At 41.6% G+C, this 71744-nt stretch overlaps 2 protein-coding genes across 4 annotated transcripts; one reads left to right on the top strand and one right to left on the bottom strand.

The window, feature by feature from the left end:
* Nucleotides 1–22484: 22484 nt before the first annotated feature.
* On the top strand, nt 22485–56864 carry CCNYL1 (cyclin Y like 1). Of its 3 annotated transcripts, XM_069483351.1 has the most exons (11): nt 22485–22831; nt 22910–22952; nt 32101–32175; nt 33925–33959; nt 41068–41168; nt 43827–43862; nt 45398–45449; nt 46756–46875; nt 50497–50663; nt 53937–54099; nt 55193–56864. In XM_069483351.1, exons 1-11 carry the CDS (start codon nt 22727–22729, stop codon nt 55307–55309), a joined length of 1014 nt encoding a protein of 337 aa, XP_069339452.1. In that variant the 5' UTR covers nt 22485–22726; the 3' UTR covers nt 55310–56864. The 3 variants fall into 3 exon arrangements, with proteins under 3 accessions (XP_069339452.1, XP_069339368.1, XP_069339538.1); XM_069483267.1 differs by having other exon boundaries at nt 22485–22952; XM_069483437.1 differs by lacking the exons at nt 41068–41168; nt 45398–45449 and having other exon boundaries at nt 22485–22952.
* Nucleotides 56865–67687: 10823 nt separating this feature from the next.
* Nucleotides 67688–70633, bottom strand: FZD5 (frizzled class receptor 5). Its single transcript, XM_069483156.1, has 2 exons — nt 70024–70633; nt 67688–69754 (listed from the first exon to the last, which is right to left on the bottom strand). The coding sequence occupies exon 2, from the start codon at nt 69498–69500 to the stop codon at nt 67743–67745; it is 1758 nt and encodes a 585-aa protein (XP_069339257.1). The 5' UTR covers nt 69501–69754; nt 70024–70633; the 3' UTR covers nt 67688–67742.
* Between the last annotated feature and the right edge of the window lie 1111 nt (nt 70634–71744).

The raw sequence follows: 71744 nt of genomic DNA, 5'->3' as shown, positions 1-71744 counted from the left end.
ATAAATCCAGCACAGACAGTTTTTCCTCCGACATTGGAGTCCATCACTGTTTCTGTTGACAGGCAGCACATGAAGTCCTTGGCTTGCATTTCAGGCCTACATTGTATAAAAAATGCAATTTGAGTGTTCATAGTTGACTTGTCAGAAATTAAAGACATAGATGATGCAATTTCACTGTATTCTTAAATTCTGTTTGTTTCATACTATCATCTAATCTCTTTCCTCGCTTGCATTCATCTTATGATTAAATTATATTACCTAGTCCTAGTGAAACTTAATATTCTTTCTGTGTGTAATACATGCTCCTAAAAAAAACTAAACATAGTCCTTCCATGTAGATATAATCTCAACATTTTCATATATTCCTTTCTACTCTTTTTTCTATGTTTTTAAGCATTGTTGAGATCATTCTGTTCACACAATTTAATAGTATCTTGCCTTTTTCTTTTTTTGGTAAGGTTTATTTCATGTTATTAAATAATGTACCTTGCATCAGGGGAAGATATTTAACCATACAAATTGTTACACATTTTTGTTGTTTTTAGTTTTCTGATATTATAAATAGTGCTGCAATGGACATAAATCTTATCCTTTCTGACTGTACTTTTTCATTTTTAAAATTTTGAAATAATCACAGATTTAAATTTGGAAACAATTACTGAAAAGCTGACGGTGTAGTTCAAAGAATTTTACTTTCCTTCACCATTTGAGAGTAGGTTGTTGGCTAATGCCACATTACCCCCAAATATTTCTGTCTGTGTTTTCCTACAAAGAAGGATACTGTCCTACATAACCATAATGTGACAACCAAAATCCAGAAATTAACACTGATACATTAGTACTAACTAGTAATACTCAGTCCCCATTGAAGTTTGGCCAATTGTCCCAGTAATTCTTTTATAGCATAAGAATCCAGTTCAGAATCAGGTGATGCATTTAGTTGTCAATCTCCTTAGTCTCCTACATACGGAAACAGTTGTGCAGCCTTTTCTTGACCTCCTAGCTTTGACACGTTTGAAGACTACAGGACCTTTCTTTTGTAGAATGACCCTTCTTTGGGGTTTAATTGATGTTTCCTCATGATCATAGTTAGGTTTGTTATGAATCTTTGGCAAGAAAAACACAGAACTCATGCTGAGTTCTTCTCATGGCATCCTACCAGGTGGTGCATGACTTAAATTTGTCCCATTACTGATATTGTTGGCTTTGATCATTTGATCAAGGTGGTGTCTGCCAGCCTTCTCCACTGGAATCTGTCAGGGCAGCCCTGGGAGTCTTATGCCTCCTCCCCCACCCCACCTCCCGAGCCAGAGCTTTTCCGCCTTCTGCTCCAGCTCTGCCTCCCGCACCAGGCCACCTCCTGCCTTCCTCATGGGGCTCTCCTCACCTTACGTGAGCTCCAACACCCCGCACCAGGTCATCCTCTGGGTGGATGCCCTCCTCATAGAGCTATAAGACAATGCACGAGATGCCCAGTTAAACTTGAATTTCAGATAGACTTCACATACTGCATGTAAGATTTGGGACATATGTGTACCAAAAAAGTATTAGACTTCACATACTGCATGTAAGATTTGGGACGTATGTGTACTAAAAAAGTATTCATTGTTTATTTGAAATTCAAATTTAATTGGGGCAGGCAGCATTTTTTTTTTTTTTTTCCTAGATCTGGTAATCCTCCTCACCCTACTTGGGCTAGGACGCCCAGCCCCGCCACACCAAGCCACCTCTCCCTGAGGATGCCCTCTTCACTTCACTGGGGCCCTGACCCTTGCACCAGGCTGCCCCTCAGAGGGGTAACCCTTCCGCTCTGCTCAGACTGTGTACCCCACAGGAGGCCACAATGGCTCCCCACACTCCACCTGACCACTCCAGACACATGCCTTGCTTTGCCCCGCCAAATGGCTATAGGAATGAATTGTTCAGGAAGAGAAGGGAAGGGAAAAAAAGAAAATGGAAAGAAAATGAAGAGGCAGAAGTCTACAGTTTTAAGTGTGGCTTATGTTTTCCTTATAATAGAATGTTTTTTAGGTAAAGAAATGGCCTGTATGGCCAATTGAAAGCTCTTTGTCAGCCATTAAATGGAAACTAAGTTATATTTTTTAGGATTGCCCTGGGCTAGTGAGATAAAGGTTCGAATGGTAGGAGAAATGCCAGTGAGGGGTGTTCAGTGTTTTATCTTTTTATCTCCTTGTCATTATTTTGTTATCTTCTTCTTTGTTAATGCCTTTCATCTCTCCACATTGTGTCTACTCAGGATTTTTTAATGAGATTCCCAAATAAGAGCCTATAAAGCGCCAAACTCCAAATTTCCCACCTTTTCTCACAGCAGCCATTGTGCTGGCCTCAACCAATCTTTTTGATTTAAAAAAAAAAAAAAAAGTGATGGGATTTAAAACCAGATCCAACATACCTGCTAGGTACTATAGGTACTAGTCATAGGTTCGGTACTACCAGGTGCTAAATCAGTAATCCCACTCAGGGTTATTTTCTCTGCCAAGTTCAATTGCTCTCCTCTTTAGTCTATCCCAGACCACCCCTACCAGCATTATATGCGAACCACCCTCAGCCATGACCTTGAAGATCTGGTATGTTCTCTTTGGATGGATGCTGCACTGCTGTCGCTGTGCACAGGCCTGGGACAGTGTGGAGCACCAGGCCTCTCTCCCTGCTGCCTGTTTTCTGTTGCCAAGGTAGGTATTTCATCTCTGTACCATAGACTTGTTGCCTGCCGCCTCCTAATTCTCACACACCTATGTGTGACCCTAGACAGATCCTTCTGTTCAGGGCTGAAGCAATATGAAGAGACTTCGTGGTCTTTTAATGAATGACCTAGTTTAGCCCTTTTGACTTATCTGTCTAACTTTTGTAAAGTTACAGGGGAAAAATCAAAACTTAAGCAGAGTTTTGGCCTAAAATCAATAACCAAATTAGAAACTCTAATTTAGGGAAGTAGCTCAATTTGCTAAGAGCTTTCTAATTATGTTTATTAATTTACTGTCAAGCCAACTGTGACCATAAACTCAAGTGCCATGGTTAGAGGGCACATTTCTGGTCAAATAAATCACAAACTTGAGTCAGCCAGTCAAAGCATAACATGCTCGTTTCAGTGTTTATAGTCTCAGGAAGCAATAAATGACAAGGACTAACATGCAATAAAGCTGTTATCAGACTGTGAGAAAAAGCCCATGGAGTAGTAGTTACACTATAGCTACGTCAGCCTAATAAATTTAGATGCCTTTTGCATGTCAGCTTATTTTCCCATCACAAGTGAGGTATGAAGTAATGTTTGTCTTTCCAAAGATCTGTCACAGTCAGACCTCCCGTTCCTGCATGAATCACACTGGATCATCTGTTATGACTTACAAGATTATGGCCAATGGTCAACACAAGCCAGAGTGATAAATGCACAGTTGGCAAACGTGAAAGCCTGTGTTGCCTTGTTTCTGAAACAACGGGGGAAGATTTATGGTGGTAAGGCAGTGTGGTACGTGTCAGAATTTCAGTAGGGGTGGAGCTGAGATACGGAGGTATCAGAATGAAAGGTTTGACCCATCAAGTTTACAGAACCACTGACTCAAGATCACGGCTGCAAAAGGAAAACTTGAGTCAAGGAGGTTTGGATCCCTGGTAACCTAGATGCCCAAGTTCACCGCATGCATCAGCTGTGGGTTCTATGGCATGCGAGGGCCTCCGGGCTTGGTTTCAGCACTGGGGAGCTTCTGCAGTGAAATGAATGGACCAATAACTCTGTCTCCTTTCCTCAAAGGACTTTCTTAAAGTCAATGAGGTGACAAGAGTTTACAAAAATCTTGGTGATGTCCTACGTAGCAAGGAACAAACTTTATGTTTAAAAATATATATAATTCTTACCATTACTCTCTTTGAGGTGTCATGAAATTGAAGAAAACCCATTTGAGTGGTACAGATAAAAATTAGAACCTACCAATCAATTTCCCCTAGGTGGTGTTTATTTGTATCCAGCCCCCCTTAAATTTTTTCACCACCAATGAGGACAAAGTAAGTACAAATGCCAAAGATCTCAGTAGCAATAGTGGCCACAAGAAGCACAAACTTAGGGATGCCCATTAAGGGAAGGGTCATTTTTCCTTTATTGGGCTGTTTGATAGATTCAGGACAGGTCTTGTGATGAGGGAAGAAGCCCAGTTCCTTTTCCTGTTATGGCAACTGGGCAATTACAGCACACACTTCACAAATGATGTTTCATTTGGATGAAACTGCACTTTGGAATTAATCATAAGAAGAATCTTGTGAAAGATGCAAAAGAAAATAAATCTCACTTTCTGCTTGTCATTAGGGAGCACAGTATTTACTGGTTTAAGAATTAATGTGATAATGGTTTGGGGTTGAGTCTGTCTTCAGATGGCACCTAAGAAGGTCATGAATACAGCCCAGAGTGAGTCCTTAGCTTTTTGCCCACCTCAACGTACGTGAAAGATGACATTCTTTAATTTCTATCCAATAAAGAATTCAAGGAAGTAAAGATCACGTTATCATACAGGAAGGGCCTTGCATATATTTTAAAAGGTAAAAAATTAGGAAATTTAGATGCCCTGTTGTTAATGGCTAATCTCTTGTGGCTATCCTCAAAATGGATAGCAACACACTAGGTGTGCTACCATAGCCTGGGACTCTCTTGTCTAGAAAACTTCTTGAGGATTTGAAATCCAGCTGAAGTAACTCTTCCCACTACAAAGTTCCATGGAACTGTTCCTTCAAAAGGAAATATCTAGGCACCAGAACGAAAGAAAGAGCCCAAAACTAGAGCAATCAAAGAAGTCCGTGGGGCACTGTACCCAGACGTAGGTCCTGGCGGCATGGACTGGCATTTTAGCATCCATACAAGGATGAAGGCCATGACTGAAGGCTCCCTACTGAGGTAGGCAGCTGGAACCAAGATTTCCGCCTAAAAGCAGAAGCCCAGCAGGGCTGATCCCTTTGTGAAAAGAGCACTAGACACACCAAACCCGTGGCCTAAAGAAAGCTTGTGCCCTGGGCACTTTGCGCGTAAGAAGGAGACTCCTTTGAGAAATTAAAACCCCATGCAAAAGTTTAAGATTTGAATTTATACTGCCCACACAGCATGAGAACTTTAAGCCCAGAAATTAGTACAAAAATGAGTCTGAAAGGGGTGAAACCCACTGTGCACTCACAATTAAAAACTACAGACCATGTGAAGAATGATCCACCAACGGAGTCAGGAAACAAACGGGAGCATTAGCAACTCAAGAATTTGAGATAATAAACAATAAAATAAAATAAAGTGACAATAAAATAAGAAAACAGAAGGAGGAAAAGATTAAAGGAATATGCTGTTTAGTAAAAGAAAGAGATGTTAGACTATAACGTAAGTGTACGTATTCCTACAAAGTCACTGATTCACAGTGGATTCAAATTGAAACTGGAGAACTGACGGTAAACTTGAAAATTTTTGATTGGTTATACTTTGGAATAAATTACCTGCAGGGATTATGGATTATGCGACTCTCATTGGATTATATTCAAAGCCGCCTGATGGGCTTAGTTTAGAGCAGAAATGTGTACACATTGCATTGATTTTGAGCTGTTATATGAATCAATTTTTTCTTGTAGAAATGTTTTTCTAGTTTTTAACTTTTTTCTAATTATCAAAATAACACATCTTTATTATTTGAGACAGATTTTGAAATATGGAAAAGAAACAAACAAAAAAGTCAATAGTCTCACTACCAGAAACACTATTAATATTTTAGCATATTCCCTTCTGGTTCCTTTTTCTGTGCAATGTTCCCATATGGAGCTCAATTTACACTGAAATACAATTTAGTACACCCTTTATTTTTATAAATTTAACATATGTCGTAAGTATTTTCTCATGTCTCCAAAATTTGTTATAAATATAGTTTAAATGTTTGCACAATATTTCTTCATGGATATACCATTGATTTTTTAATTCTCATTATTCCATATGTAGATTGCTTCAATTTTTTCATCATTACAACTCTGTAATAAATATTTGTGCATGGATCTTTGTTTATGGGCTTGATTATGTCCTTAAGCTATATATGATTTTTTAAATCAAGGGACAAGTTTTGATCTTTACAATTCATGTATTCAAATGTATTTTATTTAAATTCAATAAAATTTACTGAACATTCACTATGTGCCAGGTAACCCCTGTATTGTGGGGTTTTTTACTTTGATTGTCAAAGTTATTACATAGAAGATTTGGCATGTGTGTATGTGTGTGTGTGTGTGTGTGTGTGTGAATAAGAAAAGGAAAACGTGGAACAGAGGATGCATAGGGAATTCAGCTACTTTCTGTGTTCCGTTTATAGCATCTGAGCCAGCAAAGAGAAAACTACAAATACAACTTTTGCTGGACACTTAAAAAATTTGCAAAGCAAGTGCTGGTTAGGTGCAAAGGTCATAAGCATGTTGGTTTATTGCATTTCATCTTTAGACTATGTCTGCACTAAACCGGAAAGGTGAGTCAAATTACCGCCTTCCCAGACTTTCTTCCCATTAAAATTCTGAATTTGATAGCAACTTTTGTAGCTACATTCAAAAACTGTGTCAGCCCACCGACCAAGACATATACCTACCAGATCCATGTTTACAAACTCCAGCTCTTCTTTATGTTTTTCAACTAAAAGGAACAACACTCACCCTGTGACCAAATAAACCAAATTTACTCCACAGCAATAATTTTCTGGAAAACAAAAATTTAAACCAATTAATTAAATTGAGCCTATTTCAAATAAGCTAACAACTGATTTCTGTTGTGTTCACAGAATTAGATATTCTAGTTCACAGTATCTGTTCAGATTCTACAATAGCAAGGAAAATAATTTAAAAGTCATAGTGCTAAAACCTAGAAATAAGGGAAAGGGCTGTAGATAGAGCATGGGGGGATAAGTCAAACAAAGGACGATAGTTTCTGTTACTACAATCTCTGCTGCAGAGCCCAGCTCTCACTCCAGGGCTGCCGTGTAAGGTTGTGTGTTTGTGTACTGAGTAACCCCCAGTGGCGGCAGGGACAACAAGCCCTGGTTGAGGACTGAAGTACTGCAATTCATTAACGCCACAGACTGAGATGACTTCAGGAAGAAGAAATGACAATAGTTTATTGTATGAAGGGACTCATTTTTGAGAAAACAAAGAAAAGTAACAATCGTATACACAGGTCAGAAAAGTGAAACACCTTTTTACAAGGGAAACATCTTTTGTACAGTACTCGAGGCTGGGCTGACACTATCTCCAAATTTTTGAAAGGTTGCTGTCAAAAGCCCAGGTTTTAAATGCATGTCAAAAAGTAATTTAATAGAAATGGAAGAAATTGAAGAAAATAGAAATGACTGCAATTTAGTACCTAAATAATTCCTTAAACAATGCCCAATGGTGAGGAAGAGGAAACTCGAAATGAATAACAGGAAAAACTACAAGCTGGTTTTCACTTTGCAAGAATATTTTCTCTTGTGCTTGCACTGCTCGCCTGTCACTCGAGCCTTTTCAAAGCATTGGCCTAAACAGACAACTAAGAAATGCAAGAAACCATGAGGACAGATTCTGACCCTGTGTCTCCCAGCCTGAGCAAGCCCAATAAAGAGTCTGATTCGCTACAATCAAGATGACAGAAAGATGCCTTCCGGGGCTGCTTTGCTGAAGATGGCAGCTTCACCTGCCCTACCTTGTTCTCTCTTTCTGGGGCCAGCACTTGGAAGGGTTGAGGAGATGAACAAAGGGTGCCATCTGGTTCTCCACTCCCATGTCTGTGTCTAATATGTGACACACTGTGTTTGCAGGTGTTTCTTCTGTTTCACTACCTGATTCATTGGATTCTCGGTGTGCACACACTTTTCCCTTGCAGTCACTATGCACCTTTAGAAGCCGTACCAAGTTTTCCTGTGCAATAAAGTGAAAGAGTATGAGCTTGGGAAGCAGGCAAGACTGGGTTTTGAATCCCAGCTTTAAACGGTGGCCTCTACTTTACTTTCCTCATCTGAAAAATGGGGAAAACAATGAGCTCCTCTTGGAGAAATAATTTAATGAACACATGAAGGTCCTTTGAGACAATGCCTGGCCCATGAAAGTCTCAAAGAAAATGTAGCTAGTATTGAGCAGCCATTTAACAAGGAAGAGATTGAGCTTGGAGCTAGACTGCCTGAGTCTGAGTGTTTTGGCTCCGTCACTTACAGCTATGTGACCTTGGGTGGGTCGCTTCAACTCTGTGCTTCAGTTTCCTTATCCCTAAAATGGGAACAATGAGCACCCTGCCTTTTGGGAGTCATGGGGAATGAATGAGTTAATACACGTACAGCACTAAGAACAGCTCCTGGCACATAGTAAGTTCTCAAATATCTTAGCCATTATGATCACTAGGGTATGAATTAGCAAATTATTTCACCTGCCTCCTAGGGTTGTTGGGAGGTTTATATAAGACAACACATAAAAGTACTTAGCAAACCTCCCAGCTGATATTAAGTCCTCAAAGTTAGATATGACTTTGGTGCTTATCATTACTGTGATTATTAGTGTTTCACTATACTGACTAGTTCTATAGTATAAGACAGATTTCTATATTTCTAACAATGGCTTAGCATTAGTAATTAATTAGACACTATCATGAGTTGGCGAAAACAGCATTTTTACATCTGGCTGATAAGTATAAATCGAAAAGAGATAGAATAATAAAATTAAAAAAAACACAAAATTTATAAGCCTTTCTGGAAACTTCTTACTTTACTACTTTCTAACTCTTTGTCATACAGATTTTCTGAGTTTTCAAAGTCTTGTCATATGAGTTAATTAAAGATATATTTATTTCCCTCCAAGTAATTTGAGCCAGTCCCTTGATATTCAGCTAAATTGAACTCTAGTATTTTGGAACAGTATCTGTTGACACAAATATATTTGGCATCACTGGGGAATTTAAAACTACATACAGACAGTGTCATGACCCCTCAAATTCAAGATGACAGCATTATTACAGAGGACAAGTGCTGCTAAAAAGTTTTATGCTGTCACTTCTATACTGCACATACGGACATGTTAGTTTCTAGTTAGCAGTGGCAGTTAGAAAGACTATAGTTTTGCAAACTTTCTTAACAAGGCAGGCTAGGCTTGCTCAAAAAAATAAGCATGAGAATCTAATAAACTCTGCAACAAGACATGTATAACCTTTTACTCACCTTCCATCTGGTGCTGAGATGACTGTGTGGGGAAAATCAGTTCCCTCGCTCGCTTCGGCCCAGAGGCATGTTCAGTTCTCACCCAACCTGGAGGATGTGGGCTCACACTTGAGATTTTGTGTGAGTTTTGCCTAGATATTTCTAGTCTGGGAAATTCCCAGATGGCTAAATTAAACTAAAAATTTGAAAATTCGGAAACTGACAGGCCTGGGAAGAATATTTGTGGCTCTGGGTCTTCTGCACCAACGTTTTCTTTTTCTAAGTAGAGAAGTAACATGAGGAGGCCCTTCGTGCCGAATGACCAGACTTTGTCACCTTGCCTCGGTTTCAGGTTTTCATAGGCCCTTTCAGAGGTCAAGGGAGGCACAGGCCACTTCCATATTAAACAAAAACCAAAAAGAAGAAGAAAAAGATATGCCAAAATAGGGTTACAAGATTTGTGGTATATTTTAAATGTCAATATTTAACAAGTAAACAATTCCAGCACACACACATTCAGTTCAACATAATTATGCCATTCCTGAGGAGATGAAGGGAGTTAGTAGGGGATTTATTAAAAATATCGGTTCCTAGTTCATGAGAGACAAGGCCCAGTCATGAGACACGGAGCTACAGTTGGCCGAGGCTGTCTTCTTTCTTTAAGCCTGCCCGCGCTTCTCTGTAACTGTGGGCGTAACCTGGTGGCACTGAGGCCCTTTGTGACAGTGAGGCCCTTGCCAGTGGCCCCTGATGGGCCCTTCTCAGTCCCGGGGCGTTTGCACTGCGGAAGGTCCAGCTTATTTAGGTAGGTGCCACTGCCTGTCTTTCTAATGCCAACTTTCTTCTGTGGTCAGGTGAGCAGATCAGCCCAAGAGCCTGGGCCGAGCTGGCACCCTTCCTGGTGGCATTCTTTGTTCTTTTCTTTTTCCCAATTCACATGCCCTGAGTGTGATCCCTTGTTTTCAATGAATAACAGTCAAAAGCAGCCTAAAGAGGAAGGACAAGTGTGTGTTGACAGAGTCAGTAGGCCTCGGGGTGAGCCATGGGAGGAGGATGTGGAGAGACTTTGAGCAGAAGGAAGCAGAAATAAGTACACGCACCTTTAAAGGATGTTGCTGATGAGGACTTTGTCCAGAAGAGAGGACCCCTCAATAGCATAAGAGGGGTCTGGAGACTGTCAAAGGTCCCCAAAAGGAGCACACTGGTCAGAGTTAGGTCCAACCCTGGGCTGTGTTTTTCCCATGAAGCCATCACCTCTGACTTGATGGCAGTTTCCAAACTGGGCAGAGTGCTCGTGACTTTGCTCCCAAACCTGACTGACAGAGATTGTCCACTTCCCTGAAATTGTGTTTGCAGATATCAGAGGAGGCTCACATTTCTACATCCCTAGGGGGAAGCCAGCCAGGGGGGTGGGGGTGAGTGAGCAGTGGCATCCCAGCTGGTGGCAGCGGGTGCCAGAGAGCTTGACAGGCTTGAGGATGGGGAGCCTGGGTGCGAGGCACAGGGAGAGGGAGCAGGTGAAGGGAGGGACAGAGACAGCAACCAGCTGGCCTTAACGTGGGGGAAGAGAGGTCCCACTGAGTGACCCTGTGGAGAGGATGCATGGGAACGTCTGAGGCTGTTTAACAGATTGGGGAGTAGGGTGGCCCAGTGGCATGGTGACTTTACGAAGAGGGCTTAAGACTTGGGGTCAGTGCCTCAGAAGCCCCTCCCCCCGCCTCTTGCCCCAAACCTTTAAGCTGCACTACTAAATCATTTGATTGATTCATAAGAGGGTTAGGAAATTTCTGATACATCTAGTCTGGGCTTCACCCAGGAGCCAGGGACCCCCTGTAAAATACGTAGGGTCCAGCGGCTCTCCAGTGCTTCCCATCTCCCCAGAACATACACTCGAGTCCTTTCCAAGGTCCTCTTCTGGCCCCATCTCCTTCCGTTGTCCCCTCAGCCACCCTCCCAGGCACCCTCTGGCCCCCGGGCTTTCCTCTAAGGCAGACGTCCAAGCTCTGCTCTCAGTGCTGTTCCCGGATACCCACAGGGCTTGCGTCCTCCCACTTCTTTTGGACCCCTTTCCATGTCCCCTATGAATCTGCTTGGGCTGCCATAACAGAGGAGCACAGACTGGGTGACTTAACAGAAATTTATTTTCTCACAGTGCTGGAGACTGGAAGTCCAAGATCACGGTGCCTGCAGGACTGGATTCCTCTGAGGGCTGCGAGGGAAGGACCTGCTCCAGGCCTCTCTCCTGGGCTGGTAGGTGGCCGTCTTCTCCCCGTGTGTTCATGTGCCCCTCCTTCTGTGTGTTTGTGTCCACATTTCCTCTTCTTATGAGGACACCCCTCATAGTGAGTCATCAGGCCTGCCCTAATGATCGAATTTTAATTTTATTACCTCCGTAAAGACCCTACCTTCAAATACAGCCACATTCTGAGGTACTGGGAGTTAGGACTTCAATATAGGAATTTGTTTTTTGGAGGGACACAATTCAGCTCGTAACAGCCCCTCACTGGAGAAGGCTCCCGCACCATTCCTTATCAAATAGTGCCCCTATTAACCAAACACATTTATTCATGTAGGTTTTTTTGAAGGTTTCCTTCTACTTAAATGTCAACCCCAGAGGGCCAAATTCTTTTTTGTTCACTGATGTATCTCAGTGCCTAGCTCCCTGCCTGGAGATACATAAATATTCATGAATGGATGGATGCATATTATGAAGCCATTACAAATTACTCCACAAAAAAGCAGTGACAGAGAAAGATGTTCAAGGTATATTGTTAAGTGAAGAAAGCAAATTACAAAAACCTCACGGGTAGCATAGTTTCATTTTAATATCATATGCACGTAATTTATTTTTCTTAAAATAAAGCTTAGAGAAATATGCAAAAATGCTAATAGCAGGTAGCTCTTGAGCCCTTGGGATGGGATTTTGCTTCCTTTTTCTCTTGTTTTATGTGCATTTTCTAATTTCACTACAGTGAATGTGTGTTATTCTATAAGAGGAAAAAGACAATAAAAGTTATTTACAGTTAATAGAAGATATTTTGTCATAACTTTTAATTGGCTGTTATGTTAAGAAAGAAAAAGACATTATTTTTCTTTTCCAACGGGGAGTGGTGGAAGCACAGCTTGAGGGCGATCTGTTGGAGCCCAGCAGCTGGAACATGGCCTGTAGAATCTGTCCAGTCTGGGTTCAAGTCCTCACTTGCCACTTTCCAGATTCCTCTTCGAAGGCATGTCTGCTACTCACAGCGAGTCCTGGTTTTCCATCTGTAAAATGGGGCAATAATGGTACCCACAGGACACCGTGGGTCCTCCAGTCTCTGGCCCAGGCTGGAATTTGATTCTTTTGATCTCAGTGATTTGAAAATATCAAGACACCAAGGTTCAGAAACTAGTCCCGGGTTTGGTTCTCCCTGTAGTCCCTTCCAAGGGCAGGACAAGCAATATCCAGATACCCCTCACATTGTTTCTGGGCACAGGGCCTGGATGGGGTAGGATAGTGGGGTGCTTGCCACAGGCACCAGATTTAAGGGGCACCCAAAACACTCAGTAATCATCATAAGTTATAGGTTGACACAGTATTTTAAAATATAAAAATTATGTAAAACTCTATAATGAACAAGATATCAACAATTTTAATAAAGACAGGATAAGTATTACTTATTTTTCCTTTGCCTCCAGCTCCATTATGGCTCAGCAAAGCACTGCTTCCAGCCCACAGCCTGGAGGTAGCTCACCATCAATTATCTAAATCATTATTAATTACTTCTTAATTAAAATTAATTATCCAAATCATCCTGAGCCTCAGAAGTGGCATTGCTCAGTCTGTGATTGTTTGGCCTTCAGTCAAAGCCCCGTTAGGATTCCTGTAGGGAATGTGCATTTTTCTGACCCTGTTTATTCCTTTCCCCTGTACAGACACCTAATCACAACTGCCATGGAGTCATGGCTCTCTTACCTCATTGAGGACTCTGAGGGGCAGGTTTCTCTCTATTCTTTTATGGAAACATAAAATGCCAGCAAAGCATGATTTCTACCCAAAGAGCACCAGGCAGAGTTTGCAGATGTTGCAAACTCCTTCCCTGATACTTCTGGGGAAGGACACACAGACCTTGGCAAACCTCACTGTAAAAAGAGGCAATAGCAAACAGCCTGTTCATTCTGCCTACTTCCTTGCATGATGCGGGTTAGGCAGGTCTTTGGTCTCAGTGGAGGGCTTCCCAGGGGACTTTATTATTACCAGATCCTGGGATTTTTATGGGTGTTAGTTTATGCTTGTAAAGCGATTCAAAGTACACCTTCACGTGGTAATTGCTAGTTAAAAGTAGCAGTGATGATCACATGCAAAATCCTGTTTTATGTAATGGTTTCATTTTACATGACTCCTCATTTGCTGAAACCACAGATTCTAAGTTGCTTTATCAAAGTGATCACTAGAAAGACGTGATGTTCTTTGTGTGTAAATTTTAGGAAATTTCCCTTACTCTTCTTAGTTTGATTTAATGTGTGTATTATTTAAAAAAAAATAAGTCAAGTATATATATATATATATAGACTATATATTAATATATTTAAAATATAAGTTGACATCACAAAATAGCCATAACTCATGGCACATTTGTTTCTGAAAGAACCTGCAGAAATCTGTGTTCTTTCTAGCTTCCAAAAAACTCAGAAGCCAAGGGGGAGAAAGGTTCTTTGGACACCAGATAGTGCATAAGACAGATTCGGTTACAGTAATTTTAGCATAATCCATTGCAAGGTGATGATCTGGATGAACTGTATAACAATGAAGAAAATGGTTTTGAGGTTTGGGGTGTTTTTTTCCCCTTCAATTGAAGGCATGTTGCTCACCACACCTTCCCTACCTTCCCCGTTTTTAGATTGATGTGTTTACTGGAGAAGTGAAACACACTGGGATCATATAGCTGTGTTCTGTAAGAAGTCTGACTGCTCTGAGACTACCATGCTAACCAGTCCCAGATGTGCCAGCCTTTGCTAGCTAGATGCCTGACATTCGTGTCATCAGGGACTTCAGTCTCAGGAGATGTGATATGGAGAAGAGCAGAGGAACCTAGATGACAGCTAGAACTGACACTCCAGACATATGGCCCCGGGGGAGCAGTGTTGGCCAGATCCAACTGCTGGATCCACTTTAGCTGAGGCCCTAGTCATCCTGGAGCAGGGAGGAACAGTTCCCTGTGGCCTGATTTTCTGACCCAAACTCATGGGCATTACAAAATGGTGGTGGTTTTAAAAAATGCTGCAGGAGAACAGACACTAGAAGCAGAGGCATCAGAGAGAAAAGAAAATACTAAAAGGTAAGGAATCATTGTAAACAGTTCTCAAATAGTGATTGTTGGTACACTCAATTCAACTTTTTCATTCATTTATCCATTCATTCGAGAAAAATGTATTGAGACTGCTACAAACCAGACACTGAGTGCTGGGGATGCAAAATAAATAAATAATCAGAGTGGCTCTGTCCTAGGGAAGTACCTACCTTAATGGGGGTGTCGGACAAGTATATAATTATCATATCATGTGATAAATGTTGTTCTACAGTAAGAGTTTGCAGCAGGAACTGATTGCATTGAAGCCTTGAGGGAATCAGAGAAGGCTTGCAGAGGAGGCTCTGCTTGAGATAAGGCTCAAAGACTAAGTAGAGGTTTACCAGATGGCCAAGGTGGACCAGCCACTGAGTTCCCAACACTTTGGATCCTTGAGCTAACACTATGGCTGAGAAGAACAGGGCAGGCCTAGTTTGGATACTTTGACTTCGGGTGCTCCTGTGGTCTCAGAGTTGTTTTTTGCCTCTCCTGGGCAAAGCATTGATTACATAACCAGAATTTTTTTTTTTTTTTCCATAGGAGTATTCTATTTCATCTGTGTGGTACAACTGAAAAGGAACAGCTCGTGGGGTGTGTGACATTACTCAACCTGGATTCATCACACGAGCACCCTACAGAAGTCAGATTTGCTCAGCAGACGAGTCAGGCCCTAGTTCCAATAAAATACACTCTTAAATTGTTGTTTTTTTGTTTATTTTAGTGTGCTTTCTGTACAAACCTGTCTCTCTCTCTCTTTTTTTAATCTCCTACATGTTCTCTAGGATCTCTCTCTCTCTCCCTTTAGTTTAGAGACAGGGTCTCTCTCTGTTGCCCAGGCTGGAATGCAGTGGTGCAGTCATAGCTCACTGCAGCCTCAAACTCCTGGGCTCAAATGATCTTCCTGCCTCAGCCTCCTGAGTAGCTAGGACTACAGGTGCATGCCACAGCACTCGGCTAATTAAAAAAAAATTTTCTTTTTAGAGTCAGGATCTTGCTGTATTCCCCAAGCTGATCTTGAACTTCTGGCCTCAAGAAATCCTCCTGCCTTAGCCTCCACAGTGCTGGGATTTGCAGGCCTGAGCCACTGTGCCTGGCCAAACCTGTCTCTTAAGACAATTTTCCTGAGCTCTACATCCATCCAGATTGTTGTCCTAGTCCCTTCTGATAGAAAAATTCTAGAGTTAATTCAGGGTGGACTCCTTGCTATGAGGATAAAAATCGATTTGTCATAACAATAGGGCAATAGAGCTACCATAAGGAAAAGATCATGTCCTAAAATCTATGAGCTTTATTTCTAGGGTACAAACGTGGTTCAAAAGACTTCTTCAAACTTTTCCCTGCTGTCAAATTTAATACAATTCCTCCTCCTCCTCCTCCTCCAGTGTTGCCTTTCTGATGTCTGCTTGATTTGAGAAAGTAGCTGTCAAAAAGGCTATTAGAAGAAACTGGAGGGAATGTGTTAAATCATTGCAAGAAAAATGGTTCTAATGTCAGTAAGGCAACTTGGCCAAGAATTCCCTTTTAAGAGAGAAGTTGACCCATCTTAAAAGTACTAAGATATCACAAAAATGAAACAAGTGGAGACAGAGAAACTGGGGGGAAAGGAGCATTGGTATGTTTGGTGTGGGGGGGACACTTGAAAGCATTTAGTATATTTATTTATACCTGTCTTATTCCAAGGTGAATTCTGCAGTGAGTTGATTTTCCGGACTAGTGTAGAGGGCAGCTCTCTTATGAAACTAGTTAAGTGCAGACCACATGCTGCTCTAGTCATTGGAGCTGGGAGCAGAGCAGGCATCTGCTTCAGAAAACCAGGAGACCGAACAGGGCACTTCTGAAGACTGAGGCTCCTCCACTCCCAGTTGGAGGTGATCTGAGGAAGTACTAGTAGTGTGCTGAGAAAGATTTTGGATTCCTACAGCACCTAGACAAATGGAACTGGAAGCAAATAAACCATTATAAGATGGAGAATAGTAAAGGGCCCAGGAAGGCAAAAGGAAGATCCTACTCTTTCTTAAAAATTCAGGCCCTTCCTAGAACTTGTTCCATACAATGCCCTGATGTTTGGAACTATGATAACAGCGGACATTGGGGGCCTGAACTGACCTGTCCAATGAGCATTATCTGCCCTGGTGGTATGGTGAACTGACACCCTTTTGATTTTTTTTTTCAGAGCATCATTTCAAATAAATTAGCATTCTCATCTCAACTGACTCACTTGGCAGAAACAAATTCACATGGTGTAAGAAGAGAGAAGGCAGGAGAATAGTTCAGAAGAAGTGGAAAGAGACAGAAGAAGAATTGGGCAGTTTCCTAAAATATAAGTACAAGCACCATCAAATGTCCAATTTACTGAAAAATCCAGATATCCAGATCATACTTTTTTTTTTTTTTTTTTTTGAGACAGAGTCTCACTCTGTTGCCCAGGCTAGAGTGAGTGCCGTGGCGTTAGCCTAGCTCACAGCAACCTCAAACTCCTGAGCTCAAGCGATCCTCCTGTCTCAGCCTCCCGAGTAGCTGGGACTACAGGCATGCACCACCATGCCCGGCTAATTTTTTCTATATATATATTTTTAGCTGTCCATATAATTTCTTTCTATTTTTAGTAGAGATGGGGTCTCGCTCTTGCTCAGGCTGGTCTCGAACTCCTGAGCTCAAACGATCCGCCCACCTCGGCCTCCCAGAGTGCTAGGATTACAGGCGTGAGCCACCGCGCCCGGCCCATACTTTTTTTTTGAGAGAGAGGGTCTCACTCTGTTGCTCAGGTTACAGTGTAGTGGCATATTCATAGCTCACTGCAACCTCAAACTCCTGGCCTCCAGCGATCCTCCCATGTTGGCCTCCCAAAGTGCTAAGATTATAGGCATGAGCCACTGTGCCTGGCCAAAATTAAATTTTTTAAAGTTGAGAATGAGACAAGTCAAGTTGTTCCACATCAGATCAGGTATAATAGTAATTTTTAACATTTTTGTTAAAAGATATCTTTGAGAATATGATGATAACTATAGACTCTCTGCCCAGAAAAAGTACATGTGACTTACACACAAATCCTATTCTATTAAAACAGCTAGTATGATGCCCAAGATGAAACGAATTAGTCACAACACACACATAATAGACTGTAGAACCCTGATCTCTTGACTGCCATAAAGTCTTTCTTGCATCTAACGTAAAGTTTTATTCTATAGTTTATGGTTCTCTCCACTTTTTCTGTCCTCTTTGCTTAAGATCATTACAAACTCCTTGTATGGTTTTCATACCTTCTTGCAAAGGGCTACGAAACTTTATTGTGATTATTCTTGCTTTAAGCTGAAACTTCCCTAATCTTTCCTTACAGACTGTGGCACAGAGTGCTAGTTGCCTTACAATATCCAGTTGTTCCTTCCGCATTAGTCACCCTAGCTATGTGATTATGTTTTTCTGAGTCTCTCTTGCAGCTAGGTAGGGCCATGTAACTAAGCTTTAGACAATGATTTGTAAGCCCTGTGCTATGTGGACCTTCTGAAAAATCTTCCTTCTTCTTCCCTTCCTCTACCCTCCTGTCTGGAATGAAGATACAATAGCTGCAGACCAATAGCCATCCTAGCCCATGAAGGTGGCGGTGATGGGTGATGTCTGTTGACTCCCTCAATAGAAGATACGTTTCATGAGAACAGGAATCTTGTTTATCTTTGTCAAAACAACATCCCCAGCACTTAAAAAGTGTGTGGCATGTGCTAAGGACTCAGGCATTGAATGGTTATTGAATAATGGATGAATGAATGAGTTTACTCTGAACCCATACAAACAAGGTCTCAGTTTCTCACCCAGAATCAAACTCTTGCTTAATTCGAATCACATTACTCCTATTTGCTTCCCTTTGCTCTCCTAGACCTGCCACTATCATAGAAGGATAGGGTGTTGTTGTTTATTTCTTAACGCTCTCCAGTATTACCTTCCAACAAAATATTTTTAAATCTGTTTTCTTAACAATGCTTCCCAATATTTTCTTGCTTAGCAAGTCTAAAATTTTTCAATTCTCAAAGTCACGTATATCTATTTTTGTGTGTGTGTTGTTAAACGCAGGCACTATTTTGTAACTTAAAATAGGCATTCTCTCAAGTCTACAAGAATCGTCTAAGATAGTATCTAATGACATTCGTAAGACTTCAGACAATATTATTATTATCACAGAATGCAGTCACTAGGTCCTGAGGATTTAACTAGATCTTGGTTACTGAAACTGAATTTTGTTGAATCCTTTCCCATTCCACTGTGCCCTCCCACATTTTAACATATCACCTATTTTTGTCCTCAAACTTAAGTCTTTTAAACAGAATTAAATTAAATACATTTAATCATACCTCCATCCCTGATTTTTGAAGCGATCTTTTCTTTTTCTTCCTGTTAAATTTTTTTTTTTTTTTTTTTTTTTTAGACAGAGTCTTGCTCTGTCACCCAGGCTAGAGTGCCATGGCATCAGCCTAGCTCACAGCAACCTAAAACTCCTGGGCTTAAGCAATCCTCCTGCCTCAGTCTTCTGAGTAGATGGGACTACTACACACGCCACCATGCCTGGCTAATTTTTTCTATTTTTAGTAGAGACCAGGTCTCACTCTTGTTCAGGCTGGTCTTGAACTCCTGTGTTCAAGTGGTCCTCCCTCCTCAGACTCCCAGAGTGCTAGGATTACAGGCAGGCGTGAGCCACCATGCCCAGCCCCCTGTTGAATTAAAAGAATAACACTCCCTTTGTCCCTTTTTGTGGTCTCTTATATGGTTATAGGTTTGTAAATATTCATACTTTTTGCAATTACATATCATTTCTTTTTAATTTTTCTTTTACTCTTCCCCCAAAATTGTTGCTATTTCTTTTAACTATTTGGGGGAAATAATTAGCCCTATTTTCCACTTTTGTGATATAACTATTTATACTTGAGCTCTATGGTTTTTGCTCAAATTTCTTTTCAACTTTGAGGAAAGGCATTGTTTGGGTTTTATTAGGTGTATTGAGCTTTTCTGACGTGTAGTATAATTCCCTCTTTCGCAGAGGAGTTTTCCAAGTAGAAGTCTACGAAAATGGAGAAAGATAGAGGTCATCAAGAGAGCTCTCCCTAAACCTCTCATCTACCAGAAATGCCTCTGTAGTCACACAGGTCCTTTCTCCCTCCTTGTTTTTGTATCTGCCCAAAGCTAATCTATCTCTGCTCTGGACTGCATCTACTTCTGCCTTCTTGGGGACATTATGCCATTAATTCTCTCTTCTCTAACTTCAAAAAATTTTTTTCTCCTTTGGTTGTTACCCTTTCACATAATAGTATACTCACTTTTTCTCCTCATCTTGGGGAAAAAAAAGATTCCTTAACCATACATTTCCCTTTAACTATTAATACTACCACATCTCTCTTCTCAGCCAAATATTTGAGAAAAGAAGCCCTCGGTTTCTGTTTTCACTTTCTCACCCCTTCTTCACTTCTTTCCCCATTGCCTGCCAACCAATTCTCTCACACACATCCCCAATCGCTGAGTTGCCAGAGCTAATGGCATTTGTTGCCCCTTGGCAACATATGACTCTGTTCCTTAGGGTATTATGTATTGGGTGCCTATTGATCAGGCACTGTGCTAGGTGCAGCTGTTATAGAAATAAGAAGCAGATGTCATCTCCATTCTGATGAGACTCTCCTGATCAGTCATTCCTCATTAATACTCAGGTCTCTTTGCTCAATACCCACTGCTCACCTTTGCAGGCTTCACCTGATGCCACTTAAATCTCCCTATTTTCCAACTCTCTTCCCTTCCCAGCCCCCCTTGTTATATACAGCTTCTCAAGGCAATCACTTTTGTACCCATGGCTTCAATTACTTTCTACATACTCTGATAACAATATAATTTTAAATACTGTTTTCATTTAACAGCTTTATTTTACACAACACCTCATTTGCTAAAACCATAGATTCAAAATTACGCCATGAAAGGAATCACTTTAAAATGTGATATTCTTAGCATGTAAATTTAAGGAAATTTCCCCAATTACTCTTAATGATTTGATTTAGTATGTGTGTTATTTTTGAAAACATAAATTAGGATCTTAGAAAACAGACTTAGCCTACAGAGGTTTATATCCAACTTTCTACCAGAGAGCTATATTTCAATGTGCCTCTTAGAGTCAAAAACTATCTTCTTTCCCAAACCTATTTTTCTTCCTGCATTCTCTGCCTAGGAGAAAGGCACTGCTGTCTACCCAGTTGCCCAAGCCAGAGCCTTCGCGGCACTTTTGTCTTCCTACTTCCACTCTTTTTGCACATCTAATCACCAAGCACTCTCTACTCTATCTCCCAAATGACCACAAATTCGTTCTTTCCTCATCAGTCACTACAGCTGCCTTTAGTTTGAATACTCACTCTTCTCCTAGATGAACTTAATGTCTCTTAATTGGTCCTGTTGCTTCCTTCAATCCTTCCTTATTGTGCAAGTGACCTCACTGCAAATACATTCAATAATGACTCTTCAACTTCTTGTGGTTCAATGGCTCTCATGTTTGCAGGATAAAATTCAAACTCTTTACCCCAGCATCTAATTTGGCGTCAGATAGGTTTGAGTTTGTATCCCAAATTCAAGCACTATCCAGCAGTATGACCTCAGACAACCCGACTCTCTAAGCCCTTGTTTTCTCATGTGCTTGAACTCACCCAGGGTTGGGACTGTTTCATACATACAGCGCCTGGCACATAGAAGGGACTTAATGTTAAATGAAGGAAGGCATTTTAAAATTCAAATCAAAAAATTGTTCTTGTTTTTAAAAAGTATATTAATATACAGTGTCAGTCCCCTTCCCCAAGCTTGACTTCGACCTTTATTTTCTGATAGTTAGGCTCACGGGTTTGTGGGAATCCAGGTTGCCTGAGATCAAATCCTAGCCCCAGCCCCACCCTGAGCAGTCATGTGACCTTGGGGAAGGTACTTAACTTCTACGTCTCAATTTCTTCTGCTGTAAAATCTGTAAAATGTAAAATGGGATCGTTTTGGTGGGTTAAATGAGTGTACCACAGTTGGAGCAGTATCAGGCACACAGTGGTTGCCAAATGTTAACTATTCACCTTCATCGAATCAGGACTGTGGTACCTAACTGTGTGGTTCTCAATTTTGTAAGAGAAAATCGTGCTTTGTGCATTGTTGTCAGTAAAAGAAGGAAAATCTGTAAAGTTCTGCCGCCGAAGCGAGGTGAGAAAAGGGACTTGGTGAGTCCTGAGCGTTTCAGAGCTGGAGAGACCAGTTGGGTCCCTAATTTTACAGACAAGGAAGTGGAGGGGTGACGTGTCCTCGAGTCTCACTCAGGACACACAGCCACAATCTTTATTGAGAGTAGGATCAGGGCCGGGGGGGGGGTTGCTATATATGGTCAAGTTGCAGGTGAAAACTAAAACTCATTGGAAGACAGAAGAGCATTTAGTTACAGAAACAGTCAACAATTTGGGTGTAACTAAGTTCGGTGAGCAAATGAAAGCTGTCAGACTCGGAAAAACTAAGTTGCTACTGGCACCCCGAACCTTACTAACAGGGGCTTTCTATAGAGCCCATTGAGGAGAATGGCTTCCAGCAACTAATGCCCGCTGGGCTTCCCTCAGGACCGGAAAGCTCCCGGCAGTCCGCGATGAATGAAAACTGGGAGTCCGGTGCTCACCGTGGGAGGGGCGGGGCAGCTGCGGGGCGGGGCTGGGCATTGTGAGTCACGTGCCTGGGCTCTGAGGCGGGCGCCTGGAGGGAACTCTAGTCATGATTGGCTGCTCGTACCCAGGTGACCGCAGGATGCGTTCCGGTTGGCAAGTGCCGGCCAGGGCGAGCAGCCTTCAGTTAGAAGGCGGCGGCGGAAGGAGGAGGAGCTCTGACCACGCTCTCTCCCGGCAGTGGCTGTGACTCTCAGCGCTTGTTGGGTCTCCACCCCTTTTAAATAAGCCCGGCTGGTCGCCGCCCTCGCACACTAGTCAACTCGGGGGAGGCGGCGGCGGCGCGGCAGCGGGGGTGCGGCCGAGGCCGGAGCCCTGCCCGGGGCAGGGCGGCGGGGCGGGCGGGCAAGCAGCGGGTGAGGCCGCGTCTGCTTGCGCGGTGCAGCCCCGGCATAGCCCGGCGTAGCCCGGGGCTGCCCGTGCCGGCCGCGCCATTGTTGGGGGAGGGGGCGGCTGTTCGGCGCGGCGGAGTCAGGGGCTAGCGAAGGCGCAGACAGCAGGCAGCGGCGCAGAACAGCGGAGGCGCCCCATGGGGACCACGCTGAGCTGTTGCGTGTCCCCCAATGCCAGCCCCAAGCTGGGCCGGCACATCCGGCCGGCGGAGCCAGACTACGAGTCTGAGATCTACGAGGCGGTGGCCGGGGACGCAGTGGCAGTAGCGCCGGCGCCCGCTGCCGTGGAGCCTGTGGAGTTGGATTTCGGAGCCGGCGAGGGCCACCACCTGCAGCACATCAGCGACCGGGAGATGCCTGAAGGTAAGGAGGCGGCGGACTTCGCCGCCGCCCCCAGGGTCCCCCGGGAGCATCCGCTGCCTCCGGCTCCTTCCTGCCGGGAGCCGGCTTCCCCGGGGCTGGGCACCGGGACTAAGGCTGGCTCTGCCTCGAGTCCCCACCCTTTATTCTTTCCCCGCCGCGTCCGGCCAGTTTCTTTCCCTCTTCCCTACCCGAACGCCCAGTTCTTGTCCCCTCTCCCCATTCTCCCAAACTGGCATGGGACCCTCTGGTCCACGGCCCTTCTGGTTTGTAGCTCTATTCATCGTCCCCTGGGACTTGATAAAGACTTTTTTGGTATATTCTCTCCCTTTTCTTAATGAAAACTCAAACACCCCAACTTCGGAGTCCCCATCCCATTTTCTGTCGTCACCCATCCAGATGGTACCTAAGTGAAGGAGCCAGGTAGGGGCCTGGTTGTTTCCTTCCTCCCACTCGTTAAGATAGCTGATACTTGGGCAATTCAGACTCAAAAGTTTGAAGATTTCTTATTTAAATTCAAAATAGAGGTTGCCATAGGAGAGTTTATGTGGTATTCTTAATAGTCTGTTTTACCTCACCTTGGTCGAAGCCGCTTTATTCCAACTATAATTTGAACACAAAAAAAAATTGGGAGGGGTTGCGTAAAATATCTGAAAGTTGTGAAATGTTAATGCCAGGGCTGCAGATTTTTTTTTCTTTCAACCCAAGGCAGTTAAACGCGGAGTTCTGATTACTTTAAAATTCCTACTTTGACACAGATATATTTTCAGCCCTACTCCGGTGACTTAACAGACTTCATCTACCTCCTTTAAAGGAGACGTAGGGGTGGTTCATGGTCAATAGTTCAAAAGAGATGAAACATAGTTCAGGGAGTTAAAATGCCAGACCCTCCTGCCCAAGACCGTAAGTTTCTATGGCTCCCGCCCCCCAGAATCCTGTTTAAAGATAAGAGTGTTGAGGTAAAAGTTCTTTATACTCTAAACCACTGCTGGGGCGGGGAGGGGGAATGGGAAGGAGGAAGAGGGAGGAAACTTGATTTTTTTTTTTTTTTTTTTTTTTAACCTCTAGAATTTTGGAAAGGGATGAATCTAGCTAAAAATAGTTTGGGGTAGCAAGATGGTTTTTGAATAAAAACTAAGTCCTTTGAAGTAGAAAACATTGTATCATTTTTAAAGATGTTTAAGAGCATTTGTCTCATTGGTTTCATTTAAATGCCAGTGGTTTCATTACTATAGAGGAAATGTCTTACAGCTCTTCTATTTAAACTTTGGTTGGGCTCTTAATTTATTTAAAAGTTAGAATAATTAAGCCTCATGATGGATGTGCCTTTGTAACTGGGAAGTACTGTACTCACTTTTCAGAATGTTCAAAAATTGTAAAAGAATGAACAAATATGTGAATTGATTGTACCTTTATACACAAATCATGTAAGTACTTGTGAAAACTTCTCCACTTGGTGGTGTAAGGTAAGCCTCTGAGTGATTTTTCAAACCAGTTGATGTGTGGTAGTGTTGGGCGAGTGCCCAAAATGGGTTCTTTAATATCATTCTTTAGGATTTACAACACATTTTCATGTACATCTCAGTTGGCCCTACTAAGCTCAAATAAGGCCTGTGTATGTCATCTCTATATTGCTGATGAAGACTTAGAGATCAGAAATGACTATGTAAGATAGCTACTGAACGGAACTAAGGTGCTAAAACCTCTTAACTGACATGGAGGTGGGTGAATTAGGCTGAATTATGCCTACTTCAGTTCTTAAAAAACTTTAAAAACTGAGGAATGCATCTTATATTTTACCCATAAAGTAGATCTATCTCTTAGAACTAACTCCCATCTTGATTAGCTCCATTCAAAGTTTATTTTACACAACTCAGAGGCAACATTTGCCTCTCCATCTTTTTTTTTTTTAAGGAGGGGGAGGGGCAGGTGTCACACTGTTGCCCAGGCTGGCCTGGTCCTCCTGGCCTGAGGTCAAGCTTCCACCTCAGCCTGCTGAGTAGCTGGGACTACAGGCCCAGGCCCCCTTGTCTGGCTCCCATCTTGTGTCAGTACATTTATTTCAATGGATAAGAGTAAAAGTACAGGTAAAAAAAAAATGACCTGAATTTGCCAGGCAAATAAATGGGTTAATAAATTTTAAAGAGTTTGTTCTGGTAACTCTGAATCTAAGCCAAGAATATCCTGGGGAGAGGAATATTAGTGGAAACTGATAAGAGGGCAAGTAAGATACCAGACAGTAAGCATAGGACAATGGTAAGGAGTGCGTGTTAAATCAGAAAAGTTGAAAAAATAGTTTCTGAGCACAGAATTTACCATTTCGTGTTTTGTTAGTGTGACAGTTAAATTTTCATTTCAGTTGGTCTCTTAAAATTTAATTTTGTGACATTCAGTAATGAGAAACCTCAATTTTAGCATTGCCTATTATCCTGAAGTTTCCATAGAAACTTAGAACACCAAATATAAAGTATAGACACATTGAAAGTTTGCTTTTAATATCTCTGCTTCAGACAATTTTATATCAGTTTCCCTGGAAACTGAGAATTCCTGCTTAGATGTAAAACATCTTAGCTTTTCTACAATGAAGAATTGAATTATTTTGGTTACTTAGACAAAATCAAACATAAATGATGCTCTGATTTGTTCTTCTCTGAAACATTTCAGAAGAACATGATTTTTCCAAGCCATTTCAAAGAGATTTCCTAAGAATCTAGTAAAGATTTCAGGTAGACTAAAAAGTATTTTCTACCACCTTGCCTATTTTGAACAGTGTATCTAATACAACTGATGGTAGTATCAGTAACACAAAATCGGATACTAAGATCTTTCTCAATTTTATTATACTCATCAACTTTTCACACAGCATTTTATATTCTGACTTTAGGAGCTTTGCTAATTTGCTGGCTAAAGGCTCTCTTTCAAGTGACCCCTTCCTCCTCCCATGAGCGGTGAGGACAGGGAAAGAATTCACCATATGATGTGGAAAAACTTCTGAGCAACAGATCTTTCCTCTTTCTAGTAGCTATTTTAAATCTTTTTTTTTTTTTCTTTTTGCTATTTTTTAATAACTGTATCAATGTTTTAAATGTAAAAGATTTAGAAAATACAGAAAAGTCATTCATTAGATTCAGAATACTCAGAGCTAACTTTTATTAATATTTTAGTATTGATTCTTCCTGAACCTTTTGTATGCATATGAATGTAACATTTTGTTCATTTTACAAAAATGGATATTATGTGTGCTGCTTTGTAACTTACTTAAAGCACTCAAATAATGACATAAGTTCCTGAAACAGTGGTTTGACACCTAGAGAGCATTCCAGGATGTCTTTCCATGCCAGTGCGCACCGCTTTATCTCATGCCTTTTATGAAGTGCTTAGTGTACCATCGAATGGTTAGAGTATCATTCATTTACCTACACTTATGATTGGACATCTTTTATAGTAAAATCATACACTGTCCCTTTATGCTTGATTCTGGGAACATATAAAAACATTTTGATGTGTTGTATCTCTCTTCAGAACTCAGGTGGTATATTTTATCTCTTGATGTAATTAAATCCATGGGATGAGTCATTTTGTAGTTAAGATATTTTAGTATTAAATGTTCTAATGCTAAATTAAAGTTACCATGGACTTTTCACTGGACATTAGTATTCCTCCTTTAGGTTTTTGTGGTTCTTGGTAGCCTATCCTGTGTCTTCAATTCTGAATAGCTACCACTTTAAGAGGTCTGATGCTGGTCTTAGATGACAAATCAAGAAACAGCATTAGAAGAAATCTTAGGAGATGTGAAAAAACTGGGAGAAACTTAACTAGTTTGGGGTATACTAAAATAGATGTTTCTTGAGCACCTTTGAGTGGTCAGGCAGTGTTCCAGATACAGGGCAAACAGTAGTATACCAGACAAGGCCCCCAACCTTACTCTGATCCTCACATTCTAGAGGGAGCTGGGGTAGATAATACGTGAATAATCAAGAATGGCAGGTAGCGAGAGAGAGGTAGTGCTGGAAAGAGAGTAGAATAGGGTAATGGATTGGAGAGGAGGGCAGTTTTACAGGGGCATGTGTGTAATATAACTGCTCTCCTTACGTGACTTGTGAGCAGTTCTAAAAGTGAGGGGTAGCCATGTGAGGATAGGAATTGAGGGGGCGCAGAGGCTTTCATGCAGAGGGATAGCTCCTTGGGAGAGCCTCAAAAGACACAAGGGTGGCTGCGGCAGGGTGAAAGGGATGCCAAGAGGAGTATGGTGGGCTAAGGCCTTGTGGGCATAGTGGGCCTTGACAAAGAATATAGACTTAAGTTGTGATGGGAAACCACTGGAAGATTGTAGCCTGGGAATGATGTTAATTCTTTAAGAAAAAGATCAAACTAGTTGCTGTGTGAGAACACACTGTAATGCAAGCAAGGGTGGAAGCAGGGAGACCAGCTAGGGGGCTGTGGAATAGTTCAGGCGAGAGCCAGCAGCGAACAGAAAAATAATAAGGACCTAAAATAGGCTGACTTTAAGAAATTAAGTCAATCTAAAAGTAGATAAAGTTATGAGTAGACAAGTCACAGAAAAAGAAAGGCAGATGATCCTTAAACATATCTTCACACATAAGAGAAAGGCAAATGAAACTGTACTGCAGTTTCCCTCCTATTGGGAGAAAATCCAAAAACTTGACAATACATTCTTTGGTGTGGCTGTGAAGAAAGCTACATTCATATATTGCTGGTGGAAATGCAAAATAGTTGACTCCATGAAGGGAAATTTGGCAGACTCTCATAACATTGCAAATGCATTTAATCCAGAAATCCTACTTTGAGGGATTTATCCTGTAGGTATATCTCACAAATATGAAAAAAACATATGCACAAAGCCTTTGTTGCATCCTTTTCTTTCTTTCTCCCCCCCCACCTTTTTTTTTTTTTTTTTTTTTTTTTTTTGAGACAGCGTCTGCTCTGTCACTCAGGCTGGAATGTAGTGGCTCAGTCATAGCTCACTGCAGCCTCCAATGCCTGGGCTCAAGTGATCCTCCCACCTCAGCCTCCCAAGTTACTAGAACTACAGGCAGTCACTCTTGGCTAATTTTTTAAAAAAAAACTTTTTGTAGAAGTGTGGTCTTGCTATGTTGTCCAGGCTGGTCTCAAACTCTTGGCCTCAGGCTATCCTCCCACTTTGGCCTCCCAAAGTGCTGGGATTACGGGCATGAGCCATTGTGCCTGACTTGCATTATTTTAACAGCAAAATATTGAAAATAACTTAAATGTCTAGTAAGGGACTGGTAAAATAAACCAGTACATTCACACAAAGGAGAACTATGGAGCTGTAAAAAAGAATGAGATCTCTCTTTACTGCTGTGGAGTGATCTCCAGGATATGTTACATGAATAAAGTAAGGGGGAGAACATACCGTAACCTACATGAAATAGAGAGGAAATAGTATTTGTTTATTTAAAAAAAAAAAAAAAAACACGAGGAAGAATTTCTGATCTTGTGTGACAGTTTTCCTCTTAACTTCAGTGGGTAGCCAAAGTGCATATTTGCCCAAGATATTGTGTTGGTACAGGTTTACCAATGAATGCTAAATGTTTACTTTTTGCTTTTGAGTTAGTGAAAGTTAACGTGCATTATGTAGTACATAGATTGCTCTTGAATTTCATTTGATCCTCACAACGTTTTGAGTTAGGTAGTGTAGGAATTATACCTGTTTTACATATGAGAAGACAGGCTCTGAGTTTCTACAGTTTTAAAAAATGAGGCTTGGTAGGTCAAGAATGTAAATTCCAGATATATGGTATATAGGAACAGAAATTTACAGATTGACTTAATATGGGCTTGTTTGGATACTACCTTTTTCCCTCGCCTTTTTTTAGTGTATTAAAGTAATTAAGCTTTAGGGTTAAAACAGTAACATTGGATAATAAATGAAATGGAGGTACTTATAACCCAGAAATGTTCTTACAAGTCTAAGAAATGGAATTAAAAGTGCTATTAAGAAATACATAATGGGAGAAATGTATACTACAGTATATGAAATGTCACAGCTCAGTCACAGTCACTAAAGCATAGATGGAGGATAAAACAGTTACAGCAAGACTGAGAACCGACATAGAGGCAGGTAGAGAAGTGGTTTGGAAGGCAGAGTTAATCGTCAGAGGCCAGGAAAGCAGGAACAAGGCACCAGTGAGCACTGCTGCGGCTGTGTGCCTTCTGGAGAGGCCAGCCAGTTCAAGGCCACCAGGTAAGAAAATGTGGACTTAGACAAAATCATCAGACTTTACATTGGAATTGAGAGGCTTAAAATGTTTGTGTTATGGGACATAAAACTAATACAATGTGCCGTATAGGGATGAGAGAGCAGGTCAGTAAATGCAGGAAGTCTTTAAATGGATGCCTAGCAGTTGGCCCAGAAACTGCCGACATCTTCTATTTAATTGGGATATATTGAAATCAGTATGTTGAAATCAATCTTTCTTTGAAATATGCTGCTTCTGTCACTGCCCTCTCCCTTTAATGTTTTGACAAGGAAAATCATTTCTTGACAGTTTACAATTGCATAATTTCAACACTTTTGGTTTTTATTAATGCATTTCATTTATTCTAAGTTGCATATATTTTTATATTTTTAACATCTGTGCAATTGAAATGGATCTTACAACTAATAAAATCTTAGAGGAAAAGCGATATTCAATGTCATGGTGTCTTACAGGTTTCTTCCTCTGAGGGATGTTTACATTAAGATTTGAGTTTAATTTTTTTTTAAGTCATACTTTCCCTTCCATCATCCTGTCATGCTTTCAAATTAAGTTGCAATTTAAATTGATGACACAAAACTAGTGGGTCTTAAAATATAACTTTAATCATAATCCCTAATTATGAAATCAAAAATATTTCTCCTAGTTGGGGAGTTTTTAAAAAATAATTTTTGAAGGCATTCACCTATAAGATACTGGTAATTGATATGTTTTTATTTTGTGGACATATCTCTAAATCTCTGTATGTGCATGTTTATGGGGCCACTGGCAGCTCCTGACTAGCCAGCACCCTAGAGTACAGCTCTGCCTTTCTCTTCTGGTTCTTGGAAAGTCCCAAGAGAGCTGTGAATGATTGGCCTGCCCTGGGTCAGGTGCCCACCCTAAAACCTCAGGGTAGGGAGAGTGCCAGCTTGTCACTTGGGCTAATTTTGCTTTTTTCCCTGTGTGGTGTCATTTCTTTTATCATAGCCTTTCTTGATCTTTGTATTTAACTACATAGTTAAAAACATTGATTTTGAGGTTGTATGTGTCTGTAAATCTGCTCCTCTTTGATTCTGGTACTTAATTTTCCTGGACTGCCATTGAAAATTCTTCATTAAACTTTATTATGACATAGGTACCTAATATGGCTTCTGCAAACATTTCTTCTCATTTTTTAGATTTGATGGTAGTATATTTGCTTTCTTTTTGGTAGGAAGTAGTCATGAATTCTTTCAGAAGTTTTAAGACAGCTGTGAAAATCTCTGTCACTTTGCACAAATGATTTTATTTTTCTAAATAGCAAACATTGTCTCATCTTTTTAAAGATGTGGGGGAAAAAAAAACCTTTAAAATAATTTTTGTGTGAGTCTTTCCCGTGAGAATAGTTTTCTCCAAAAGCAGTTTAATAAACTTCAGATCAGTGGAGGAATTTTTATGGAGAACAAACCAATTGGTTTAGCTGTGTAAGTTTCTAGTGATTTGGCAGTACCATTAAAATGGATGATTCAAATTCCTGTTAAACCAGGAAGTCCCAAATTGTGTGTGTTCATGCAAGACTTAAACCATATTACTTGGAGGGAACCAAAGGTTTCTAGGTAGATAAATTTGTGAAATGCTGAGTTAGACAGTATTCACTGCTAGACTGGTAAGTTTTTTAATATTGATTCTAAGATTCTATTTAATATTGCTTCTATTGATTGTAAGAGCCAGAGGTATAGTGTACTGTGATTTGACCACGAAACCCCTTTTTAAAAAGTAAACCATTACCTGTCTGGATCTTGGCCCAGTTTCTTACAAGATTGGTTAATATAAGTAGGTTGAGATGGACATTGCTGAGGAGTGTCACAGGTTTTTATTTTTTTCCCTTCATGGCAACTTTTATTATCCCATATGATGGCAAAGTTTGTTTTATGAAAATTCAAGAATCTGTTTTGTAGTCTTGCGTGAATAGGAGATTATTCCACTTAGGTGCAAGGTAGACTGCAGGCAGACCTGCCTTGACAAAGATGGGACCAAAAGGTTTTAGAAGCAGCCCCAGACCTGCTTCAAAAGGTAATTTTGATGAAGCCCCACATTAATCATGCTGTTGGAAGATGTGAGAGTTTAGCTTTGGAAACTGAGGGCAAAAGTTAAAATTCACTTTCTATCATGGAAATGTTCTTATAGATTAGAACATTGAACTTTTTATGCAGTCCTCTTAAATCTGCCATGGTGAGTAGCCCCCAAATAAACCAGAGCTAACTAAATGAGTTCACTTGTTGAATGGAGTTGGAATTAGCCATTTGATTGTCTAAAGAACGCTTGCCAAAAACAACCCCTTTGTTTTAGTATATTTGATTTATTGAGCTGGTGTCTGACAGTAATTGGCCACAGCATCACTTGCTGCTTGGGACTGTTCCTGAAATGTGCTAGTAATGTCAGCGTAGAAGAGGGTGATTGTGTTTCTATTTGGTAAGTAGAAGGAGGGAGGGCATGTATGTGATTCATCTAAAAGTTACATCAGATTATTTAGGTTCAAGTTACAGAAGTTGCGCACATAGCCTGGTTTTAGTCTGTATGTATGGAGAGATTAATGATTTTGCATTCCCCAGTGGAATTTTTATATTGTTGCTTTTATATTAATATTTCCTTCATATTTATTACTAACAAATTTCTCTTGAGACCGTTAAAAGTGATTAAAATTGATGTGTAGCTTTTTTTTTTTTTTTTTTTAATAAAGGGTCTTGCTCTGTCACACAGGCTGGATTTCAGTGGCTCAGTCATAGCTCACACTGCAGCCCCGAATTGCTGGGCTCAAACTATATCCTCCCGCTTCAGTCTCCCAAAGTGCTGGGATTACAGGCATGAGCCACGGAGCCTGTCAATATGTAGCTACTTAAAAACTTTTCTACTCACCTAAATTATCACATCTTTTTTCTCTTCTTCTACAGATTTAGCTTTGGAATCGAATCCTTCTGACCATCCAAGGGCAAGCACAATTTTCCTGAGCAAATCTCAAACGGATGGTAAGACAGTATTTTTTTTTTCTCCAAGGAAAAGAGTAAGAACTATTTTTGTCTTACAGGATGTAGTTTAAAAAGTATTTAGAAGAGCTCATTAGTTTCAGTTTTTCAGTTTTTTATATATTCACTTGTCATATTTTAATATATGGTATACTTTCCTTTAGTTGTCACTCTTTTAGTGAGAACATGTAGATGTTCTGTTTACACACTTTGCCACTTCTTTATCAACACAGTTGGTCACATGATTTAGTCCTCCATTTATCCCTATTTCTTCATACTACTTTGCCCTTTTTCCCCTGCTCCAAAGAGCACTTTTGAAAGATGAATGATAGGATTTAGGCTGCAGTTAGGTTTTGATGTGAACAAATAAAAAATATCAGTTGTTCACGTGTGGGTATTGAAACTGTGATTTTGGCCTCCTTTTAACCAGTGATCTAACCGAATGAGCCTGTCACATCCAAATTTATGCTACTCAGAACTTCTAAGCTGTTCAGAACCTTTTCATCCTAATGTGATGTAAATGTAAACATGCCCTGTGGTGTTTCCCAGAAGGTTAGCCTCAGCAAGTGAAACTAGTGTGAAGTTTCTATGTCCTGTTTGTTTTAGGATGAGAATCAGACCTGTAGGATTTTTCTGCACTCCTTATTTTCCTTAATGTTATGGTAAATCCTAGTCTATTTGCTAAAAAGCCATACACCACCAAATTTTTCAGTTCATCTCAATAACAAGACTACAGGAAGTAAAGGTTTTATAATAATATTTGAAGTAATGCAGCACAATAAAAAACGGCAGTTTTTTTTTGGTTTTGTTTTTTTTGGGGGGGGGCTGTCCTTCAGAAATGAAGAAATGGGGGTGTCTAACCTTCACTTTCATAGTTTGTGTGTACTTTGCTTGTCTTGAGCCAGTCATTTCTGGTTGGGATTGCTGTATTTCTCAGTTTCTCCCAGAGCCATGGGCTTCTCACACATAGATGTGTGGAAGCAGGAAAATAAAAGCTATCCTATGCCTCTCTCTCTCTTCAGTGGGAAGGAATACGTGTGCCTACAATGCTGTCCAGCATCAAGGAGGAGGCAGCGTGGGGAACAAAGTGCAGCCCAAGTCCCTCTTGGATCATTACTCTTTTGGACTTTGTTAGAACAAAGTTATTTTGTGTGCTGTAGTTACTATGTTCAATTAGATTAGCACACTCATTTTAAAAATTACGATAGGTTATTTTCCAGTTAGTAAAGACTCATGTATTTTTTCAGTAACATATTAGTAGATTACCAATAAGTAGTCCAGGATGCTTTTGGGGATTCAGGTATATCTAGGGATTGGTGCCTGGCTGGAAACTGGTTCTTAGAGCTGTCAGCTGTTAGATACGGGTAATTAAAGTAAGCTGTGTGTAAATGTAGAATTAGGAAATACTGCTGGGTAGTGTTTTAAATATGCAACAGGTAAACTTTTTTATTAGCTGAATTTCTCATCTGGCCTAATTTGTTTTGCACTTTTCTCTTGTACATGGAGAGTCTTTCATTTGTGTATAATAGAATATCCATTAGATCAAAAACTAAAACTAAGTTTTTAGATTTTACTTTATGAGATTCATCTTGCCAGATGATTTAAATTATAAATTTTGTTGGAAATTATTTAAAAAAATAGAATGGAATTTTATCTCATCTTGTATATTGGTAATTCATCAAATAATTAGCAACTACTTTTATTCTATGATATTTATATTAGAATTGATCAGTTAATTTTTTTTATTCTTAGTGCGAGAAAAGAGGAAGAGCAACCATTTAAACCATGTAAGTAAACAGTTGCAAAGTTAAGATGTTAATAGTTTGAATTAAAAGTATGTCTGTCTCGATTCCTTAAAAATATAATGGGGACCCAGTACTGTCAGCATGGACCTCTTTTTGTGGATTTTCTAAATCTCTTCTATTTTCCTGAGTATCAAATTTATATAGGAAAGTCTTTGGCTGAGTAGTGCCCACTTTTTAAGGGTTTCTGACATTCAAGCTAAATTTTGATAACTTGATTGTGGTATAAAGTTCTGCCTTAAATATTTTGCCTTCATTCTTTAATCTTATTTTAAAAAATGTTTCCACCTGGAGATTATAATCTTTTTTTAATCAAAGTAACAGTGATAACAGCTAAGTCAATCTTTAGCACTATCTGTTGACTTGCTGTCATAGCAGGTAGAAGCTGAGCTTCCTCACTCTACTGTGACCCTGTTTCCCTCCCTCCATTTCATTGATGTATCAGATTTTTAATTAACTCAGTAATCAATATTTATATTATTATGACTATTAAATACTATTCCCTGAGTCATACAGTTTTCTGAGTGTGCCTCTTCCTGTACACCCTTCATTGTTTCTGTTAAATATTTTTGAAATTTGAGTACTTTTCCCCCTTTTCCCAGCCAACAGTAGCTCACACAGCCAAATGCAATAAGTAGCTGTGGCTGGTCTCCCTGCTTTCACATCCTTCATTTTTTTGTGTGTGTGGAATTAATTTCCTGACAGTATTCATTTGCCTGTTTTCTAACAGCTATTTTTCTTCCCAAATGTTGTAACATTTGTCACATGCCTATCAAAAATATTTTCCATCTACTAAAACACATCTGTTCCATTTTTCTCTTGAAGACAACTTCCCTCAGCCTTTTGTCATCCTACTCCAGCGTAGACTGGTTTTCCCCTAGGCTTGCTTTGTGCCTGTTTTCGTACGATATCTCTTTGAAGTCATCTGAGATCTCAAATAACTGCTCTCTTGTGTTGGATCCCCTACGTCCTAGATTCTGTGTTTCCTTCTGTTTTATTATACTCCCTAGTTTTACTGGAGCACATTTTCCTGGGAAAGGGCACATAGACATTTTTAGAGATGTAGCCTGTCTGAAAACCCCTCCTATTTGATAGAGTATAAAATTCTAGATTGAAACTAAATTTCATGGTTCTGAAGACATTTCTCTATTGTGTTCTCATTATAGTGTTGTTCTTGAATCTGTTGCCATTGTGTGATACATAATATGTAACCAGTTTTAGTCATTTTTCCCCCATCTCTTCTCTGGAAGCTTTTTAATACCTTTTCTATCCCTGGGATTCTGAAATTTAATAATTCTGCTTGATGTGGACCTTTTCATTTTACTGGGGCCACTGAAATCTGCGGACCATCTCCTCTAGAGTCTTGTTTATTTATGTTTTCTCTGTTCCTTCTTTTTCTGATTTTCTTATTCAGATGTTGGGCCTCTTAGACCAGTATTTTTGCATTGATCTTTAATTCCCCCCCCCTCCTACTTTCCAGTTTGTCTTTTTGTTCTACTTCCTGGAGATTCTTTGACTTTATGCTCTAACCCTTCTATTGAAATTTTTCTTTTTGAAAGTGTTTTAAGATTTTTTTTTTTTTTTGAGACAGAGTCTCTCTTTGTTGCCTGGGCTAGAGTGAGTGCCGTGGCATCAACCTAGCTCACAGCAACCTCAAACTCCTGAGCTCAAGCGATCCTTCTGCCTCAGCCTCCCGAGTAGATGGGACTACAGGTGCAAGCCACCACACCCAGCTAATATTTTATTTCTATTTTTAGTTGACTGGCTAATTTTTTCTATTTTTAGTAGAGACTGGGTCTCGCTCTTGCTCAGGCTGGTCTCGAACTCCTGACCTCAAGCGATCCTCCCACCTCGGCCTCCCAAAATGCTAGGATTACAGGTGTGAGCCACTGCGCCCGGCCAAGAATTTTTTTTTAAGTTTTCATTTGCTGCTGAGTTTTTACTGCTCCTATGAATTCCTTTTTCCAGTTGTTTTGATCTGTCTTGTTGGAGGCTTTCCTCAAGTGTGTGGTGGTCTCTAGCTTTCTCTGATTGGAAGCACCATGCGTGAGCAGGACCTTTGTTAACTAATGGCTTTCACTGTAAGGATTTGGAGGCCAAGCCGGCTTTTCATTTGGGAGACTTCATTGTATTAGCTGAGGGTCTTTTCTCTGGGATAGTTCGGTTTCTTCAGAGAAAGATTCCCCTATTTTCTACCTGGGGGGTACAAGCATGGCTACTTTCCAGAAGCAGAGTTAGGAAGGAGAAGATGGAGTTCCACTTTTCAGTGTAGTTTTTTCCCATTTCCCAGGTTTCAGCCCTAGTATCTCTGAGCCCAGAAAGCCCTCAGGTTTAATAGCTCCAGGGAATACGCATCTAAATTCCTTATAAGATGGGAGGACAGGTGGATTTGGGGCTCCTGGCCACAGATTTTCAACAGATTTTGTTGGCTTTTGTTTTACCCTTCCTTCTGAAGTGCCATGTGCCTTGTGGGTTCTCAGCTTGCCTTGGGTTCTGTGAGACAAATTGGTTGCCTAGTCCTGTTTGAGTCATTCTCTCTGGCCACCTAAGTTGTGCTTCCATGCTAGTTACCGCTCCTTTGTCTACTTTTCATCCTTTTTTTTTTTTTTTTCTTGACAGAGTCTCACTTTGTTTCCCGGGCTAGAGTGAGTGCCATGGCGTCAGCCTAGCTCACAGCAACCTCGAACTCCTGGGCTTAAGCAATCCTACTACCTCAGCCTCCCGAGTAGTTGGGACTACAGGCATGCGCCACCATGCCCGGCTAATTTTTTTCTATATATATTTTAGCTGTCCAGATAATTTCTTTCTATTTTTAGTAGAGGCGGGGTCTCGGTCTTGCTCAGGCTGGTCTCGAACTCCTGACCTCGAGCCATCCTCCCACCTCGGCCTCCCAGAGTGCTAGGATTACAAGAGTGAGCCACTGCGCCCGGCCTAGTTTTCATCTTTTAATATTTATTAAAAATCCTCTACTGTCAGTCCTGTCCCCTGGTCTTGTTTGTGTATAACGTTTATTTTTTATGTCTTTAATTCTAATGAGATTTCAGACGGAGAGGAAATAAGTTTGTGGTCAGTCCACCATGTTTAACCCAAATTTAGAACCTATATTTAAAAGTGTAAATCTAAGTTTAAATTCAATATGGTGAATAATATTAATCCAGACAAATTTTTAGTTACACCTATAATAGGCATATTACACTTTTCTACTAAACCCTTTTTTTTTTTTTTTGAGACAGAGTCTCACTCTGTTGCACGGGCTAGAGTGCCATGGTGTCAGCCTAGCTCACAGCAACCTCAAACTCCTGGGCTCAAGCGATCCTCCTGCCTCAGCCTCCCGAGTAGCTGAGACTACAGGCATGTGCCACCATGCCCAGCTAATTTTTATTTATATATATATATATATATATATATATATATATTTTTTAGCTGTCCATATAATTTCTTTCTATTTTTAGTAGAGACGGGGTCTCACTCTTCTCAGGCTGGTCTTGAACTCCTGAGCTCAAACAATCCGCCCGCCTTGGCCTCCCAGAGTGCTAGGATTACAGGTGTGAGCCACTGTGCCCGGCCTCTACTAAACCCTTGTTTAAGAATTCTATTCCAACTCTATACCCTGTCAGATTCTAGATATTTTTAAGTTAACTAAGAGTCATTAATTTTTTTTAAAAAAAAATCTAAAACTTGTAAATAAAGGCAGAGAAAACAGTGAACTTCAGTTTTATTTTTTTAATGGGTTAAAATAAGAGACAGTAGACAGAATGGGAGAAGTCAGTGGGTGGGGACAGGATTACATCAGGTACTTGACCTTTGATGGTAAGCTTTGGGTTGTGACTTACTAAACTACTAGCTATGATTACTTCCTAGTCTTTGCTATTCGACTTTGTCTACTAAGTACCCCCTTCTCTGTCCTGTTAAAGACTTTAAGGCAGGAGAGGAAAAGATGTAATCAAAATAAAAAAGAAAAAAAAAAAGACTTTAAAATTCCATATTCTGTCATTTGTGCTGACTGAAGATAAATGATGTTTCTTTGTCTCTATTTTGTGACTACATGAAATAGTATCTATGACACTAAACTATCAGTAGTGTTTTTGCTGTTTGATTTTTTTTTTAGTATTTGCATTTTATGTTGTTATGTTTGTCAGTATAGTTTGCTGAGGTTGTGAAGATGGCAGTGGTAAGCCTTTAGCCATAAAAGACAGTTGTTTAAGTTTTCTAGCATGATGAGGAGAAAGTTACCTGTTGCAGCAATAATGGCTTTGCTTAGAGGCTTAATTCTGTTTTAAGAGACTTGGGGATGCTCTTAATACTGAAAGGTTTCAATAGATGGAAGTGAGTGGTGTGCCTCCTGCTGTATAGCTGGTTAGCAGAGAATCTTTGCATTTACCTTTTTCTGGTCATCTTGAAATTTGGAAGTGGCCTGATGGTTAGGGGGGGAGCAAAGAAAAAAAGCAGAAATGGCCATTTTCCTGGAGTAAATAATTCCTCTGTCTTTAAGCAGGAGTTTAGAGTAAGCCTGGACTGATAGGAGTGTTAAGTGTTTCTTTGGCTGGATCTAGCCAGTAGACCATAAGTTGCTGATTCACTAAATAAGCCCTACTGGCTGTAAGACCACATCTAATTCAAATTTTTTTTTTTTTTTTTTGAGACAGAGTCTCACTCTGTTGCTCAGGCTAGAGTGCTGTGGCGTTAGCCTAGCTCACAGCAACCTCAAACTCCTGGGCTCAAACAATCCTTCTGCCTCAGCTTTTCGAGTAGCTGGGACTATAGGCATGCGCCACCATGCCCGGTTAATTTTTTCTATATATATTTTTAGTTGTCCATATAATTTCTTTCTATTTTTTTAGTAGAGACGGGGTCTTGCTTTTGCTCAGGCTGGTCTCGAACTCCTGAGCTCAAACGATCCACCTGCCTCGGCCTCCCAGAGGGCTAGGATTACAGGCCTGAGCCACCGCGCCCGGCCTAATTCAAATTTTTAAATGTTTTAGTTCTAATACTTTAAAAGACAAACCAATATACATTCATGACAGAAAATTTTAAATAGAGGAAAATGAGAGAAAATATCACCTACAGCTCTACCAGCTAGTCTGTATTTTGGGGCATTTCCTCTCTGTTCTTTTTATTCTCCTATAGAGGTTTTTTGTTGTTGTTGTGGTATAGTATATGCCATATTACCCACTAATAGTAGTGACCTTAAAAGATAACCTTCTACTTTGAATGAAAGTATTTGAATGAGTCAATTTTCACTTTTCATGCTATATTTGTTTTTTGAGATTATAAAAGAATACACATTAACACAAAGTTGGATGTAAAGTGTACACTTCAACTGAATAGCTTAAGAAACACATAAGAGTTTAGATAAAATTAAAATATTTCTTGAACGAGAATTTGGTCCTCCAAATAGTAACACGTTTCAAAAATATAATATCTGGAACTTATTGTTAGTAAGGAATAAGTGATTTTGCAGTAGAAACATCTGAAACAAAATGGTGTTAGATGGTGTGGTTATTTCTGATTACTGGCTACTGGCAAGTTTTAAATGCTGTGTACTTTTAAAAGCAACAATTAAGATGGTCTCCCTGCCCTGTCTTTCATGTATTTGTGGGGGATACTAATGGGAGAATGTGACAACATGTTGCAAACTATCATATTAATAGGAGAAACAAAGGCTCATCTGAATTAGTTTTTTTTTTCTTAAAGCATTAAAATTTTGGTCTTGTGTGGTTTTAAAGAATGCTGCTGTTACTTTCAACTATTCAGTGACTGGGATTTGGCTATTGGCCTTATTTTTAAGGAAGAGAACTGTCTTAACAAGGTTTAGGCTCTTTTAGTATTTGTTTTACTCTGCAAATAAATGGATACTTCTAAAGTGTTTTAAAGACAGTTTACTCTGTAGGGGACTCAAAAAGTTCATTGTCACCTTTCCGATACCATTGCAGATAAACTCTCACTAATTTGTGTCTGTAGTAAGATTTACCTGCCAAATTGTAACTGATTTTAAATAATAATTTGTCAAGCACTTGTTGAACTCCCTAATTTGTCCCAAATTCTGTGCTGAGCAGCAGGAGGTAGGAGGTGTAAGAGTCCCACCTTCCATGGAGAAGCTTACTTTTTTATGAGGGCGACACCCTGCAAGCTAATTGTTATCATGTAACAAGTGGTGAATTAGATGGAGCGATGAGGAGTGTAGAAAAAGGGAAGAGTTTTATGGCGTGGCTGCTGGCAAAGGTATCCCGCAAGGTAGATGGGCTCAAGGTTGCTGGGACAAAGAAAAAGGCATTCCAGGCAGAGAGCAGCAAGAGTGAGACAGGACGGTGCATGATGTTTGCCAAATAATTTATAGAATAAAATTAATGAAGTTTTGAAATGAATGGAAAGTATTCTTTGAGGTTCTCATTTGAGTAATATAATGGCAGTCTTATTTAAACATGAAGTGAAAGTTAAATTCCCAAAGTTGTTTTTGTCATCTGTTCTTTGGCTGTGAGAGAGTCCTAAAGCGATACTCCTTTTACCTTCCACATAAAGAAACAAGCCCAGAGAGACCTACAGCCTCCTCACTTGGTGATCTAGTAGCCCTGGCACACAGAACCTCTGTCTTTAAAACATTTGTTTCATCATACTGTCTCCTGAACTAATATATTTAGTGTTAGTAAATTAATAAATTCAATACTAGGCTTTCATGTACTGCAATAAAATACTCTCATGCCGATGTTATTTAAGGCATTGCATTTTATTATAGTAAATGAATAGAAAATCTCAACTACTTTTTATTGCTTAAGGAGAAAAACCACTGAACTCTTACTTTAAACTTTTAAAATTATTTGTAAAGGGAATTCATAATAGATACTTGCCAGATTTGATTATAGATATCATATCAAGGGCAGTATTTTGTAACCCATTCCTCAGACATCATCTGTGGACATTAGGAGCCTTCAGTGGGTTTCCCATAGAGCCACACACTATACCACACTCAGGCAGTTCATGAAGTGTAAGAAATATCTTAATGCTTTATCGTTTGACATTTTAACCAAGGGAAAAAAACACACCTTTATAGGTTGAACTTACTGTGACATTTTCTTCTATTTCCCTTCCCCTTCAGGTATCTCCAGGGCAGCTTACTAAAAAGTATAGCTCATGCTCAACAATATTTCTAGATGACAGCACAGTCAGCCAGCCTAATCTTAGAACCACAGTAAAATGGTGAGTACAACTAGGCTGCCAAGAGCTGAGTGACAGACTCCCTTATGCTAAAGGCATCCCAGCCATCCTCAGTCATTTCAGCCATTTGATTGTCCTTTTCAGTGATCAATTTTAAGAAATTGGTGTCAACTATATATTGATTTCAAGGACCTAAGTATAACGTTTCAATTTCTACTTTAATCTTAGACTGCATGGTGGAAGGGAAAGCCAGTTAGCAAATAAGCAATCCCAGAAAAAGTATAGCTCTTTATTTGATGCATTTATGTTAAGACAATGGGGAACATAACGAGAAGGAGAGGTGCTTTTTGTTGGGTGCTTCTGGAAAAAATTAGTTCTTTATGAGTTATAGGCCTAAAAAAATGTGTACTACTTTGGAAACTACTCTTGAAAGAAGGATCAGCTTGTCCTCTACTGGCACCATAGTGTATCTGCATTTAAATATTGCTCATTGCACATTAGCACCTCATAGTCCACAGTAGGAGGTGCACTTTCAAAACACCCTAAGATGAACCTTTTAAGTTTATTTAAAAAGCAACAACAACAACAACAACAACAAACCAGCTCCACTGGGTTGTCCAGGTAACATTATTAACATCTCCTTGGTGAGTGTTGATATTCAGAACATAGTTTGAGAAATGCTTCTTTAGTATATTAATGTCCTTATCCCTAATTTTTTCAGTCTAAAAGCATAACTTGCTTGTAAACTTTAGTACTGTTTCTAATGTACTGGCTTTTTTAGCTAATTGTCAGTAACTTCTACTTTTATTTAAAAACTGCAAGTTTACACATAATGTCACTTTCCTATCTCACTTATAACAATAGTTGAGATCAAATTGTGTTTCAGCAAAAACTGGACCCCAATTCTGTCTTTGGCACCTATTAAGTAATCACTAAATGTTTGTATTCAGCCAAGGCCCTAAATTCATGAATTAAAAAACAATTCTACTTTAGCTAGAGTACCTAGCTTCTGAATTCGAAAGATTCTGATGTTTCCACATAATAATACAAAGTAGTTTTAAAGATTAATCTTACTTAAAAAAAGTAGACTACATGCTTCTCGTCCCCCGACTCACCTTAGTCTGATTTTCAGAAGTCTGCTTTTGGAAGAACAGTAAGTTTTAATTTGCTCTCATTAAGTTTTAGAAATGATCATATGTATACTATCGGTGAAATACAGGTTTATTGAGCAAATTAATAGGGCAAATTGGCTTTTAGGAAAGATTTTGAGAAATGTTTATCATGGGGTAATAGTGCATGTTCCCAGTGGGGTGAGTGAGCCATGTTAGAATCACTTATGCAACTTTTTACAAAATATAGGTCTGCAAACACACGCATCTCCCCTCCTCCACCTTCCCTTCATCTCCAAGCATTCACAGCCCTTTAGGAAAATGGAGAAGGATGTGAGGCATAATTACATGGACAAAAGCATCCCAGGTGATTCTGATATTAATCCTAACTCAGTCATTCCCAAACTTTGCTATACATTGAAATCACCTGGTAACTTTAAAAACAGTCCAGATGCCTAAGTCATACCCAATGCCAATTAAACCAGAATGTCTCAAGTTGGAAGTCTGGCAGTGTTTAAAGTTCCTTAGGTGATTCTAATGTGCAGCAGAGTTTGGAAACTACTTGAGTGCAGGAGAATGAACTGCTTCTATTGGTGGGACCTTGGGCAGGTCAGTTTGAAGCCTTGATTCCCTTACCTGTAAAATGGGTTGTTGGGTTAAATATCATGTAAGTTTCGGTGGTCCTTTCCAGCTTATAACTTCAAATTCTTTGATTTTGAAATCAATTTGGAGACAAAACTGTTTGAAGCACTATAGAAGTATCCATCTTTGATGCCAATAATGTTATAGGCTTTTTAAAAAGTGCTAACATACAGACCTTTTAAAATTCAGATTTGCTTTCCCTCAATTATTTTGAGCCTCGTTTTAGACACTGAGGGCAAATGGAAACATATAACTCATCTAAGAGACCCTTGTTTCCTAATGTACAACATCTGGGGATAATTTAGGATTATATTAACAGTGTGTCTGAGGTATATCTGTTCATTAATCTCTCATTTAAACTAATTGGGAAGTAGCTGCTATTAATATACTGTGTAGTATTATGCTGCTTTGTTAGCCCTGCTTATTTCAAGATAACTACACCTGTCATTGATTTTGTGTACACTTATATTTACTAATAAATTTTCTAATTATGCAAAAGTGATTTTAAGTGATTTTATTTGGTATAAAGCACTTTCATTATTTACTTTTAGGAAAATAATGAAAAGGAGGAGGATAGGGGATAGTGAACTAAATGAAATGCAGAGCCTAACAACTTAAAACAAAATTACTGTATGACTGAAATTTAAGCATGTGCACAAATAGATATAACTTGCACAAGATGAAAAGTTCTGTGGGTAAAAGAGCAAATAATATAATAATCAACAAAAACCTGTCTTCTAACAGCATATTGCATAGCATTTTGGTTGTCCTATTTTTGCTAAAAGCCAAAGAATTAAAACAAGGGGAAAGTGCCCACGTGGTACTGCTCAGAACTGGAGGATTTCAGGGCCCCTGGGAAGGCTCCCACCTACCCCCTTTTAAAAATGTCTTCAGACCTAACAAATGATAAAATCAGTTGTTAAAAATATTTTTTTTTTTCTTTCCACAGTGTGACCTTAGCAATATATTACCACATAAAGAACAGGTGAGCTCTTTTAAAACCTATCTTGTTATTTCAGCTAATTACTTTGCATGATATAAAAGTATTAGATCATAACTATAGACATAAGTTGTAGAGTGCTTATTATAGTATTGAAGCAAATCATTTTTGTTTTTTTTGGTACTTAAGACTCTTTTAACTCCTAAATTATTGAGGATCCCAGAGAGTATTTGTTCATGTTGATTATATTGGTATTTACTGTATTATAAATTAAAACTGAGAATTAAAAAAATAAATATTTTTAGGTTTCTCATCCTTGGCACTCTTGATATTTTGAGCAAGATAATTCTTTGTTGTGGGATCTGTCCTGTGCATTGTAGGATGTTTAGCAGCATCGATGGCCTCTAACCACTAGAGGCCAGTAGCAGCACCCACCCCAGGTTGTGACTACAGAAAGTATCTCCTAGAGGACAGACTCACCCCTGACTGAGAACCATACTGTTAACATAAATAATATTTTTTTTTTCACAAAAAAAATAACTTTTTTCTGCAACAAACGTTGAGTAAAAAGTGTGTCATTTATTTAAATTTTTGCAAATCTCTAATGTCTGGCTTAATAGGAGACAGCTGGATTCTCATCTCTGTCTTTGCAATTTGTTTTGAAGAAGCAGTAAGACGACAACCTAGCCCTATGCAAATATCTAGTTGGGAAAAGGTGTATTTTTAAAGCTTTTAGATAATTGTAGATATTCTTTAATACTACACCAAAACTCCACAAGTGCGTTTGTTAGTATCACCACTGATCAATCTTATTAAAAGAAAAAAGTCTGTAAGTATTGAGAAGTAGTCAGGCTCACGGTAGAAGGTATAAGTTTTCCAAAGTCCTACTTTTTAACTTAAAGCTTGAATTTTATCATTGGCAACAAATACTTGTTATTTTCCTCGAAGTGACTGGCTCACTTCGTTCATTTTTGAGAATGATAGTCAGTTGTACTTTCAAATAAAGATGATGGTCCATGAAAAAAAGTGGATTATTTGGTTCACAGTTAAATTAAGTGCTTTTCCTTAACACAACCATACTAAAGAAAATTGCTTTATGTGAACTTGCCACTTGAGAGTTCATCACAGACTGGTCTTTTTTAAAATAAAAAGGCAACTAAAAGTTTAACTCAAACTGCTTAAAGAAACAAGAAATACATAAGAATATAGAGAACTAAAGCGAGGGAAAAACCTGGGAAATCTGAATCTCATATTCACATTCGTTAAAGTTCTAAAGACTTTATTGCTCAACACTACTGCTTTGTAAAATGTTCTTGGTATTCCAATGTGTGGTCAGAGAAGGGCAATTCTGGCTGGTCATTGTAGAAGACTTCAGAGTACAGGACTTGATATGCTGAGTAAAAAGAGGTCAGGAACCCTCTGAAGGCCAGAACCGAGGAGGAGAATTTGAAAAACTTTTGCCTTGTTTGAAGGTTAGGAATCTCCCTCTACTCCCTGTTCCCCCACTCCCAGCAGATATTTTATTAAGATAATTGACAATTCCTGAATTAATTTTTTAAATGCACATTCTTATTTTATAGAGATGCAAATAGATCACTGGATATTTTTGATGAGAGGTCACATCCACTCACAGTAAGTGTTGCTTTTTTTGAGGTTGTATTTTTCTCTCATGGAGTTGTGTTTATTTCATGCTGAAGTCAAAATCATCTTCCTTTAGTCTTCTTTGCCACCTCATGTTACATATAATCATCTTATAAAAGGGGTATTGTAATAAGGATATGCTAAGAACTGATTTGCAGTCTTGTTAATTAGTGAGCTAAGGTGAGTAAATATACTATACAAATAACAGAAAATATGTCTTTTGAAAACGTAATTTTCAATAGCATTGAATAATACAGGGTGTCCCAAAGGTCACCACCATACATAGGGAAAATGGGAAATTTTAGCTAAATGTACCTTCATTTACAAAATATTCATTACAGAATTTTTCCTTTATATGGAGACATTTGGGACACCCTGTATAAATATTTATCAATAATTCTGACATATGCATGATCTCTGTGAAGAAAATTAGAAAACAATTTATTAATTAAAATGGCAAAAAATGTAAACATTCACTTCCTCAGGCACGTAGTAGCTACTTTTGAGTGTTCACTAGACACATGTGTCTAGTGACCATTGTATTGGACAGTGCAGGCTTAGAGCCTTATGGTTACAGGAAACTAAACCTTGTTTTTTCAAAGTTTATTGCAGAGAAGTATGACATAATCAAGAAGACTTTTGAGCATAAAAATAGTTTACATTTTGTTAGAGTCTATTAGGGGTAAGTGAAAAGGAAAATAAAGATTCTCTGAGCATTTGGGCGTACCCAGTGCCAATTTCTTTTCTTTCTTTTTTTTTTTTTTTTTTTTTTTTGAGACAGAGTCTCACTCTGTTGCCTGGGCTAGAGTGCTGTGGTGTCAGCCTACCTCACAGCAACCTCACACTCCTGGACTCAAGCAATTCTTCTGCTTCAGCCTCCCGAGTAGCTGGGACTACAGGCATGCACCACCATGCCCGGCTAATTTTTTCTATATATTTTTAGTTGTCCAGCTAATTTCTTTCTATTTTTAGTAGGGACGGGGGTCTCGCTCTTGCTCAGGCTGGTCTTGAACTGACCTCGAGCGATCCTCCCACCTTGGCCTCCCAGAGTGCTAGGATTACAGGCGTAAGCCACCACGCCCGGCCCCCAGTGCCAATTTCTAATGAATGGTGATGAGTATTGAATCATTATAGTACTTTAAGATCCTAGTGTTTATATTTAAAAGACTAAAAGATGTGTCACCCAAATAAAACTATTTTAAGAGACACATGGGCACAAATGTGAAAACTGCTGTCTTAAGAGTACTTAAAAACTTTTCTTCAGTGGATACTTATGTTGCATCTTTTCTTCTTTCAGCGAGAAAAGGTTCCAGAAGAGTACTTTAAGCATGATCCTGAACACAAATTTATTTACAGATTTGTCCGTACTCTTTTCAGTGCCGCACAGCTAACAGCTGAATGTGCAATAGTAACTTTGGTAAGATAAATCTTATTTATAAAGCATATTTAGAAATCAAATGAATGAAATTATCAGAACTTTAAGAGAAACGTAAGGAAAGTAAATACATGCATTTGAATTTAATAATCCTCATTGCTTAAAATGTTACCATTGCTTTTCTCATCACAAAACAATTGCTATAAAAGGCAGCAGGAGAGATTTCTGGATTCTTCCCCAACACCCACGGCATTGTCCACATGCGGACAGACACACACACGCACGCACGCACGGCATGCTAGGGGGATGAGACAGGGAGCAGTAACAAAACTGTCTGGTCCACAGGCAGAGACTGAGTGCAGTGTAATTCTAAGCCGAGTCCCAGGCTATATTCCCCAGGCTATTCTGATGTGTGTTGTGATTGAGAACTACTGCCCTAAATTCTTTGTTCTTTGGATGATGGGTATTAATCCATCCCTGCTGACCTCTTGTGCTTGCTCAGGAAGTTGCCTAGGAATATGGTACCAGTAGGACTTGGACAAAGGCTTTGCTAGTTAGCCTGCTAAGCTATAGCTGTGTCCTGACCTTTGCGTCATCCATGCAGAATTCCTGTGGTAAGACTTCATCATTTTGAATAATAATCCTATTCAAGTTGATGGGATTGTTTTATTCCTCCCCATAGCTAACCTAGAGTAAAGTCAAATGCATGGCCTGTAGGGAAAGAATACTTAGGTCAGTACCTACTCCTTTAGCATCTGTTGGAGTTAAGGAGAGGAGACTTCTGCTGTGCACTTGAATAGAAACCCCCAGTGGGCACTGGATAAGACACAGGCCTTTTCATGGAGCTGTAAACCATTGGGAATGCTTAGCACATGCTGGAGAGAAGCAAGGGTGGTACTTCCATATGTGGAGAGAGAGGTGATGCAGGAGAGAAAGCTGGATTAGAAGAGCAGAAGGTCATTGTAGACAGGTGAAGCTTGATGTGCCAGTGAGACAGCAGAGTGGCACTGTCTAGTCTTTCGGGTATATGGGACTAGAGCACGAGTCTGGGCTAGAAGTGAGGAATGAAGAGTAAGAATAGCTGTTCACATGCAAAGAAAGTGTGTAGAATGGAAGTGGACAGAATATAGATCTGTAAGGACTACTGGCATTTAAGGGACAAGTTCTCAGAGGAGTGGCTAGGGTGGAAAGAGGAGGAAAACCAAGGCAAGATAAGAGAGGTTGTGGTCACAGTGCTAAGGCTGCCAAGAAGTTGCTAAGTGGGGGTGTGGAGGAGAGGACAGGTTGAACAAAGTCCTTGCCTTTACGAGCTTATGTTCTAGTGAGGAAGACATTAAGCATTTTTTTCAGGTACACAAATATTTCAGGTGGTGGGAAATACCGAGCAGATAAAGCAAGGTAAAGGGATACAGTGATTGGAGGGGCTTACTATTTTAGGTAGAATGATCAGGAAGAACCTCTCTAGAGAGGCAACATTTGAACGGTGACCTGACCGAAGGGAAGGAAGGTAAGGAGGCTCCGGCATTACAGGCAGTGGGACGAGTGCCAAGACCTTGAGACAGGAGCGTGTTTTGTGTGTGTACAAGGAACAAACAGCAAGACAGCTGGTGTGGTCAGACTGAGGAGTGACCACATAGCTCACAGGGCCTTGTGGCTTGCAGGCCACAGGCAGAAGCTAAGTTTTTATTCTGGTTTCATGGGTAACTTTTGGTAGCTCTTGAGCAGGGGAGTGAAGTGCTCTTAATTTAAGAAGTTATGCTGACTGCCTTGGGGAGGGCAGACCATATTTGGGAGTCAGAGTGGAGGCAGAGAAGAGGGTTAGGAAACAGCTACAGTGATAAAACTGAGCAGTGACAAATGGTGGCTCAGGATCAAAAGCGGGCAGACTCCCAGTGAAGGACTTGCTCACAGGTTGGAGCAGGGTAACTCATGCAGGTATTTGGTCCCAGCACCTAGGTGAGTGGCCATGCCATTTCCATTGTTAGGGCAGACTTGGGGAGTGGCATGTCGGGATGAAGCGCTCTGGTTTGCAAGCGTGAAGGCACGGGGGTGGGGGTGGGGGCCTTGCCGAGAGGAGTCTCAGGAGAGTGCCAGCAGCAGTGGGCAAATGGGGTGGGTTAAGGAGAGATGGGAGATGAGAAGCTGGCGCCAGGGCATGATGTGAGCAAACGAGCGGAAGGTCTTCGGAGTTGTGAGGAGTGGCGTGGGAACAGGAGACACATTCATCTTGGGGGAAATCTCTCACAGAGAGGGAGAAAGTCTTCAGAAAGAGGTAATTGTGGGAACAGTGTTCTGCAGAAGTGGGATGGCATCAGCTGACTGAAGAGTTGGCTTTAGTGGGGGAAAAAACTCTTGCACTGACACTGGAGGGCAAGTGGTGTCAGTGGGTGTCAGCACGGGACAAACTTGCCAGCAAAGGTGACAGGAAGTTGGATTGCCAGTGTGATTTCCCTGCTCTCTAATAGCTCCTATGGAGAGTGGAACCCTGTGAGGGACATTAGTCCCTAGGATGCTTGAGAGTGCAGAGTTTGGGGGAACAGGAGCAGAGTCTCACTAAGAACACGTGATGTTCAGTAGCCAGTTGTTTTTGAAAACACAGTTGAGTGTGGAGAACAGTGCCAGATGTGAGCTGTCAGTCTGGTAACCTTCAGCCAGCTAAACCGTTTAAACTCTTTGTATCAAGACAAATGGGAAAAAATTTCATTTTTAAATAGCATATATACATACTCTTCTGCAGAGCACCCTTTGGGGTAACGACACATCACAACTTACCTGTATAATCTTTACTCACCTGGTAACTTTGCCCAATTCTTTGTAGGATAGATGTTGATACATGTACAATAATTCATGAGATTGTTTCACAAACTGTGTGGCAGGTTTAGAGAAGTCCCAGGGATACAGAAACTGGCAGCTTTTATGGCCTTAAAAACAACATAATTGACTAAGTTTCAGGTTATATAAGAGTCGAAAATGAATTTTCATGAAGTGATAATGGAGATGTGAAACACAGGGGCTATGAGAAGGACCATCCTTTTGTACACATGGGCACGTTAAAAAGGCACGAAATACAGGGAATGTTCCACAGCCCCAGAGGCCTGCGTTTGTTGTGCTGCTCTGCACAGCGGCCACTGGGAGGCTCTCTTGACCAGCACTTCCCCCAGCTCGTGCCACAGAAGGGTTAGTTACTGTGAAAAGAAGATAAAAATGTGCTCAGTATTACTTGGATTTTACATATTCAAGCATGACATACCTGTAAAATTAACTCTCTGACTACCAGCTAGGTATGATCCATTGCACCTGGCTGGCACTCAGGTATTTATTGAACAACTTTAATCTACACCAGGCCTATCTATGCTGCCTGTTATGAGTGGGGAGGTGATAACAGTGCCTCTCTTCATGGTGCCCTTTGCTGAGATGTCCAGTCATTCCTGTGACCAAAATTGGGCTGGACATTTGCATGGGCAGAGTAGGCAGCAGAGGTATCTGATCAACAACTGTGATCTGGCCCCTGGCTTTGGTTGACTGAGCAGAGTCTCTGCAAAACATAAGAATAAAAGGCACTTACTTTCTGGTCAAAAACAGAAAAAATCTGTCATTCATAACAGTTCTTATCACAGCACTTAAACTGAACTAAAATCAAAGACCAGTGCTCTACTTTTGCAGGTTTACTTAGAAAGGCTTTTAACTTATGCTGAGATCGACATTTGTCCCACTAACTGGAAAAGAATTGTTTTGGGAGCGATTCTTCTTGCCTCCAAGGTTTGGGACGATCAGGCTGTATGGAATGTGGACTACTGCCAGATCCTCAAGGACATTACAGTTGAGGACATGTGAGTTTGTAAGGTTTTGGTGAACTTTCTAACCATTTTCCAGTACCTCATCTGCTCCCATAAAGTTAACACCTTAAGAAGTATTTATAACTGTTCCATCATGCAGAGAATGGAAATAGGCATAAAACTACATGCTTCTTTCCATCCAGCCTTAGTATAGCAGTTCCTATTTTCCATCATTAATTGGTAGGTCTGGATGTGTTATTGTTGTAATAATGTGCTTGATAAATTGAAAAGTATTTTTCTGATGGTTTTTGGCTCACATATTGCAAGCTTACTCCAGAACAACAAAGTACAGTAAGTATCTTTATGGCTTTTTACAAGCTGTCCCTTTTTAAGGGGCACACCTCTGGCCTTTGAAACGATTGTTTGGCCACTGTTGAGGTCTTAGGGCCTCTGGACTAGTGAGAAGTTTATAGCTTCAGCCTGAGTCACACCTCGTATGTTTGCTTTTGCTGGTCTTTCTTTCCCTTTTAGCTGAAGATCTGTTTGTACAGAAACCATGAGATAAAAAATTAAATGTCCACATATCCCCATGTTCCTGCCCCTCCCTATTAGAAACTTGCCTGTGTTTAGAAGTAGCCTGGTGAGTAGGGAAGCTCCGGGATCCCCCCAGGCCATGTGAACCGCATTGCTGAGGCAGCAGCCAGTGTTCACCACGCTCTGCTCCCGGCTCCTGGGCACTCAGACAAGCACAGCAGCACTTGGGGGCCTTGAGTTACCGAGAGTGCACCTGCTGAGTCACAGGGCTCCGCACAGATAGCACTAACGTGACAGCGAAACACCAACTTCACAAGGACTTTCTTCTGGTCCAGTCTCCCTGATTGCTGTGAAGGGAAGGATGAGCCAGGGAAAGACTCCCCAAGTGCCTGCTTGACAGTGAAAATGTCTTTGTGGGTGGCATTTAGGAAAGTAGGAAGGAGCACCTCTTGATAATGTTGAGCAGCACAGGAAGAGCACAATCATGACAGGCAGTGGCAAGAGTTTGTTTTTGTTACCTCTGCCCATTGCTCCAGATAAGACTGTCATTTAGAGTGACCAAGCTGTGTATTTACAACTGAAGTGAGGATACTTGTGACTAACAAGGGACCAGTGATTACTGGTAGCTGTTGAAGTGGCTTTTGGCGAGAATGACCACTTTGCTAATAGTGTAAACTGAATGGTTGTGGTACTATTGCTGGCACCCACGTTAGCAAGGGTGTAACAGCAAATGAACTTGAAACAAATGGAAGTGCTTTGGGAAGTTGCAGATGCTGAAGTGACTTTGGTTGCTACTGACTTCAGTCTGCAGACTCATCCCCGAAGGAAGCGAAATTTGTAATTATCAACACTTAGCCCTGTCGTTGTGACAGCTGAAACTTTCTTAAAACCTGCAGCTAAGCTTGCTGAGGGCTCTGCTTGTAGTTACAAGATCAGAGAACACGCAGGGAAATACGCAGGTTCCCACAGATGTGAGCTCCAGGAGCAGTGGTGGCAGGGCCAGCTCCACGAAGGCCAGTTCTAAACAGTGCTGTTTGTGTGTGATCGTAGAAGTACCGGGATCTATGCTCTCAATGGGCTGCTTTTGTTTATGATCTGTGGAAATGAAAACACATTACAACAGTGTTTAATATACATTTGTCTCATCTCCCTGCTGTTGACTATTTGCAGTAGTCTCATTGAGTTTAAATTGAAAAATTTAAAAATTGATGTCTATCAGATTTTTCTTAAAACTTTCCAGCATCTACATGTCTTATTAGAATATCTTTCCCTTCAAAAGAATAAGTTGAGCTGAGCAGCTGCTATTCAGAAAATTTGCTGTGTCTGTACAGAGTATGCTATTCAGCCATGTAGCCATTTAAACAACAAAAAACCCAGAAGATGCATATTCTTTAGGCATAATGCTTTTCTTCAGTGATTAAACCTCTGTTAATAGACATGTTAATCCTATGAAGTACTGTATTTCTGCAGTTAAAATGTATTAGTGGAAAAAATATAAAAGGGATCGTGAAATACATTTATTCCTGTAGCAAATTAAGTCCTGATTAGCCGGTTATCAAAACATTATCTGATTTACATTTGTATAGACTTATGGCCATATGAACAGGAAATTAATTTTAGAAGTAGGTTCAGCGGGGTATTAAGTTCAACAAATGAGAAAACCACATCTCTGGTCATATTCTAACTGCTTTCCATACAGGAAAATATCAAGCATTTGTTGACTTAGGCAGTGGATAAAATATTAAAACTTTAAGAAACCAAATATATTATTCAGGTATTTATCATTTTTATCCAATTAACTCTTTACAGGGATTATTGTGAAAGTGGTAAGACAAGACTTAACTCTAGTTTTATTTTAACTTCTACTTACCTAAATATTTGGTGAGGGCAGTGTGTGTTCCTATAGCAGAGGACTGCTCGCCACTGCCCCCCGACCCCCATTCTGTTCTGGCCAGGGGCAGTGGATGCTCAGCATCTCTGGGCTCCATTTCCAACTCTGATGGAACACAGAGTTTTTAAGTCCAGTGCCCTGCCAAAGGTCATATTGTAAAGTGGGCTTAGTCTAGCCAAGACATCTATCTTTGATCTTTCTGCCTTCCAAAGTTTAAAGAGTATCTCCGCCCTGTTATAATAGTTTCCCACCTTGGTAATATTAAGGTGAGCAGAAACTTGCATTATGCCCTTTGACATAACCTCATGTACTGGGGCAGGGGGAAGGGATTCCCTTTTCACATCAAATGTAGCTTATTTATTTGAGATGAATCCTTGTTGCCTCAAGAGTTTCCCCCCCTGAGAGATAATAGCGGTGGCTCTCGATAGATCCATTTGTTGCCGTGGTGATGTGCCCACTCCTTTTGTTGGCGCTTCTCTACTTCAATAAGCCCCTTCCTGTTATCAGCCTGGTGAAAATGTCTGCAAGTTCTTCAGAGCTAATAAACAGCATACATCATTCCTTTCATCTGATCACTATAGTGGGGCCTTGTGAGCGAGCGTGGAGTATGAATCGCACAGCTGCACTAATGGAACTCTGAAGAATGAGCCCCGAGTCAGCAGCACGAGTGCATAAGAGGGCCATAACCTTTCCCCCTCATCCCAGACTCAGAGTGCTGGGATGCAGAAGGGACCACAAATAGCTGTACCTTGTTTGAACATTAGTGTACTAATCCAACTGGGTAGCCCTTGTTTCAAAACAGAATTTAGAGCCATCCTAGTAGCTCAGAATGATATTTTTGAAGATAGCTCAGTTGACTAAAATTGTCCTGTGGTGGTTTTGTTTTGTTCCTCCTCCCCCAGGAATGAAATGGAAAGGCATTTTTTGGAGCTCCTTCAGTTTAATATTAATGTTCCTGCCAGTGTTTATGCCAAATACTACTTTGACCTCCGCTCCTTAGCAGATGACAACAACATGAATTTCCTGTATTCTCCTCTTAGCAAAGAAAGAGCACAGAACCTAGAGGTAAGGCTGGGAAATCACTTAGTGGGGTTTTCTGTCAGCCACTAAAGCCAGCGTCTGTGACTAAATCATATTAAGTAGTGATTAGGAAAATGGAAAGCTTTAAAATTAATTAACACACTGAAGAGCTTCTTAACCCTTTGGCATCCTATTTCCTGTGTCTTTTATGGTTTATACAAGGATCCATATTATTTTAAAAATTATATTATCTCTTCTGTGATCGTAATTTAGAATATTTCTAATCAAATTTAATGGTTTTCCTTTTCAACTTCTATCTTCACATAACCATACATGAACAATTTCTTGAAATTATATTCCTGAATATATCTACATACACAATTCACTGACCACTCTTGACTATCTTTTATTTACTCAGTTTGCAAGTTCATGTCAGTGTCTACTCTGTGTCACCATGTGGTCCCATGAATTTATTAGATAGAGCATTAGTGGCTAAGCCAAGAGACCAGACCTATACTTAGATTGTATAAGGTTTGAGTGTTTCAAGTAGTGGATGTGGGAAGTACATGGGGCAAAGTAATATTTATGGCTTATGACTCTTGGTGAGTATACAGCAATTTCTATTCACAACTAAAATTGACACATTTAAAGTTGGTTCTTTAAAAATATGTTTCTCTACCATAATGTGCAAGTGAAGTAGCACCTTTTGGTACTTCACTCATTAGACCTCTCCTGTACTCCGGCACACACACTTGGCCTCATTGAAATTTGCTTTGAGTACGTAATAACTAGTAAAGATTGGGTAGAATTTGAATAGCTGAATAAACTGATTTAAGGAATAAGTGCACAGGTAACAGATACTGCCTGTCATAACACCTTTGACATTTTGGGAGCCCCACTTTTAAAGTCCCACTTTTCCCTGGCAATCTAATCATAGCCCTTAAAGGATACTACCTTAGTGAATTGGCAGGGAGTGGCACCCCTAGAAGCTGGCAGTGCAAAGCCCAGCCACAGTAGCTGTCACTGTAAACTAAAGGAGTGTGCATGGGTGGCTTGTCATCACTGGTGCTTTTCTAAAGTTTGGAACGGAGCCCTTTTTAAAAATTGTGCCTCTTTTCTATTTGATTGCATTTCCTAGGCCATTTCCCGATTGTGCGAAGATAAATACAAGGACTTGTGTAGAGCTGCCATCAGAAGGTCTTTCAGTGCTGATCATTTCACTGGTATTCGGCGCTCTAATGCCATCCTCTCTTAAAGGGAGAAGTGAGGGGTTAGAACATGAACCCCTTACCTACAGAGACTGGAAAAATACCGCCTCTCCTGCTCAAAAACCAGCAAAGTTAGTATTTTCACCAAAAAGAAAGATCTCAAATTCAAGAGACTCCTGGACAACGAGGATTACACTCCATAGGAAAGAATGGGACCTTGTCAATGTCAAGAACACACTCTTCTGTCCTTTTTAATGTAAACACAAAAACCACTCCAAAGCAAAAGCTCCCAAACCACACAGATTACTTGCTTCTGTGTAGGCCAATAGCTGTGAACTATGTGAGGTTTTTTAAATAGTTTAAATTTTTAGACTTTAAAGACACTAACCATATACTTTCATGTTTTGCCTATTTCATATAACTTTTGTTTTTCATATTTCCCCCCCAAATTGCTGCATATACCTTTAAAATCAATGCAGTATTACCATTAAAACATGGGACTCTTAACAACTCATAAAACCACTGAAGCTGCTAGTCATTGGCAATCATTTTAAACCAAAAAGCTGCTGGATAACATTTGTTGTTCATTTTCTTTGCAAGCACTATTTACTAGCATTTTAGCATGTTTGGGGTCATAAACAAAGTATCAGGTTTTTTTTTTTTAAAGAACTCATGACATATACTGGTATCAGTTATTGATCAGTTATTGATCATCTACTTCTATGGGGTCCACATTGCCATTTCTTGTAAACTATAATGGTGCTTCTCATTTTCTGATAATTTTCCCCATATTTGTTAAATGCGTTAAAAGATATTTTCATAATGCCAACCAACATGGTGGTCCAGCGATAATGGAAAAAATAGTGAAATACAAGGTGTCCTGGAAGCTTCAGGGCAGTGTTGTGCTTTAATATGGTGTGCTTGGGCCCTCTTGGCCCTGCAGCAGAAGTATAAATGCTATAAACCTATACAAAACATCATTTGAAAGTTTAATTACATTTTTTTTCTTTCTTTCTCTTTTTAAGAGACGGTCTCTTGCTATGTTACCTAGGTTGGAGTGCAGTGGCTGTTCACAGGTACAATCATAGTATACTGCAGCCTCAAACTCCTGACCTCAAGCAGTCCTCCTGCCACAGCCTGGCAAGTGGCTGGGACTACAGGTGTGTGCCTGTAGGTGCCTGATTCCTGAATATTAACCTTTTAATTTTTTGTTTCACTATTTTTTAATTTGAGACAGTCCCACTCTGTTGCCCCTGGGTAGAGTACAGTGGCATCATCATAGCTCACTGCAACCTCAAACTCCTGGGCTCAAGCAATCCTCCTGTCTTAGCCTCCCGAGTAGCTGGGACTACAGGCACACACCATGACACCTGGGTAATTTTTTATTTTTAGTAGAGACAGGATCTTGTTCTTGCTCAGGCTGGTCTCAAACTCCTGAGCTCGAGCTATCGTCCCAACTCAGCCTCCCAGAGTGCTAGGATTACAGGCATGAGTCACCGTGCCCGGCCTTTAGTCCCTCTTAAAGATGGCAGACATTGAAACAAAAACTTAAAAGCTTAATATTCAAAATTTGCAAAACTAAGCCAGGTGAGGTAGTTTGTACCTGTAGCCCCAGCTACTTAAAACATTTTTTTGATACTTTGTTTTTGATACTTTGTTTTCAAAACTAACTTTAAAAGAAATAAAAATAAATTTCTATTTCCACAAGTATCAAAGCTTAAAATTATACTAAGACTTTTGGATTACCTTGTATCTCCATTAGAAGCACCCTTCTCTCTTTTTAAAGTAGTTCCTTGTAGGGCTGTGCACTGCCTGTTTTGATCATCTAAATTTCTTTTTCTAGATTTGGTAAAGGAAGATTATGAAGAGAAGTGTTAATTTATATTTAATAAATATAAAGGAATTGGACCCTAATAGTAGTAGGTGATATGAAACAGCTTTTTTTATCCTACATGTTAACCTGGCTGTAGGTGTCCCATTTTAAGTCCTGCTATTTAAGAAAGAACTTACATAAGCCTTAAGAACACTTACTTCAGGCTTTAAAGGGCAGGGAGTAAATAATTTTAGAAGATTGATAACAATGTCACCTAAATTTGAAATATTAAAAAAAGATTAGTGTTCAACTTGTGAAATTTATTTCTCCTACTTTCTCAAATGTAATCCTAGGAATCTTTCCCGTAAACAAAACATTTCTGGGCCAGGAATGCTTCCTCTGAATACAGCAATGCTTCACATTACATTGAGTGCTGCAGTTTCCATCATTTCAAAGGACAGAGACATAAATGACAAATAATGGTATATAAAATATTACAATCTACCACCTCAAAAAAACATTGTTCAGAGCTTGGAGTTTCAAGTATTGATTGCAGTTTTATTTTGAAAAGAATGCTACATTTACGTGGTTTTTATTTCTCATGTTTATATTAAAAGAAAGCTAATAAACTCTATTTTAATTAAAATATGGCTAGTGCATTTCTAACACTTCTATTCACATAGCATTACATCTCTGTCTACCTTAAATGTTTTAAGTCAGTTTTTAAACTGACCATTCATAACCTGAAGATAACTTATTACACTTAAAAATCACTAGTCACAGTTAGTGGCACAGTACATTAAATGACATCTTTGAATAGTTTGTTATTGTGCCTAAGAGGGAAGAGCACGTTAGAATTTAAAATTAGGTAAAATGTACCAAAGAGGAAGGAATTACAGGACAATTGTAGAATTAGAACAAGAGATATTTGAGGTTTTCAAATAGTTAAAATGGGGAAGAGAATGGAAGGACAAGAACTAGAATTAGGGTTGCTGTACAGAGGGTGACTTAAAACAAGCCACATAATTTGACTTCAACATGTTTTGTTCTTTTCTAAAGACACAGGGTCTTGCTCTGTTGGCCAGGCTGGAGTGCAGTGGCTATAATCATAGTTCACTGTAACCTCCAACTCATGGGCTCAAGGGATCCTCCCACCTTGGCCTCCCAAAGTACTGGGATTACAGGTGTGAGCCACCATGCCCGGCCAACATGCTGCTTTCAAACTTACATTTCAGTTAAAAATAATACCAAGTCACTGTTAGGTTTCTTTAGAAAAAAGAGTCTAACCACTTAGCTTGAGCAATTCTCACTAAATCCTAACAATATTGCTATATTTTCATCCACTTTAATTCTTGAGTGCCTAAGGTCAAATCTTTAAATAACTGATCACTTTGTTCTTAATAAATTGCTGATTAGGATAAGTGATCTGATTTAATTTAGAAGGAAACCTTTATTACAAAATGGTTTGCACCCTATCATATGCCAGTCACTAGCAGAAATGCTAACACAAATGAGTGGTCAAGGCTTAAAAAGGTTGGGAGTGGAACATTAGATGTGAATCTGTGGGGAGAATAAGTATCGCTAAAATTGCTCTTCCTCCTTTGGCTTTAATTCGAGAAGGCAATACAGCCATTTTGGTAAATGGGAAATTGGGTCGACTTAGGATAAGAATACCAATGTTACTGAAAGTGGGTAGGTTTTCTGACAAATGTTATGGGTCATGGAAACTAAGTTGCTAGTAGGGTGGTAACTGTGGCAGTTTTCTCAGAGTTCTATACCTAGCAAAGATTTGTTCCCTAACAATAGGACTATAAAAAGGAATATCTGACTCCCTGGACCCAAAGTCATTTTCATTTTTAGTTTTTTAAACTATTGTAATACAGATCTCAAACTAACTCTGGTATATATATTGTGAACTTTTATATCTTCTTTACAACAGAAAGACAAAGACCTGAAATACACATCGGAACCAAATGAAATTGCTATTTTCTGTAGGTCAAAAGTGGTTTCGTATCAGCACTTTCATATGGTTGATCCTAAGACAACCACGTCCATTGTTTCTGGTTAAAGAAAAACTTCATCCTGGCCCTTTGACATTTCTACTTTATGTACCTCGTATGCCTATGCATTATTGAAATCCAACAGCACTAAATCCTGCTTTTATAACAGCTCAAGGTTCATTTCTTGGTCTAGTTTTCCTACATTTCTATTTTTTTTTTTTTTTTTTTTGAGATAGAGTCTCTGTTGCCCCGGCTAGAGTACCATGGCGTCAGCCCAGCTCACAGCAACCTCAAACTCCTGGGCTCCAGCAATCCTTCTGCCTCAGCCTCCCGAGTAGCTGGGACTACAGGCATGTGCCACCATGCCCGGCTAATTTTCTCTATATAATTTTAGTTGTCCAGCTAATTTCTATATTTCTAGTAGAGACAGGGGTCTCACTCTTGCTCAGGCTGGTCTCAAACTCCTGAGCTCAAATGATTCTCCTGGAGTGCTAGGATTGCAGGCGTGAGCCACCGCACCCGGCCAGTTTTCCTACATTTCTAAATACATTATTCCTTGACTTAAAAATGCTAACAGCCGGCTGGGTGCAGTGGCTCACGCCTGTAATCCTAGCATTCTGGGAGGCTGAGGCTGGTGGATTGTTTGAGCTCAGGAGTTCGAGACCAGCCTGAGCAAGAGCGAGACCCTGTCTCTACTAAAAATAGACAGAAATTATATGGACATCTAAAAATATATATAGAAAAAGTTAGCCAGGCATGGTGGCACATGCCTGTAGTCCCAGCTACTCAGGAGGCTGAGGCAGGAGGATCGCTTGAGCCCAGAAGTTTGAGGTTGCTGTGAGCTAGGCTGACGCCATGGTACTCTAGCCCGGGCAACAGAGACTGTATCTAAAAAAAAAAAAAAAAAAAAAAAATGCTAACAGCCAGTTTTAACTATCAAGCAATTCAGTCTTCATTCTGTATTCATATTATGCAGTTTTTCTGGAAACTAGTTTCGCTATAGTATGCAGGTTAGTTAAAATCTTTCATCACCCAACCCTTCTCCCTAACCTTACCTTTGAGATGACTGTGACTTGACTGTTCCTTCACCCAGAAGCTGCACTGTTGAGTATAGAACTGCTTGGAAAAGCCCTTGACAGCTAGCAGAGCAACCTCCCAGGTAACTGCCACTTTCTATGCAGAATCTGTAGATTACACCCAGCATCTATTAAGGGTAGATTACCTAAAGTCTAACTGCCAGCCACTTACGGACCTGGTCAGGCCTGACGCTGTGCCAAAGCAATAGAAAAGCTCTAGGAGCCCTTCAGAAAAGCCTGTTCCCCTAGTACGCAGGAGCCATCTGTTTGGTTTCTAAGGCAGTTTCCACTGAACTATTTTAAATGGGTTTGGCAAGTGAAAGCACATGTACTTAATGTGAAATAAATTTTAAGAACACCAGTTTGTGGTTTAGGATCTCTAGGGTGCAGGAAGAACAACTAACTGGGAAAGTGAAACAGTATAGAAATTAAGAGGAATCCTGAATCCAGTGAAAAAAATGTTAACATTCTTTGAAAAGGAACAGGTTAGGTGATATTATAACTGCTATAAGGTAGCTAAGTAATTTGAATATGATTAGGAAAATTCTGTGGCAGTCCCAGAACCTAAGGTCCTCAATAAGATATCAGTAGTATGTACTTCAAAAGACCTCAAAGGATTCCCAGATTCGTCCACTAGCTTAAAAAAAAAAAAAAAAAAAAAAAAAAAAAATTGCTTCATCTTCTTAAAATTCTCAATTCTACAAACCTTTACCTGCCGCCCCCAAGATGGTGGTTCCTGTATCTCCTCGTTATGAGAACTGGCGCTTCCAAAGGCCGGGCTTCAAGTGTTCTGTCCCCCCCTTGCTTCAGCCAAGTGCCTTAGGAGCCTCCCTGAACAAAAGCATCCCAGCCTCACCCTCACCTTTCTGCTAGCGTCCCATGCAGCAATGCGTCCCATGCAGCAATGCTCGATGGTGGCTACCGTGACTCACTTCCAAAGCATTAGCACCAGGTTTCAGGAAATGCAGGTTTTATATGGCTCCCAGGCTAACTGGCCTCCTGTAATCTCCTTTAATCACCTACTTGAGCCCTCCTGTGTTCCCTAAAGCAGCTATTCCCAACTTACTGCGCTTACCAATTCTCTTGACCTGCTCACAACCCTTCTTATCCATTCTCAATCTCAGCTGAGGACTAGGTGGCATTCTCATCTTCCAAAACCTATTTCATCTGGCATTGGATGCCTTGTTTTTAAGGTAACCCCCTCTCATCTAATGGAGGGGATTCCATCTCTTAACTCTAAAATCAACCTCCCATATCCACCTCTACCACCAGTGTATTCCCTTCTGCTTCAAAATTGCATTCATCTCCCCAACTTGGGGATGGGGCAACTTGACTTCGGTTAGTCCTTTAAATGTCCCAGTGTTTCTCAAGATGCGGTGCCCAGCCCACCTGCCTCTCATCAGCTGAAACAGCCTATGAAAAATGAAGCTTCTCGAAATGCAATGTGGTATCCTGGATTGGCTCCTGGAACAAATAAAGAACATTAGTGGAAAATCTGATGAAGTCTGGGGTTAATTGTAATGTGCCAACGTTGACTTGTTAGTTTTAACAAATGTACCATGATAATATGTTAACATTAGTGGGAGATGGGTAAGGGGTGTACAGAAATTCTGAATTATCTTGGCAACTTTTTTTGTAAATCTAAATTATTACAAAATTGAAATTTTATTTTTTAAAAAAATAGCTTCATGGGCCCCAGAGCTACTGAATCTCAATTCCTGGAGCTGAGGCCTGGGAATCTACATTTTTAACAGGAACCCCAAATGATTCTTATGCAGACTCAAATTTGAAAACCTAGGCTCTCAATTCCTTTTCCATTCCATGTCTGAACAGCTGCTCCTTCCTTGCTTTACTTTGCTGTAGCCTGATTTAATCCTTTAAATCTTCTGAACGCTAAGTACTATTATTATCCCCTTTTCACAGATGGGAAAACTGAGACATTAAGAGGTTAGTGTCCAGGATCACACAGCCCATAAATGGTGGAGCTGGGATTGCACCCCCAGTCAGCCTGGCTCCCAAGTCTGCTCATAACCACCTTGCCACTTCACCGTTTCCATCTGTGACAACTACAGAGCTCTCTAAATCACTAAAAGCAGGGTTATTAACAGTATTACCCTGGGCCCACCTACTTCTCCAACTTTCTAAGTCCAACAGCTAGAGTTTCTGCTCTGGCCTGTGACTCTGCCCGCCCGCCCCCCCCCCCCGCCCCCCACCGGGTTCCTTTTCCACTGTGGGGGAATGAGCAATGAGAAAGCATGGGGAAGATGTGCTAACTGTAGTCCTGCACATATCAGGTACACTTGCTCTTCTCTCAGGACTCAGCTCAACTGTATTTTCTAGTCTTCCTCTCCCAATTGCCCTGACTTATGTACCAATCTAATAAAGTTCACAGCACTCACACTGACATTGAATTGCATACCCTCACATTGCTAACTCACCTCTTACTGAGTTTGTGTTGTCTCCCTTAAACATTTCAAGTTCCTAATTACCCACGTTCTCCCACATTCTTACATCTCAGGGCATTGCTGGAGGACATCGACACACCAGGCATTAACATGAGGTGGTGTTTGCTGGATCGGTGGCTACTCTGCATTTTACCAAAGCAGCATCAGTAGAAGGTAGTGTGACAATAGTGTCTCGGGTTTACTAAGCATCTGTCCGGATTTTCAGGGAAGAGCCAACCCTAAATCAGTTTCTACCTTCTCATCTTGGCTTCTCAACTTGTATTTAGAGCTCAATACCAAGTATTGTGGATCCAACTGCTGCAAAAGTTTTGGGAGTTCCTGCCCTGCAGCCAGGCACACAGAACAGCACCATCTCTATTCAAGTAGGTTCAGTATAAGCAGAAGGTTTATAAAATAGAATGCAATCTCAGGCAATGTCTCTCTTCTTCCGTATACTTCCCTTCATTTCTTCAAGTGAATCATGCAACAAACGCAGGATGGGCAGGAAAAACCTAGGATGTATATTCAAGTAAAACAGGCTTTAATTAGTTCTGCTTCTGGTGATGGGAATTGGCTGGATTTCACTTACTAATAAAATTTTTGCTGCTTCTATTTTAAGTACTTCTCTCCTCAGTTACTCTTAGGAAGTAGTGTGTCACTCCATAAAAACATGAGGAGAAAAAGACGTCTACAGCATCTTTTTATTTTCTTTACCATTGCTTTAATGCATTTTAAAATTTATCTACATTAATTGGGAACAAAGAAACAAAAATAGACATTTCTTTGTTGTTCATAAATAACTAATCTCCATATTTGATAAAAATCTCAAACCATTGTTTTACCTTCCCACAAATATAATACATACAAAATTATTCTGAAATAATAAGGTCAACAAATTATCTTGAGACTAACATAACCACATACAACTGCTGTTCTACTGACTCCCAGGAACAAAACAGAAACAAAAACTTCTTATCAAGATGCTCTGGGTTTGCTTTTGTTAGTGTTATGGATTCAGACTTATAATCATCTGCCAGTAATAATTTATAGATTCAAGTTGATTGTCTACAAACAAAATATCGCTGGCTCTGATTTGTAAGTTCTGGATTTAACATGACAGTGACTATACTGCATGGCACAGGCACTATACATATATGGAAATCATAAAAAGTATTGAATGCCCTGGACTCGAACTACTGACTCGGTATGTGCCTCATTTGGCTCAGTAATAAATTCACCTGCACCAAACCCGTATCAAAAGTCACTAAATCTCTCATATATATAATATATATTATGTATATATACATCCACAGAACATACAGACTATACAAATAGTTTGTAACAATATGAAGTAATATTGTCTTAAATGATGTACCACAAACAGACATGATCTGGCTGAAATAAATTCTGTAATTGTCATCAAGCTGCTAGAAGCTTTTGAGAGTTTTGAGTCAGCTTACTTACTTATATCCTGCCTACCCTTCACCCTTCTTTAATGTCTTGGTAGTTTCTTCTTTCAGAACCATCCTCCCCGACCCAGCCAGATTTCTTTCCCAGGATCACTTGATTGGACTTTGACTTGACTAGACAAGAAAGGGCAATGTGGAGGGAACAGGCAATTCTTCGCCACTGTCCCACACACCTGCCTACAGTTGTGATGTTCTCTGTCCTGTTTGCCACATTCGGTGTTAGAAAGCAGTTATTCAAAGCTTTGTCCCTCCTCCCTCCCCCCACCCCTTGGTCTTTCTGTAGAGCACAAAAGTGAAAGAAGCTGCTTTAGCAGGGGTAGCAGTTCATTAAAATATACAACTATGTTTCCTAGCTCTGGGGTTCCCATTCTGTGCTGGAGAGTGCAGGTCACGGATGCTGCTATTAAGGTTCGGTGTGTGAGCCATGAGGTTTTCTCCTGGCAGCCAGTGTCAGGATTAGTGCAGCCCTGGCCCAGGAGGAAACAGCCTAATGAATACCAACTTTGAAACAGTGCTGTCGGCACATTATTTAAGCTTGTACATGCACACAATTACACACAACACACGCACACAGGCCCTGATCGCTGGCAATGGTCACGTGAAAATACGACAAAGGTTTGCAAGCATAAACCAATAAGGCACCAAGAAAAATTATTTCCAATTTACATAACTTCAGAATGTGAGGAGGGCAATCATATAAATTAAAAAGACTTTCTAAAATCTGGTTAATCTGATTCAGTGAGAGGTCCCACTAGTTTATTTAGACACCTATCTGAATCCTAACCCCTGATCTATGAAGTGAGACATTGCTTAAAATTGAACTGCGAAAGGGACAGCCCTGAAGCTGTACATAAGAGACTAAACTGGGCCTCAAGTCCTCCCCAGCTTCTCAAGGCTAGCTGTGAAAAAGTTGCTGAACTACCCTATAACCTTTCATTTTACAATTGTTTTCATAAGGATGATTTGTTTTCATAACAAAATGCAAATCAGGGGAAAATAAGGAGACGGATGCAAATAGGGGGTGGCCATATATAGATCCAGTTTTTCTCCCCTGGAGTGGCTGATATTAGTAAGACTTTAGGGAAACAGGTAGGCTTTATCTTTGTCTCTTTTTTTAGGGGATGAGGGAAGAGAGAGGGAGATGAGGGTTGAGAATCCAGACAGAACAGTAGTGCCTCTGAAAGTTGGCCTGGAACTAAACTCCCAAAGAGCATTACTTACATTGCCTCCCCTTGGGCTTAGCAGCCTTTGTTTCAACTCTTATTTTTTAAGCAAGTTAGTTGTTCTTTTTAGATTTAGCATGTTGCTAAATTAAAAAAAAATTTAAACATGAAGAAGTAAATCACTTTCATCCACTTCATCCCACAACTTTTGGGTACATTGCCCATCACGTCTAGATTCCTCCACAAAGAAAGGGAAGGAAGGGGGGACAACTCCAAATCAGGCACGATGACTGAAGGCATTCTGGGAAGACAAACGAGAGAAAAGTTCAAGGTGATCAGAAAAGGTCATTTGAAAAACAGGAGAGGAATTGGCACCCAAACGGGATTTATTTCAAGATTCTAGGAAGAAGCTTCTTCCGAGAATAAGCAGAGAAATAAGACAGGCACAAAGTTCTGTAGCTATGTGTACTAGGCTTAGTCAAATCCACTGAAATTTTAGTTTTGATTCAGAGGATAAGTTGTGGAAGAGCAGTGCATTTTTATAAATGTGAACAGCTTTTGAGAGTCCTTAAAACTATAATACTAGGTTTCTCCCACCAGCAAGGGTTTAAATTCCCTATAGGAATTGTGCATTTGTCTACTTAATATCTATGAAGTGAAAACTGACCCAGGCTTAAATTTTATTTTCCCAACTTTGGTATAAAATGAGGTGCAAATGTCTAGACTCCAGTGGTTTTCCTAGGGAGGCTGTCTCAAATTTTAACTGCTTTGGCCATTTTAGCTTCCTAAGTTTAGTCCCCACTCAATCCTGGCCATTGGTATTTTGCTGGCGGATGCACTGTCACCCCCCTTCCCCAGTAATGGCCTCACACTCTTCATGAATGAATGGTTAAACAGATTAGAAAAGCAAACAGAATTTTCTAATAGCAAAGAAACCTCTGTGTGTATGTGTGTATATTCATCAATATACAGGCTTTCATATATGAATGAAGGAATGGTTAAACATTAGTAAAGCAAACTGAATTCTCTAATAGCAAAGAAGCATGTGGGGTGTGTGTGTGTGTTTGTGTAAAATCATCAACATACAGGCTTTCTCAAAAGAGGAGGAAAAGAAAAATATAGAGGTAGGGATGAAAAAAGGAGCTTCCCTCTTGTGATGGCATTATTACACTGATCCATATTTTCAAAGCTTATGTAAGCATGTTATGGGTCTCATTTGTTTTCAGAGATTCCAGAGAGCAATGTCTTGCTGCTTTTAGAATATCTGGCTATAAACTAGTCCAAAGTCCAGGGACACTTCTTTTCCCTCACTGCAGCCAGTGTCTGTTCCCAGGTAGCCAGCCTCCCTCCCCCAGTTCAAGCACTCCATTCAAGGGTGGGTGTGGTTTCTAATCACAGCTCTCCAGGAGAGGAGGAATAAGAAAAGCAAAAAGAGTGTTTAACATGATAAAGGAGGTGGAGCTGAGGGGAGCAGATAAGTGTTGGAAATTTACTTTAATTACTGGAAGTATATCCATTTTAGTCCTTACATCTAAAAGGAGACCCCTTTAGCAACTCTCACTCAGTACTTCCAGAAGAAGAGAGTTTTATACTTTTATCAAAATTATAACACAAGTTCCTTTCTAAAAAAAATAGGGATCACTGAAGCCTATTAAGAACCACCCACTCCCTCTTCGGCGCAAAGCTGCCATCTCACCAGTCTAGAATTCAAGTGCAATCAATCACCACCCCTTAGGTTCTCACTATTGCAAATATTTATACCAGACACTTGATAATGCTACCTTTAACTTATTCAAGACACAACGCTGTGCTGTTAAGAATGAGAATGAATACAAGCATTACAGAAAAAAAGCCAAAGCTCCCTAAACAGAGCTAAGGATGAACACAAAACCACTAAGCACTCCCCTAACCTTGTCGCTTTCCGGAGGCCCTAACCACGTTATCATCCCCTCCTTGGTATGACGCAGGGCTACAGCAGCTCACTTTAAAGCATCTTGGACACAGTGGGCAATGGAAGGAGAAACTATCTGAAAAAGCACACCGGACAACTTCCCAGTCACAGCAACCCAAACTTTCACTGTTCACATTTTTAAAAAAGACACACGTATAGGAAATACATTTTCCCAATTCAGACCACACAGTTCAAAGAAACTTGAACCAAGTGGAACTTCATTACAATGCCAGCCTTAGGATTGTAAAGCCCCCAAAGTAAAGGTAAATTTTGTTGCCAAAATGCAACAAAGTTACAAATTAAGAAAAATACATATAAATTAAGAAGAGGGTTCCCCTAAGGAAGGTAGCAAGAAACGCAAAATAGAATACACGTGAGCTGAGCCCCTCTGAGAACTGAGACGGGTACGCCCTTGAAACCGCCCCTTTTCCCTCTCTCCAAGTTGCCCCGGGAGGGGGCATCAGCACCATGAAGGTAAACGGAAGTGACCTTGGCAAAACTATCAAACAAAACCACCCCTCCCCTCAACGTCCCGGCCCGGGTCCCTCGGCCGGCCGCGGCCTCCTACACGTGCGACAGGGACACCTGCTTGTGGTAGGCAGCGGCGGGGCCCGGCGGCCCGGTCCTGCCCGTGAGCGCCGCGCTCGCCTCGGAGTAGTCCCCAGCGGCCATCGCGCCGCCGCTCTTGTGGCCCCGCCGCGGGCGGCAGCAGCAGCGGCTGGTGAAGCGCCGCCACGACTCCACTGTCTTGCCGGACCAGATCCAGACGCCAGACGTGATGCCCACCACGAGGCACATGAAGTACTTGAGCATGAGCACCCAGTACTCGGGCTTGGCGCGCGGCTGGCCGGCGTCGGGGCCGGGGCAAGCGCAGGTGAGGGCCGCCTCCCAGCTCTCGCGGTAGTGCTGCTCGTACAGGTAGCAGGCCACCACGATGCTGGCAGGCACCGTGTAGAGCAGCGTGAAGATGCCGATGCGGATCATGAGCTTCTCCAGCTTGTCTGTCTTGGTGCCGCCCTGCTTGATGACACTACGGATGCGGAAGAGCGACACGAAGCCTGCCAGGAGGAAGAGCGTGCCCACCAGCAGGTAGAGCACCAGCGGGCCCAACACGAAGCCGCGCAGCGAGTTCAGGTTCTGGTTGCCCACGTAGCAGATGCCGGCCACCGGGTCCCCGTCCACGGAGCTCAGTGCCAGCGCCGTTATGGACTTGACGCTGGGGATGAGCCACGCGGCCAGGTGGAAGTACTGCGCATAGCCCGCGATGGCCTCGTTGCCCCACTTCATGCCAGCCGCCAAGAACCAGGTGAGCGACAGGATGACCCACCAGATGGAGCTGGCCATGCCGAAGAAGTAGACCAGCAGGAAGACGACGGTGCACAGCGCGGGGCCTGTCGTCTCATAGTGGATGTGGCTGTGCTCACGGCTGCAGGCGACGCTGGCGTGGCCCACGACCAGGCGCACCAGGAAGCCGAGCGACACGCATAGGTAGCAGGCTGACAGGAATATGATGGGGCGCTCAGGGTAGCGGAAGCGTTCCATGTCAATGAGGAATGTGGCCACTGTGGTGGACGTGGAGATAAAGCACAGCACCGACCACAGGCCAATCCAGAAGGTGGCGAACGTGCGCTCGTCCGGGCTGAAGGACGGCTGGTAGCAGGGGACCGCGCAGTTGGGCACCTGGCCCGTCCGCACCTTGTTGTAGAGCGGGTGCGACTCCTTCAGGATGGGCACGAAGGGCTCTCGGCACTTGCACACCGACGGGCCTCCGGCGGCGCACTCGCCCCCCGAAGCCGGCGCCCCTGGCGGACCTGGGAGTGTGGACTTGGCCGGGAAGGGCCTGGGGGGCGCCGTGGTGGCCTCACTGCGGTTGTAATCCATGCATAGGACCTCGGCGTCGCGGCCCAGCACCGGGAGGCGGTCGCAGCTCATGCGCTCGGGCCAGGCGAAGCCGTACTGGCGCATGAGCGGCGAGCAGCCGGCCTTGGCGCGCTCGCACACGGAGCGGCAGGGCGGCAGCGGCTTGTGGTAGTCGGGCAGGCAGATGGGCGTGTACATGGAGCACAGGAAGAAGCGCAGGTCCGGCGAGCAGTGGATCTCCACCAGCGGCCAGAACTGGTGGACCTCCAGGCCCGCCTCGTCCTGCGTGTCGTGGTTGAACTGGTTGGGCATGTGCGTCAGGTTGTAGCCGATGCCGCGGCACATGGGCACCGTGATTTCCTGGCACACCGGGGCCTTGGAGGCGGCAGCCGCCCGGCCCGCCAGCTGCGCCAGGAGCAGCAGCAGCAGCGAGGGCGGCGAGGACGGGTCAGGCCGAGCCATCGCCCCCTCCCTCCCCTCGCCTCCAGCAGCCCGAAAGGGGCCAACGCAGGCAAAGGAATCCCGGCCCGGCTTCCCCCTCCGGCGTCCAGTGTGTGGCGCCCGGGCTGGCAACCTGTTGGTTTCTTTTTCCTTTAAAGAAATCCGTCCAAAGATAAACTGCTTCGGGAAGGCGCTGCCTCGGCTGGCAGCGCTCAGCTCCTCGCCGGATAGGGCTGGGGAGGGACGGTTAGGGCTCCAGTTCCAGGGAAAGGACTCTTTAAAAAGAAGGGGGAGAAGAAAAATTTCAACCACTCCCTATTAGAGGGGCGTCAACGGCTCGGTCCCCGCAGGCGGTCCCCAAATCTCTAAGTTAAACCCTCTCCTTTCCTCCCCTCCACCTCCTGGAACCAAACTATTGACTCCCCCACCCTTTTTTTCCTAGCTGGGCCCTCCAGGCTATGCCCCAAGGCCAGAGCGCTCAGCCCTCCGGAAAAAGGCAGATGAACCCGGCGAACAAGGAGAAGGGGAAGGCGCAGGCTCTCACCTCCACGGATCCCGCCGAGAGGAGCAGATAGTCCGCAGCCAGCCTGGGTTCTCCGTCTCCGGGACACTCCGCTCAGAAACACGACTCAGAGCCGGCTGGCGCTGGGAAAGTTTAGCGACAGGCTGGGTATCCGTGGCGGCGGCATATGGCAGCAGGTGGGGACGTCTCAGAGAGGGGGGCGCCCCCAGAACATGGGCGGCGCAGACCGGTCACTCGCCCTCTCCTCCTCAGGGGCCCCCTGCATGATCTAGACAGAGCAGGGCAGGGGCAGGCCGTGCGTTCCACCGGGGTCCAGTAGCCGGACGAAGGGCAAGCGCGCCTGGCAGCACCTGGGCGGGAGGAAGGCAGGATGCGGCGGCCGGAGGACCCCGCCACCTCACAGCACCGCGAGCAGCCGGCGCTGGCCCGGCGGGGACTGCATGGTGCGCGCCCGCCGCCGCGTCCCGCCCGCCGCTCGCCTCCTCCCCTGCAGGGGGCTCCGCGCTCCAGCGGACTCCTGGGGGCGGTAGCGGCGCTTTCGGGACGCGCCCGGCTCGGCTCCTCCCCCGCGCTCTCGCACCCTTTCGTCCACCTCCAGCGGGCACAGAACGGCACACAGCAGCGGCGCAGTCACGGCCGCGGGCTGACTGCCCTCTCCCGCCCCGCCCGGGTCACCTGCTTCTAATGCCCGCCGGGAGGCCCCGCCCCGGCCCCGCCCCCTCGGGTCCGGTCTCAGTTGGTGGGCCGCCCCGCCACGCTCTCCGCGGGTCCCCGCCCACTGCCCCCCGGGCTTGGCCTCTCCCCTGGAGCCCTCCGGCCCCGCCCGGAGCGGGCCGCCGAGTAGCGCTGACCAATCGGGGGCCGGGAAGCGGCGGGGGCGGGGCGAATGCTAATCTCGCCGCCTTGAGAACCCGGGCGGGAAACCTTTGCCAGAAGTCGCTCCAGAGTTCTCCGCACGAGTGCATGGGTGCGGGACTCACTTTCCAGTAACGTGCTAGCTAGGAACCTTTGCTTCCAGGTTCCCTACTAGGTCTCCTCTCTGCAGCTAAGCATCCTTACAGAGTCCAGCACTTGTTTAAAAGAACTGCTCAAAGCATGATTCTTAGCTGTGGCACCTGTCTCCCTTCTGCGCTGTCTTGGTACTGGGTGAAAGAAGCGCGAAAACTTATTGAGCCTTCACTGTGTGCCCAACAGCGTGTTAACCGTTTACCTCCCAGTACAAGATCTTAATCCTGACAACAGTTCTGTGAGGCAGGTACTCTTTATAGGTGAAGAAACAGAGGCTTAGAAACTTGACCAAGGCAACCAACCTAATAGTTCCTCCAAGAAAGCGGCGACCTGGACAATCTTGTTCACCGCAGGATTCCGAACGCCTAGCACACAGCAGGCGCTCAAATGGCAAACCTGGGATTCGAACCCCGGGAGCTGGGCATTCCCAATCGTAACCACTCCCTCCGCCGCATACCATCCACATCTTCCTGGCTTAGACCTTTACTTTTGCATCTTTACTTTTGCATCCTGTAACAGATTCTTATTGTTATGGCAAGAAAGCGAATTTCGTTCTACCTTTGGAAGACTCAAATGTTAGTCATTTATCAGTCGAAGTTTATAATCGCAGGCAGTTCCGAAGTCACCCGCAGACAGAAGCAACACATACTAAGGGCTCTGAACTGGGCAGGGCGCCGGGGCCCCTCCGGGGCTGCCTGCTGCTAAACTGTGCACTCGCGCGCGGCGGGGATTGG

This window comes from Eulemur rufifrons, chromosome 1, assembly GCF_041146395.1.
Source record: "Eulemur rufifrons isolate Redbay chromosome 1, OSU_ERuf_1, whole genome shotgun sequence".
In the NCBI taxonomy this organism is placed as follows: domain Eukaryota; kingdom Metazoa; phylum Chordata; class Mammalia; order Primates; family Lemuridae; genus Eulemur; species Eulemur rufifrons.
The sequence above is the reverse complement of the archived record's forward strand: the minus strand, read 5'-3'. Positions and strand labels throughout refer to the sequence as shown.

Bases quoted from the DNA above. Each gene is read 5' to 3' on its own strand.
- CCNYL1 (XM_069483267.1), top strand. From the start codon at position 22,727: ATGGGGACCACGCTGAGCTGTTGCGTGTCCCCCAATGCCAGCCCCAAG. The intron at 32,176-33,924 runs GTAAGACAGTAT...TTTTATTCTTAG, and splicing joins GAGCAAATCTCAAACGGATG to TGCGAGAAAAGAGGAAGAGC. The intron at 54,100-55,192 runs GTAAGGCTGGGA...TGCATTTCCTAG, and splicing joins AAAGAGCACAGAACCTAGAG to GCCATTTCCCGATTGTGCGA.
- FZD5 (XM_069483156.1), bottom strand. From the start codon at position 69,500: ATGGCTCGGCCTGACCCGTCCTCGCCGCCCTCGCTGCTGCTGCTGCTC.